This window comes from Solanum lycopersicum, chromosome 10 (genome assembly GCF_036512215.1).
Source record: "Solanum lycopersicum chromosome 10, SLM_r2.1".
Taxonomy (NCBI): Eukaryota; Viridiplantae; Streptophyta; class Magnoliopsida; order Solanales; family Solanaceae; genus Solanum; species Solanum lycopersicum.
The window spans coordinates 40,223,121-40,295,209 of NC_090809.1; the positions used below are offsets into that span (position 1 = coordinate 40,223,121).

The 72,089-nt window shown below is 34.4% G+C and overlaps 4 protein-coding genes across 4 annotated transcripts; 2 read left to right on the plus strand and 2 right to left on the minus strand.

The window, feature by feature from the left end:
• The first annotated feature begins 1,072 nt into the window (after positions 1–1,072).
• LOC138338837 (uncharacterized) lies at positions 1,073–1,513 on the plus strand. The gene has a single exon (XM_069289921.1). It carries the CDS (start codon positions 1,073–1,075, stop codon positions 1,511–1,513), a length of 441 nt encoding a protein of 146 aa, XP_069146022.1.
• Positions 1,514–33,593: 32,080 nt separating this feature from the next.
• Positions 33,594–35,114, plus strand: LOC112940144 (uncharacterized). Its single transcript, XM_069290331.1, has 3 exons — positions 33,594–33,747; positions 33,894–34,430; positions 34,549–35,114. The coding sequence occupies exons 1-3, from the start codon at positions 33,739–33,741 to the stop codon at positions 34,987–34,989; spliced, it is 987 nt and encodes a 328-aa protein (XP_069146432.1). The 5' UTR covers positions 33,594–33,738; the 3' UTR covers positions 34,990–35,114.
• A 793-nt stretch (positions 35,115–35,907) lies between these two features.
• LOC112940142 (uncharacterized) lies at positions 35,908–38,537 on the minus strand. The gene is made up of 6 exons (XM_026027875.2): positions 38,242–38,537; positions 37,917–38,039; positions 37,409–37,833; positions 37,126–37,261; positions 36,316–36,897; positions 35,908–36,239 (listed from the first exon to the last, which is right to left on the minus strand). The coding sequence occupies exons 1-5, from the start codon at positions 38,482–38,484 to the stop codon at positions 36,448–36,450; spliced, it is 1,377 nt and encodes a 458-aa protein (XP_025883660.1). The 5' UTR covers positions 38,485–38,537; the 3' UTR covers positions 35,908–36,239; positions 36,316–36,447.
• A 32-nt stretch (positions 38,538–38,569) lies between these two features.
• On the minus strand, positions 38,570–40,029 carry LOC112940143 (uncharacterized). Its single transcript, XM_026027876.2, has 2 exons — positions 39,234–40,029; positions 38,570–39,121 (listed from the first exon to the last, which is right to left on the minus strand). The coding sequence occupies exons 1-2, from the start codon at positions 39,930–39,932 to the stop codon at positions 38,582–38,584; spliced, it is 1,239 nt and encodes a 412-aa protein (XP_025883661.2). The 5' UTR covers positions 39,933–40,029; the 3' UTR covers positions 38,570–38,581.
• Positions 40,030–72,089: the final 32,060 nt, after the last annotated feature.

A 72,089-nucleotide genomic window follows, 5' to 3' on the forward strand; every position in this document is an offset into this window, starting at 1 on the left:
GATAATAATAAATTAAATTATATCCAATAGTTGAGCGCCAAGTATTTTAAATTTTTTTATGTAGTTTAAATTTAAAACTGTTGAATAAGTGGTCAATTTTTGTTAATCTTGATTTTTTGAAAATGGCAAATTTGTATCGAACAGGTAACGCAAAACATGATCCAACGAAATACAGAATACGTGTTCGAAAAAGGAATTATCTTTGTTTGAAAAAGGGTGTTGGTGGCGTACGAGTTTAGATTATTTATATAAGGAAAATTGATAATGTTCTATTACTTATTTATGAAAATTTATGTGTACGTTTTGCTTAAAGCAGTTTACTTAGTTAAGAAAAACTACTGGAAGGGTTTATATTATCAAGTAGAGTGCGTTGTGGTTTTCTACGTGGAGAAAAAATTTGAGTTCGACATGGTTTTGATCGAAGTCCAAGTAGAAGTCAACAAGGAGTTGTATAAGACAAATACAAGTTGAACTAAACAAGGATTTGTTAAAGTTTCTGATCTATAAATAGGGAGCTATTTGCAATAGAAGAAAATGCGCACTTACAAAGAGAGGAGTTCAAAACACGATCAAGAGATTTGAGAGAGTTTAGATAAATACTTTTGAGTGCTGCGAGTTGAGTGATAAATTTTAAGGTTGTATTCAAGAGTCTTGTTTACAATCCGAGTAGTGTGAATATGAGTTACTTGATAAGTTGATGAACTTGAAGAGCATTAAAAGATATAAAACTAGGGATTAGTTTTATGTGTTGGGTAGTTAGAATTAGAGTAGGTTACAGAGCTTTGTAATCGTGTATTGTTTGAAATTTATAATTAATACAAAGTGTTGTTTAAAATAATTATTTTTATGTTTCAAACAAACAGAAACAAGTAGTTTGTACGTGTTCCTTTGAAGAATTCAGGAGGGTAGAATTGCAACAAGTGGTATCACAGCGAGGTTATCTTTAAAGAGTCTAACAACTCAAGATAAAATCAACATGAGTTCTTCATCTCCACTCGGACATGGTAAAGGGAAACACATCAACAGACCTCCATTATTCAATGGACAATACTAATCATGGTGGAAGGCAAGGATGGAAGAATTTATTCCAGCTGAAGACTACGAATTGTGGGTGAGTATTACTAAGGGACCACTAAATCCTACTATTACTGATAGTGAAGGAAATAAAGTGCCTACACCCACAAATACATATAATGAAGGGGATTATAAGATGCTAGGAAAGAATGCAAAAGCTAAGTACATTCTTGTATGTGGATTAGGACCTGATGAGTTAAACCGTATCTCAAGTTGTACCTCTGCTAAACAAATATGGGATACCTTACAAAACGCTCACGAAGGTACAACTAAAGTCCAAAAAGTTAGGATTGCCAGATTGTGCTCTGAATATGAAGCTTTTAAGATGAAATCCGGAGAATCTCTTCAAGATATGATTACCAGATTCACTATCGTGGTAAACGAACTAATATCATTGGGTATAGTATACAACACTGAGGAACATGTTGACAGTACTTAGGACTTTGCCTAGGTCTTGGAAAATAAAAGTCACTGCCATTAGAGAAGCCAAGGACCTAATTAATATGACTCTAGATGAATTAGTTGGAAATATCAAGACTTATGAGATGAGTGTCACCAAAAGAGGTCATGGAAATAAAGAGAAAAATCTTGGTCTTAAATCAACTGAAGTGACGAATCTGACATAGGTGACGAAGATCTGGCTTTGATAAGTAAGAACTTCAAGAAACTCTTCAAAAGGGGAATAAACGCTACCATGAAATCACCACCCACGAAAGAAAAAAATCTTAAAAGACCACAAACCGGAGGTTGTTTCAAGTGTGGTAAGACAGATCATCAGAACAGGCTCTTCGGACATGTATGAAGATGTTGAGGACATTGCTTTGATGGCATTAGAAGAATCACATGCTGAACCTGAATCAGACTCTGAAGAAACTGAGGTAAATATTCTTAACCTAAAAGATAAACTAGTAAAATTCTCTAAGAAAAAGCTTTCATTCCTATTGCTTGCATCCATAGATACAATTCAAGAACTTGTTAACACCAAAAGCAAACTACTTGCTTCCCTGTCTAGCTTAAAGTTTGAGAGCATTCATCTTAATAAGAACAAACTCGACCTTCAAGAAAAAATCAAGCAACTTGAATCTCAGAATCTGGAACTAAGAACTAAGAATTTCAAATTAAAAGTTCTTAGTAAAGAAAAAGGGGGTGAATTGCCTTACCAAAAACTTGAGGTCGACAAACTCAAAAATAACTTAAAACTAGAAAAGTAAAACTCTATGAGAATAAATTTTGAATTAACTAGAATGAGAAGTTATTTGGAAAGAGAAAATAAATGGAAAAAATCCTCCATGATAGTAACTCATCTAGGTAACAATAATAGGAACATGAAAATCGAAATAGGATATGAACAGTTCATAAATAGGAATCCTATGTTTTGTATTATTTGTGGTAACTAAGGTCATTCTAAACAATGTTGTTCTAAATACAAAACTGTCATTGAAGAAAATAACTCAAAAAGAACCTATAAAACTGTTCAGAGGAACAAGTACATTCCTAGAAAAAATAGTCTGCCCAAATGGGCTCATAGAGATCTTATTTACCCTTTTGATCAAAACAAAGAACCCAAGCTAATTTGGGTTCCTAAATCTAATCTCTAATTTTTTCAGGAAGAAGTGAGAGTAAGCAAGAAACATTGGTACATGGATATTGCTTGCTCAAGATACATGACAGGTAATAAGACATCTTACTAGAAGAAGGAAAAGGAGGTATGATAGCTTTTGGTGGTGGAAAAAAGGGTCAAATCAGAGATAGTGGAAAGATTGGAAGATCTGATGAACACTCAATAGATAAAGTCTACTATGTGGAAGTACTTAGACACAATCTACTCAGCATATCTCAGTTATGTGACAAAGGAAAGAAGGTAATCTTTCGATTCTCTGATGTTGAAGTAATCAACCTAAACACACAAAAATTAGTGTTAACCGGAAATAGAGATAAACATGTCTACACTGTATATACCTCAACTATCTCTGACAAAAATTTGGTGTGTTTAGGTGTGTTGGATAAATATCCCTTGTTATGGCATAAACGGTTGGGTCATGCTAGCCATGTACAATTGAACAAACATCACTAAGGATTTAGTTATAGGACTTCTTAAAAATAAGTTCAAGGAGGATAAGGTGTGGGTAGCATGTAATCTAGGGAAACAAATAAAATCATCATTTAAATGCAAACAAATGATAAGCTCAACCTGTTTCTTAGAACTAATTCACATGGATTTATGTGGACCAATGAGGGTTCAAAGTAGCGGGGGAAAATATGTGTTTGTCTTAGTGGATGATTATACTAGGTATACCTGGACACTATTTCGCGCAGCAAAAGATAATGTCTTCGAGGCTTTTTGTTCACTGGTGAGAAAATTTCAAAAAAAATATGGGAAACAATTAAAGGCAATCAGATTCAATCATGGAACTTAATTTGAGAATTTAAAATTTGCCCAATATTGTGACTCTCATGGAGTTGATCATAACTTTTCTGCCCGTAGAACCCCCCAGTAAAATGGTGTGGTAGAAAGAAAGAACAGATCTCTTATAGAAATGGCTAGAATTATGATGATCACAAGTAAAATCACAAAGCAATTCTGGGAAGAAACAATAAAAACTGCTTGCTACACTATAAATCGATGCATGTCAAGACCTCTGTTAGAAAAAACCTCCATATGAATTACTAAAAGGCAGAATGCCCAACATTTCTCATCTCAGAGTGTTTGGATACAAGTGTTTTATTCATAAAAATGGAAAAAATCTGCTTGGAAAATTTGATGCTAGGAGTGACAAAGGAATCTTTCTTGGATATTCTACACATAGTAAATCTTATAGGGTACTTAACAAAAGAACTATGCGTGTAGAAGAGAGTGTTCATGTGTATTTCGATGAAAGCAACACTATATCTAAAGAAGATGTGCTGGTTAGTAAAGCATCAGCTGAAGAACATACTGTCTCTTAGCATAAACAGGTAGAAGAAACTTGTTCCTCTAACACAGTAAACAGAGAAGGTACTGAAACTCGTAAAATACGAGTGGATTCTTATGAGAGAGTTTATACTGATGAAAATCAACTAGATGTTAACGAAGAGCAAAATAGGGAATATCAAATCTTGTTCTAAAAGAGTACAAATACCAAGGATCACACCCATCGGAAAACCTACTCAGTGATCTTTCTACTAGAATTACCACCAGGTCAGCATTGAAGAATCATTACGCCCATAATGCATTCTTATCCATGGTGGAATTAAAGAAGATAAGTGAAGCTCTTCAAAATGCAAATTGGATTATAGCTATGAGAGAAAAATTACATCAATTTGAAAGGAGTAAAGTAGGGCATCTAGTACCTAAGCCCTCAAACAGAACTATAATTGGAACTTAATGGGTATTTAAGAACAAGTTAGATGAACATGGTACCATAACAAGGAATAAATTTAGGTTGGTTGTTCAAGGATATAATCAAGAAAAAGGGATAGATTATGATGAAACTTTTGCACCTGTGGCAAGGTTAGAAGCAATAAGATTACTTATAGCATTCGCATCTCACATGGAGTTCACATTGTACCAGATGGATGTCAAAAGTGCTTTTTTAAATGGGCTATTACAAGAAGAGGTTTTTATTAAACAACCCCCTGGCTTCGAGAATAATGACTTTTCTGATCATGTCTATAAGCTTGACAATGCTCTCTACAGGTTAAAACAAGCTCCAAGGGCATGGTATGATAGATTGTCAAAGTTTCTTTTAAGTCATGGATATTTAAGAGGTGAAATTGACAGTACACGTTTCTTCAAGAATAAAGAAAAGGATCTCTTGATTGTGCAAATCTATGTTGACGTTATTATATTTAGAGCAACAAATAAGGATCTCATAAATGAATTTGCAAATCTTATGAGCAATGAGTTTGAGATGAGTATGATGGGTGAATTATACTACTTCCTTAGGCTTCAAATAAAGAAAACACTTGGAGGTACGTGGATTCATCAACAAAAATATATCAAAGGATTACTCAAAAGGTTTGAGATGGATGATGCTAAGCCAATTGACACTCCAATAGCCACAACCACTAAGTTATACCTTGAAGGAACATGTTCTACTGTTGAACAAAAACTGTATAGAGGCATGATTGGTTAACTTTTGTATCTTACTGCTAGTAGACCTGATATCGTGTTTAGTGTGGGATTATGTGCTCGTTTTCAAACTAATCCTAAATAATCACATCTTCAAGCAGTCAAGAGAATTCTCATATATCTAGAAAGAACCACTGACTTAGGACTTCGGTATCCAAAAGGAAGTAACTTTGAATTAGTTTGGTACGCAGATGATGATTATGCAGGGTATTTAGCTGATAGAAAAAACATTACAGGCATGGATCACTTCTTAGGATCTTGTCTCATCCCTTGGGGATCAAAGAAACAAAACTTAGTTGCACTATCCACCGCTGAGGATGAGTATGTAGCACTTGCATCGTGTTGCGCTCAAATTCTATAGATTAAGCAACAACTTAGTGATTTCGGTCTCAAAATTGAACGAGTTGCAATTTTCTGCGATAACACTAATGCAATCAACATTGCAAAAAATATGGTACAACATAAGAGATCTAATGACATTGACATTCTTCATCACTTTCTTAGAAAAATATGGAGAAAGGTCAAATATCTATGAACTTTTGTTCCACGGAACAACAAATCGCGGACATCTTTACGAAGGCCTTGGGAAGGGAACACTTTGAAAGGAACAGGGTGGAACTAGGAATGATGAAGATTAACTAAGTATTTATGCCTGGCACCTAAAAGTTTTTTTAACAAAATAGTTTATCATTCACAGGTAATTAGAAGCAGAAGGAATTGGACCTCTAAAATCATCTTTGCATGCTTAAAGGTATGTCTACTCTCTTTAATTAAGATAGACCAAAATGTTAAGACTAATGCAATGGGTTCCGTTCCTCCAATTAAAAATAAATAAATAAGTAAAAATTATTATTATTAATTAAAACCGCCAAAATCCAATCAACTTGCAAAAATCTTTCAAATCAAACCTTTTCCTTTTCTCAGAAAACCCTTACGCTTCCCTATAGTTTTTCTTAAAACCCATTTTAAGTTTCTTTTCTGATTTGTTTCCATCCTTTCCCTTCTCTAACCTTTGCCATCCACAAACCTACACTTATTTTCCAGAACACTGGCTCCCTCCTCAATTCTCCAACTAGCTATAGTTCCCTTATATAATCAAGAAAACTTATTTGCCTTACCTGCTGTTCTATACATCGATTCGACCGGTGGAACCCGATACTCTCTTATGGAAGATGCATCAGTTCAGGGGGAAGAGAGTGATCAATGTTTGGAAAAAGGAATATGAGTTCACGAAGTAAGGGGGAACAAATACTCTTGTCACAGGACCGGGAAAGTAGCTCCGATGATGAAAACATTACTCTGATTCAAATGCTTTTCCAGAGACGATATCATTCCGAACGAAGTTCTCCCTTTTGTAAACCTCTTGCTATGATTCTCCCTGAAACTCAAGGAGGTTCTCCTTCTACCTTATCAGCAAAGGTACCAGTGCGAGTAACTAGGTCTATAAAACGTACTAGGGATCTAGAGATTTTGGTTCAGTCGACTAAGAAAACTCGCACAATAAAATGTAAGTCTTCTCCATCTTCAACTACTGTAGAGAAAGTTGATGATGTATTCGATACACTGAATAGTCGAAAACGTAAAAAAATTTCCCCTAAACCTAAATATCATGATCATGTTGAGACTGATGATGATTACTATGCGTGAACATTAGCCTTTAGGAAGAGAAGTGTGATTAGGGGGAGAATAATTTCAAGTTTGGGAAATGGTGAGATGGATGAGTTAGTGGTTATCTTACAAGATCAAGTGTTGATAGAATTGCTTCTCCAGGGATCTCATAGGCGTAAAATGGGTAGAGTAGAAACCAGGGAATTTTATATCTATGCAACAGGGTCCGTGTCTTCAATTACGAGCACAGTTTATGGCGTATCTTTTACACTTACTGCGGAGATTCTGTCTTCGATACTTAGGATACGTAACAGGGGGTGTGGTCACTATTTCAAGAAGGATTGGCCTTCTTTAGAGGGTAACACATCTAAAATTGAAATATGTAGGCGATCCTTAAACAATCCTACTCTATCTGAATATTCTACTGTTGACAAGAGATCTATGTTACCTTTACATCAGTTCTTGTTTAATGTAGTTCATAAAATCCTTCTGCCAAGAAAGAAAAAAAGGACGGAAGCATGTTACTTGGATCTTACTCTTATGGAATTACTATTGTCTAAGATTCAAATAAATTTGCCAATCTTGATACCGAGTCATATACATAGTTTGTCTATGCTTGATAAAAAGAAACGGGGGTTTGCATATGGATTTTGGTTGGACAAGTGTTTGAACATTTTGGTAAACCTGTAAAGAAAAAGCAAACTCAATCCATTTATGATGTCTTAGGGAAGGTGGATTATATGAACATGCCTGGTACGCAAAAAAAGGTTGATGTAAAAGCTGAACGGTTAAGGGATTCTCTATGTGATATAGAAGAGAAGATGGAAGCATTAAGTATGGCTCACTTAGTGGAGTTAGAACAGATTGGTCTTGCTCATGATTTGGAACGAGAGAAATTGATTGCTGAGAACTGTAGGATTAAGGATGAACTAGCTTAGACTCAGGTTGCTTTACATCACGAAAGAGAAGTGAATTATGGGCATCTACAAAGTATCATGGGTTTGCTAACTAAGGGATCCTCAATCTCTTCCACCTATGTGGCACCCTCTATTTAAATTATCATTCCTATGTGCAGGGTCTTGTATTTTTGTTTCTCCACTAGTTAAGACTATAGTAGACATTACTATTTTTGTATGGATATTGGTTTATGTCTAACTATTGATGTAACTAATGATTAAGTTTGATGCTTTGTTTTGTTATAGTTGATATAACTTGTGGTTTGCATATGTATTTTGGTTCTCAATTTTGGGCTAATGGCAAAAGGGGGAAGCAGCCTGCAGGTGATATAAAATGTTTTATATGGTGATATTAAGTGTTTTATATGTTGATATGTTATGTGCTTATTTAAATGCAAGCCGATAATTTGCCAAAGTCAAAAAGGGGGAATTTGTTAATCTTGATATTTTAAAAATGGCAAATTTGTATCGAACAGGTAATGCAAAACATGTTCCAACGAAATACGGAATACATGTTCAAAAAAGGAATTTGCTTTGTCTGAAAAGGATGTTGGCGGCGTACGAGTTTCACTTATTTATATAAGGAAAATTGATAATGTTCTATTACTTATTTAAGGAAACTTATGTGTATGTTTTTCTTAAAGCAATTTACTAACTTAAGGAAAACTGCTGGAAGGGTTTATATTATAGAGTAGAGTGTGTTGTGGTTTTCTACTTGGAGAAAAAAAATTTAGTTCGACACGGTTTTGATCGAAGTCCAAGTAGAAGTCAACAATGATTTGTAGAAGACAAATACAAGTTGAATTATACAAGGATTTGTTGAAGTTTCTAATCTATAAATAGGGAGCTATTTTCATCAGAAAAAATTGCGCACTTACAAAGAGAGGAGTTTAAAACACGATCAAGGGTTTTGAGAGAGTTTTGATAAATACTTTTGAGTACTACGAGTTGAGTGATAAATTGTAAGGTTGTATTCAAGAGTCTTGTTTACAATCCGAGTAGTGTGAGTAGGAGTTGCTTGACAAGTTGAAGAACTTGAAGAGCATTAGAAGATATAAAACTAGGAATTAATTTTGTGTCTTCTGTAGAAGGAAATAGAGTTTATAATTTCTTAGGTTATAGAGCTTTGTAATCGTTGTATTGTTTGAAATTTATAAACAATTCAAAGTTTTGTTCAAAAAATTTATTGTTTAGTTTAAAACAAACAGAAACGAGTAATTTGTACGTGTTTCTTTGAAGAATTCAGGAGGGTAGAATTCCAACAATTTTGAAACCAAAGGTGGATGTCAAGGGTATTTTAGAGTCAATAGTTGAATGAGAAGGACATTTTGGAGCCAATAGGTGGATAGAGGGTAGTTTTATATCATTTTCAATACTTCAAGGGTATTTTAGGTCATTTTCCGAAAAGAGAAAATTAAAGTTAGCAAACTATGTAGAAAGAACAACTAAAGTTCTTATCACATAATTAAGCATCAATGAATTTAAATTTGTGAAGCTAGAGTCATTCTTTAATAATAATCAAGAGGACATTATCAATGTGTGTGTCTCCATTTTGCATACTTGCCTTTAAATTTTTAAATATCGATATTTATCATAAATAATAATATTTTATCCACATAAATTATATCATTTATGAGAGGAGTAAAGGAAAAAGTTATGAGAAGAGGAAAAAGCATATCGACTTAGGTAGATATTTTTTATTTCAAAAAAATTTATAATTATTATATACATATAGATTATAGATGAAAAATATTAATAAATCAGATACTTAATTAGAAATTATTCTTAATAAGTCTAAAAATCATTAACATTGTAATTAAACTTATACCATCAAATATGTAAATATTTCATAACAATTTAATTTATAGAAGGGGTAAAATCGTAATTCAACTTTCAACTTTTTTTTCATTATTTTAGAAATATATGATATGATATGATTAACATATTACCAATGAGTTACTAACCAAATATTTACCAACGACAAGAATGTGTTGTTAAATTTACCAATCAAATATAATTGTATTGGTAAATTAGTAACGAAATGTAATTTGTTGGTAAACTTCCAACCAATACCCAATTAGTTGAAAATTTTGCCGACGAATAAAGTCTGTAGTTAGTAAATTACTAACATCATTATAATAGTTGGTAATATAAAAATCGATCATTAATCCAATGGTAAAATTTACCAACATATCAATTATTAGTTGGTAATGTTACATATGAATGTTTAGTTTAATAAAAATTATTATCAACTGTGATAAAATTTATTTGTAAATTATTAATTACTACTCCCTCTGTCACAACTTTTGTGACTTAATTTCCTTTTTAGTCGGTCCAAAATGATACATTTCCATATTAAGTAACAATTTAACTATAAAATATCTATTTTACCCTTAATGAAATGATTTACAACCACACAAATTTTTATCATTCATTTTGTACCACAAGTTTTAAAAGTCTTCATTTCTTTCTAAAACACGATGCCTAGTCAAACTACCTCGGATAAAATGGAACGGAGGGAGTAACATATATTTGAATAATCGGTAAATTCACCAATTGAATTTGAATTTTTTGTAAATCACCGTCTAGTGTTGATGCTCTGATATGCAATGTCGTTAGACGTTTTAAATTTTAACTTTTTGCGAAAACTATACTATTATCGATATTTTTGGTAAAAGTTCTTTGATTTGAACTTTGTTAGTGTCATCTCACGACCCAAAAATCACGAGTCGTGATAGCACCTATGTTTCCAACAAACATATTTTAATAATTTTAACTAACTAATGAGTGAAAAGACAACAATTAGCAAAATCTCCAACACTGAGTTCCTTATAAATTCGAATGAGGAAAACTGGAAAAAAAATACTACCCATGAATTGGTGTCATCAGTACAAGAGCATCTAAAATACGATGCAAGTCTGAAACTAAAATGACAAATCTAACATAAGGGATATCTGTCTGAATATTGAATAACAGAATAAGTAAAAGATAGAGGGAGGTGTGAGCCATGGAACAACCAAGCAGCTCACCACAACTCCAAGACACTCCAAACTCGGACTCACACTGCTCCTCGAGATGTACTCCTACTCGGAATCAAATCTGCACCACAAAGAATGCAACAAGTGTAGTATAGGTATGAAACTACGTATACCTGTATGTCTCATTGACCGACAACAAAGAAGTAGTGACAGGAGTTTATATAAGAAAAATAAATTCTTAAATTATACAAGTATATATATACTACACTTACTATTCAAGTTTCATCGATAAAGGTAATCAAACATCAAGTAATTTCTAACCACCAAACAAAACACATAATCATCAAGAATGAATGATGTGATGAAATGCAATGCAATATGATACCATGAAATGATATGTCTTAGAATACCTAGTACTCACGCAATCGTATTTACATGATACTCCTCGGAAATACATAGAGACTTCATGATCCATGGAGGACTCACAAGGTCCATATACCGACACAGACGATCTTCATGTGTCTATGCAGATGATCTCAACGCACTATCATAATATCAAAAAATTTCTGCACGGATGGTCTCCACGTGCCCAAATTACAATCTTGACATCTCACCATCTCCAGCACGGACGATCTCCACATGACTAACTTATACTCAGTCTCATGTCAATGCATGTACACAATATTATTTCAATATAAGGGGATGATGATGCATCTCAATCAATCAATATCAACATAATACAAAATCACCTCAATTATCACAAATATACGAGTGAAATAAAGAAAACACCATCACAAGGATTTTAAGTCAATAATATATCAGCTAATGCCCATATGTTTTGGCATTCTCACATTACAATCCACATTTTATTGTAGTAACTTTCTCTTTTATAACACTCGTATTCGTACCAATGCCCGTCACACCATTGATATGAGACCTCCATCTTTCGCCTTTACCCCTTGTCTATTCCATTTTTTAAAAATATTTAATTAGGAAAAATATCCTTCAACAATTCTAAAAAGTCAAAACCTACCTTAAAATGTCGACTTGTGTCACGAATCCTCAAGATAGTTCCTTCCTTTTTGCAATATTTCGGAACATTTCCAATCTACCAATTATGTAACATTCGTAAGTAAGCGAGTTTGAAGACACTCAAATTATCATATGTCTATCATAGACCCTAACACTCACTCATATCTCTAATCAAGCTCCAAATCTTGATATAATTTATATGCCAAAATTATCATATTTGTTATATTTCAAGCCAAGAATTTAACCTAATCTCTCTAAATATCCTACAAGTCAATGTTAAATCATATAATATACACCTAATAATTAATTACCTATCTCCATATATCAAAATTAATATCTTGATTTGGTAAATAAATAAAATAAGAACAATTCTACCAGTTAACAACGCAAAGCACTGCAAGTCGTCTAAAACCCATTACGTAAACAAAGTGCCAAATTCTAAAATGTCATTACCAATTAACAATCATTGGCAATGATTGCCTAATGATTGTCCCCCACCATTCACTATATTTTCTCAATAAGAAAAGGAAAGAAAAAAAAACTTTGCAGAGCTATCCTAATTTTATCTTTTCATAATAATTAATTAAAAACATTTAAACGAGAACACATATGAAGAAAAGTAACATTATTCCAGCTGCTATATTCCAATTAATTAACCTAGTTAATCCTCTCCTTATGATCATCATGGGTGTAACAACCAATAAAAAATAATCGATTCTTCCCACAAAATTCTAAAAAGAAAAATCAATACTACACCTGCGCACTACTATTTCAAAATTGATATATATCCCTTACTAATTCAAGAAAGATCTGGTTATAATCCATATCAAAACAAGAAAATTTCAGTTGCTCACGTTTGCAATATTTTCTAACCCTTATTCCCTTCTTTTCTAATAATAGTTAAGTATTAAAAGTGGCTAGTCCCACTAACTTAATTTAATTACATAGGTCAAGTCTAAGAGGGTATAAAGGAATTATGTATATGACCCACTAGCTATTAACTATTTTGATTATTCAATACAATATTCATCAACTATATACTCTTAGTCACCGAATGTTTCAAAATTTCCATTTATATATTTTTTTCGGGAAGGATCAAAATAGTCCTAGTTCTCAAAACGACCTAGCAGGTCGTTACATCATCTACCACCAAATCAAACGTTCGTCCTCGAACGATAAAAGAATAAAAAGTAACTGAATGCTTAAAATAAAAGTGAATATCTTATCTTTGTGTCCAACTCACCCTATCAAGTAGCATATCCAAACCTTCCTTTGTACTTTTACTGAAATAACTTCTTTCGACCTCAACTTTCAAATTTTTCCATCCATGTTAGTTACCAACTTCTCCTCAAAAGAAATACTCCAATCAAGTAGCATTGAATCTCATATGCACCATCCAAAAATCCATCTGAGTACCCTATTCTTTCAGCATAAACCTTTAGAAATGAGATGTAAATTATGTACTTCAATAAAATAATAGAAATGGTTATCTTATACAACAAAAATATATATAGATTTAGGCTAACTTCTTCGAACTAAAAGTAGTCTGAATTGATAGGAAATATATAGACTTGGTCACTCGATTACCTATAACCCGTAGTATATAAAACATACACATAGTACGTCAAACCTACCACAAATACATAGCATTCCGCTCGCATTTTAACCATAGTATAAACATCATTTTTAGTTCTTGTCTCCAAACTTTTGGTTTTCCTACTTTGCTTACTAAGATTCCCAACACCGGGATACAACTATAATATACATCTCTTCATAGGACACCCCCAATAATGTTACTTCAATTCGCGATACATCTTAATATCCTAACTAAAATACCTCGAATTAAGGGTCATTCATGATAGCTTGATAAAAGTACATACATAAGAAATACACATACATGTGACCCTTATCCTCAAAGCTTCTTCTCCATCCAAAATTTCCTTTCTTGGATTCTCCCTGTAAAATCTATCTCGAATGTCAAAGAAGTCTTCATCGCCAAGCTGCCCAACTTGAATATGCCCTCATAAGAACTACCTCACTTTCATGTAAATAATAGTTCTATCATATTTTAAAATATCAAGTTTCACAAGTTATTGGCTAAGGACTTGACATTCATATCCAAAGGCCACTCTCCCACATGAAAAAAAGTTACACTACCCATGTTCATCGTCTTTAAACCTAACACATCTGCTATGCCATTCGTCTTGTCCAAATGATAAACAATAATCATTTCATAGTCTTTGAGTCACTTTGACCATTACCATTATCTCAAAATTTAGATTTCTTATTATTAAATATTATACTAAAACACCTCGCAATACACGCTATAAATATAATATCTCTATTTTTTTAATGAACGCACCATCAGCATCAAGTTCAAGCTATAACTAAGACCGTTATTTTCATGAACTTTCAATTCTCTCAAAGATATTGTATCACTTAGCTTTCTACATTAATAACCAACCAAAAGATAACCACAAAGAAATACCACCCAAACATAGCTGCTGTTTGGAACCTTAAATAGTGTCTTGTTGATTATCAAATTCGATCTCCACCGTTCAAATTAACCACCAAAATGTCAGGCACACTAATTCAAAATTTCGGCCCAATCCAACGGTTAGTTAATCGAAATACATGATATGAAGGTTGCTAGTCAGAAAAAAACTGCAGCAAAATAAACTTTTTTCTTCTCTCTTCTCTCCTATTGAAATCTCTCTAAAAAATAAAACCTCGCTTATATCCTAATATCTTTCAAAGAAAATACAAATGAGTAATTAAAATGTTCTCTCAAGACCCTCCTCTATTTATAGAGTTGTGATTTCCCTTACATGTCAAAATCAACAAGGCCTAAGAACTCTATATAACACAACTAAAATAGGCCAGACCCAATTTTGAATAGCCTCAATTCTCTTTGGATCACTCATAATACATTTCTTGATTACTACACATTTCAACCATGACACCAAACTAATCGAAACCCAGAATTTTTAAAAATAAACATGAATAAAGCTTTAATTTTTTTTTCCAGATTTTAAGGATCCATCCTCAAATAATGCTCGTGATCCTTCCTACTATTGGAGTATACCAATATATCCTCGATGAAAATAATAACTAAGGAATCTCAATATGATAGAAACACCCAATAAAAGTATACTTGATCTAACAAAGATCTCTTACTCAACAAATCTTGTTATCTTTCTTTCAAATTCACCGGAGCATTACAATAAGAAACAATAGAAATAGTCCAAGTGTCTAACTATAAGTCAATACTAAATTATATATAAAACTCACATGGAATACCCTAAAAAAACTCTTTCACCATTGGAGTTATATCTCAAGGAGACATATCATCACTAGTATCATAAACATATGACGAATAGGTGATGCAACACTTGTTCCCACACATTGAACTTTAGAGACAAAAATACCTTTCTTAAATGGGAATTGAGACTATCATTCCACTAAATTTTTAAATGTTAGGCATATATGAAGTCTACCACACTCAGAATATACTTATAAGTGTCCATGTGTCATATACTACCAAATCAACAACATAAGATCGATGCAATCGATATACTACTACGAATCATCTAACGGTTAAGAATATGTGCAAAAATAGAATAAGAGCCTCAAAACATATTCAAATCTAAATACGAAGTAGATCTACACTCGAAATAAAACTACAGTCAACTGAGAGCATATTGAATGATACCTTGAACCACCTTTATAATCCCAATATAATTAGTTATTTATGAAGGTAGTATTTCCAATCACTTCTATATTGGATTAAGATCTATTTAGTGATTTATAACAACTATGCATACATCTCTATATGTGTCCTCATGCAGCTTCATACAACTAGCCATTTCAAAATTCCTTAACTAAAAAAAATTATTTTCCCTCTTATTTTCAATTATTATCACTAATCCTCATTCCAATGTCTAGAAAGATCCTTAAAATATTTATTTATCACTATTTATCAATAACCCTCAATTTAAATGTCTTTATTGATTGATATTTAATTTTTAACCATTTATGATCTTTTGATGTATTAGACTTAACCAACCTTGTGACTTCTGCCAAATAAATATCAAGATGATCATAGTATCATGAAACTTGAACTTTTCAAATTAAATTCAATATACCTCCACTCTAAAGGATAAAAAGGAAATCTTCCATATAAGTCTTATAATAAATCTTACCATCTCAAATGTCATCAGAAGTGATCACATTTTATATCTTTATCTTTTCTCAACTTCTCCTCGTAGCCTTATCATAATCACTAAACTCTTAATTGACCAATTAAATCTTCCTAACCTTACACTTATCTTCAAGAAATCGACATTACAATTTCTCACTTCTAAATTATTCACTAATAGTAAGCAAGAGTCATAAAATTATACTAATAAATTCAAATGAAATTTCAGTATCCTTGTCTGAATAATACCTCAAGAAAAATGAGTCTTACTATCTCCAATCTTGTCAATTTCCTTCTTTTGAATTAAAAGGCTCATTATCAAGATATTTTTCTAACCACGTAATCTATGTACTCAACCACGCATAGTCATCCCCTTTCACAAGGGTCAAATTTGAAGTTGTCTCCTTACTGTTGATAAAAGAATGAAACAAAATTTTTTTACCTTAAACCGAACCACACACGCATGATAAGGAATGAAACAAGAAAGTTTCCTAAAGTCCTATAGCCTCTCGAATATAAGTAACGGACGTCTCCGCACTGATCCACAAGACTCTACTAGACTTAGCTCTTGCACTCGTGAGACCGATGAACCTAGGGCTCTAATACCAAGTTTGTCACGACCCAATATGAGTCGTGAGTGTCACCCACACTTAAACTCCTAGGTGAGCGAAACAACAAATCTAAATCACAACATATACCAATAGTTCAACTATGAATAACAAAAATTATGCGGAAGTTCCAAAACTTATTAATGTATCATTTTTGCCAAAACATGAAAGTCATCACATCAACGGAATCTTATCTCTATATACTAAGTCTAAGAATATTGAAAATACCTAAATAGATGAATTAGAGGGTCCATGTTCAAAATTTAAGGACATCACGAAATAAATGACAGAATCCAGCACGAGCTAGAAATAATAGCTCGCCCTGAACTCTGATGTGCTGAAGACTGGCTAGATCTGAGGGGCGAGTCGAATTCAATGGTACACTTGCTAAACTCCACAAAAGAACAACAATAAAATAGAAGTAGGGGTCAGTACAAGGAACACGTACTGAGTAGGTATCATCAGCCAAGTTAAAATAGAAACCAATATATATTGAATAATAATATAAAATCAACCACAATACTTAAAAGGTGGCAAGCAACAAACACATGAACCACTGACAACAACACCATAGTAGGTACACCATCAAGCACACCTATGAGGACTCATGCCTCTACACAATACTTATTTGGAAAATCGGTTCATTGAGATTGACTATATTAATTTAATTAAATATTTCTTTCCTTTAATGTAATTGTATCGTAGTGTCAGGTTCCGATACGGTATTATTGGATCGGATGTCACATTCCGATACGGTATTATGGGATCGGAGTGTCACGTTCCAACACGGTATATGGGAACGGAGTTTCAAGTTCTGACACAATTACATTAAAGGAAATCAATCTTGAATTAACTTAATATACTCAATCTCAAATAACTCATTTTCCAAATGAGTATGGTGTGAAGACATGAGTCCTCATAGGTGTGCTTGATGTTGTTATTGATGGTGTACCTACTATGGTATTGTAACTGGTTCATGTGTTTGTTGCTTTCCACCTGTTAAGTATTGTAGTTGATTTTATATTATTATTCAATATATATTGATTTCGATTTTGAGTTGGCCGATGATACCTACTAAGTACGTGTTCCTTGTACTGTCCCCTACTTCTATTTTCTTGTTGTTCTTTTGTGGAGTGCAGCAAGTGTACCATCGACTTCGACTTGCCCTCAGCTCTAGCCAGTCTCCAGCACATCAAAGTTAAGGTGAGATATTATTTCTAGCTCGTGCTGGATTCTCTCATTTATGTCATGATGTTCTTAAATTTCGAACATGGACTATCTAATTCACTTATTTCGGTATTTTTATTATTCTTAGAATTAGTATTTGGAGATTAGATGTCCTTGATGTGATGATTTTCATGTTTTGGGAAATGATACATTATTAAGTTTTGGAATTTCCGCATAATTTTTGTTATTTATAGTTGAAATATTGGTATATGTTGTGGTTTAGATTTGTTGATTCTCTCACGGTAGGAGGTTAAGTGTGGGTGCCAGTCACGACTCATTTTGGGTCGTCTAACTATTATTTATTTTAATTATTCAATACAATATTCATCAACTAGATACTCTTAGTCGCCGAATGTTTCAAAATTTCCATTTATATATTTTTTTTCGGGAAGGGTCAAAATAGTCCTAGTTCTCAAAATGACCTAGCGGGTCGTTACATGTCATTAGCTTCGAAAACTCATTTTTGAACTAACAGGAAGGTTGGTTCAAGTTTTGAGGCTTCCGTTTTTGTTTGTGCCATTAAGTGTTTTAAATCTTATGTTTTTATCAAAATTTAACTTTGGATAATATTTTTGTGAAAGTGGTTAGATGAAAATTTCGTTAGCGTAATTAATTCCAAAGGTCATTTTTTATCTAATAGGATGGTTCGTTAAAATTTTGAGGCTTTCGTTTTTAGTGTGGGTTAGGTGTTTTAACTTATAAATTTGTGTCAAAATTTAACTTCGGTCAATATATTTGATAAACGCCCTCAGATGAGAATATCTTCAATGTAGTTAAATGCGGAAGGTTATTTTTGATGTATTAAGATAAAGGGTTCAAATTTTTAGACTTTCATTTTTAGTTTGTGTTATTAAGCATTTTAACTTTTAAGTATTGGCCAAAATTTCACTTTTAGTCAATATTTTTGGTAATCTGCTCGAATTGAAATTTTGTCACAACGGTTGGCTGTATAAGTTCATTTTTATATCATAGGATGCAGGTTCGAATTTGGAGAGTTTTATTTTCAGTTTGTGTTGTTAAGCATTTAACTTTTAACTTTTGGCTAAAAACTGAATTAGATCAATTTTTTTTTTGGAAAACATGCTCAAATTTGAATTTCATCAACACAGTTAGCTGTGGAAGGTCATTTTTTTTAATAATAGGATGGTTTGTTTGGATTTGATAGGCGTTTTAACTTTTGGCAAAATTTAGTCTTTGCATAAATTTTTTTGTAAACAGGCTCTGATGAGAATTCCGTCAGGGCGATTAGTTTTGGAAGGTCATTTATATATCTAATTGGATGGTTTGTTCAGGTTTTGAGGATTTTATTTTCAATTTTTGCTGTTAGGAGTTTTACTTTTATGTTTTGTCAAAAATTTAGATTTGGTCAATATTTTTGGTAAACGTGCTCAAACTAAATTTTTTGATAATGATATGTCATATTGAGATTAATTTAACGTGTTATCACACATTTTGCGTTGTTTCATTCAAATATGATTTATAAAATTGATATAAATATTTTTGGATTTATATTCGTGTACTTAGATTTTAAAGGAAATAAATTAATAAATATGTCATAATTGAATAATCATTCATTTAATAATATTTTGAACATATTGTCAATCAAATACTAACCTAGCATTAAACTTGAATGATATATTCCCAACAAAAACTAACAATTGATTAGTAAATTTATTAGAAAAATGAATAATCATACTAACATGCTTAAAATTTATTACCAACAAGAGTTGGGGTTGAGTGCTAAGAACTCCTTCATTCTTAACCAAGAGGTCTCGGGTTCGATTCTCCTTGGGTGCGAAGTTGTCATTGTTAGGGAGTGATTTACCCTCCAATGTGGGACTTCCCTGCTCATCAAAACTACCAATGAAATCGAATGATGAAGAAAAATATTGACAAACTCCTTTTCAAGTTGTTAGTAAAGGTACAAACAATATACTAATAAAAACATAGTTGGTGAATTTACCAACGGAAATGTCAGGGTCATGTTTCAACATTTTGTAACAACATCTTTAGGTGTTTACTGACTGGTACCAACAAATTAAATTTGGTTGGTAGTATTCATCAACAAGACTTTTTGCAACAAATTAATATAAGTTGGCATTTGGTGGTAATTCAATTTACAACCAATTTGATCAATTTACCCATAAATTTTTTTGTTGGTAATTGGGGTTCCTTTTGGAGTGTATATTTGTGCCTATATATTCTTTTTAGTTTCATGAAGATTCACATTCAAGATTATCATTTTTATTCTTTATTATATTTATTTGTGAATTAACTAACATGTAACAAAAAAGAAGTACATGAAGACAAGATATATTTCATTCTCAAGTATTATTTTTAATTTCATGTACTTGAAATTTTTTTATATTTTTTTTATTTACTCCTGTATTACCATACACCAAACAAGTATGATAAATTTTTTTGTAATTATGAATATTTTGTTGTCAATATGGAATTGTTCTTTTTAATTGTTAGTACTTTGGGATATAATGTTGTTTGATTATAATATTTATTAGATTTGAAGAGATAATTACTATTTAGTATTGTGAGTTCTATTGAAAAATAATATATACATATATACTACATATAGTTTATGTATCTTTCTTTTAATATTATTATATTTTAATTTGTATATGACATTTTATCTATTCATATAATTTTATTTTATTCAATTAGTAGTATATGATGAAAAGTTTGACATATGAAACAAAATATGGTGACATATCTACTTGCAAGGGAAGATGGTAAAAGGGAAAAAATAAAGCATGATTAGAAATTATTTTTGCTAGAATTTTGTTTTTTACTTTGACTTTTATTAGTAACCTAGTTACTTTGCTAGAAGCTTTTAAATTTTGGTTTGTATAAATAATTTAGCTACATGTATTGTTGGTTTTAATTATTTGGTCCTTTACTATTCTGCCTTTTTTTAAGCACAATAAATATAATATATCATTTCAGCAACATAAAAAAATCATGATGTTTGGAATTTAATTTTTTTCATACTTGCAAAAAAGTAATTGAAAAATGAAATATTATTTTCATAATGCCATTTTTTGGTGTATGTACTAATATGTTTTCATCGCTATTTTTTTTGTTTGAAATGTATTTATAATCATCCAAAGACCAATTATGTATTATTGTTCACTTTTTTTTTTAATATTTTCACCCCTTATTTCCATTTATTTATTTTAAAAATAAAAACACTACGTAATTATTACTGCATTTAATGTCTAATAAAATTGTACATTTGAATTATTCATAACTTATATCTCTTCATCTAACTGGTAAGTTATGATCTTAAATACTAGGGATAATGCACAAGTACCCCCTCAACCTATGCCTGAAATCCTAGAGACACATGTATAATATACTAAGGTCCTATTACCCCCCTAAACTTATTTTATAAGTAATTTTTTGCCCCTTTTTAGCCAACGTGGCACTAGCTAGAAAAAAAAGTCAACCATCGTTGGGTCCACGAGATAGTGCCACGTAGGTCAAAAAGGGGTAAAAAATTATTAATAAAATGAGTTCAGGGGGGTAATAGGACCTTAGTATAGTATAAGTGTGTCTCTGAGATTTTGGGCATAGGTTGAGAGGGTACTTGGGCATTATCCCTAAATATTATTCTTAGCTCTTGTGACCTTTTCATATTTTTTACAAGTATAACTTGCATAAATATCACAGTGTAAAGTCTAATTACATCTTATCCCTATTTTTTTAATTTTCAAAAATCCCTCAAAATATCAGCCATCTGGATACATAATTGGCTGTCCAGATACATTATAAATGCGGTTGTTGCACTTAAAAAGGAAAATGAAACAAAAAGTCATATTAAAATCTCATAATTTATGCTATTCAGTTCATATTTACTGTGTCAATCAGAATTGTAAATCCTAAAATAACAAACAATTCAAAATTCAAAATCCCATCCCATCTTTATCTTTGTTTAAATGAAGAAACGTTCAGGCAGGATTCAAACTTTTGTTGAAAATTTGACAAGATACATAATGAATATTTTGATTTTTTACTGACGAACCTCGAAGGAAAAAAATCGAAGATCGTAGCTTTTTGGGTTCTTCGAATTCCACACAAATCTCACTATGATTGATGACCAGGTCCGGATTTCTTTGCCAACTTTCTTGGTATGTTTATTTTTGTTGTGGTAATTGCTTACCGTCATAAAATGGCAGATCCCAAATTTGAAGGCAAGTAAAAGTTATTTTATAATTAGCTTGGGCAGAAATAACTATGTTTATTTGTTATAACTTTGATTCGAGTTAAAAGATCTGATAACAAAAAGTATGCAACACATATTCATGTCCTTTAATCATTGTTTTTCCATTCATGAATTTGTGTATTGATCGATAAGTGATGATACATTACTTGTTATAACTTGATGAATTAAAAATTTGACGTTTATGTTATGGATTTGCATATTTGTGAGTTAATGTGTTATGTTAATTCAAAGTACTAGATATATATGATTTGTTTTTGAATTTGTATATATATATACTACCCGTTTAAAAAAATTATTTCCTTTCCTTCTTAGTATGTTTAGAAAAGAATGACCTCTTTTTTTTTCTTTTTTTTTGTAACATTTTAATTTTAACATTTAATGTGACATGTTTAAGACCACAAGATCAAAAGGTAGTTTTTTATATTTGACATAACTTTAATTTAGTACCACAAGATTCAAAAGTCTTCTTTATTTTCTTAAACTTTGTGCCAAGTCAAACCAGATCATTCTTTTTAAATGGAGGTAGTATAAATCATGATATTTTACTTATTATAACTTGATTCAATTTCTTGTTTGATGCGTATGTAAAAGATTTTTATAGATGTGAGTTTGTGTGTTGTTACTATGACGTATTGGATACATACTAATTACTTTTTTTTATGTATCAATATATGATTTCTTTATCAATATATGAAGGTATGTACTAATATATAAACTAATGTGCATATGGAGATAGTCATCATTAGGTTGTTGTGTTGAGTTGATTGATATGTGACGTATATCTAACTTTATATATATATATATATATATATATATATATATATATATATATATATATATATATATATATACATGTATGCAATTGAAAAGAGGGATTTTGGGATAAAAATAAAATAAAAAAATTAAAAGATTGTCGGATCCTATACATTAATACTATTATATTATTGTATTTTGTATTAGATTTGAAATTGGGATGAGGAAGACTTATGGTGTGGGTATTATTCCGGTGGCTCTGAACATGTGTGGGACGAGAAATGCTAGCTTTATAATTGTTATATTTTTATTATATGATTCATTATCAATTTTTTTAGGGCTAAGTGAAATAAATCAGTAGTTGAAGTTAAAAAAAAATAAATAGTGAAAGATAATAAAATAAAATAAATGAATTAGAAGCATTGGATGAGGGAATATGCATATGAATGTACGTCGGTACAGTGATTATGCATTCTGGGAAATTAACACAAGAATTGGAAGAATTTGGGTTGGCCATAATGAGTCAATGATTGTCCATAATGAGCCAATCATTGGCTGGAAAAAAAATATTGTTGAACAAATTTTTTTTTAAAAAAAAGGATCGATTTTTTCGTTAGCACTGTTCTAATTAAATTAATAGTGCAAATTCTATGTATTGGTCATTATAGTATGAATTTAGTGTTGATAGGTAGACATGAGTAATTAAATATTATATGTACGGTGTTGCGTGAATGTCATACTAATTTTGACAGTGAAAAAGAAATAATCAAAATTTAATCCTAGGCTTGAAAAAAACTATGATAGTGAAAATTTCAATTGACATCAAGAATTACGAACATAATTATAAATTTCGGTGAATTTTAGCTCAAGGTTAAACAAAAAAAATGTGGGTAATGTTAGTTCCGCAAACTTATTGTGAATTTAAATACTTAAATAGATTGCATCAATTTGGAAGCTCAACAGAAAGGGAAGACTCAAGTCTCGGAGTGATTATTCTAGTGGCTAAGGCAAGTGGATTTCTAAACTCTTGTTAAGCGTATGAAATTCGTGTATTTCCTTGTGTGGTGTTGAGGGAGACTTGTTGTTTATTTGTTAGTGTTGTATTCCTTGCTGCAAATTTTGCTTTATTATCAAAATGGTTATCTCCTCATTTCTCATTTGAGCATGTCATTTACATTGTATCTGAGACATGATTGTGATAAGAGTTAAGTGATAAGAGGATGTACTATTTCGAGGGTCGTATCGCGCACCGCGATAGATATTATATTTCGAGGGTCGTATCGCGTGCCGCGATGGTTACTATTATCGAGGGTCGTGTCGTGCACCACGATAGATGCATGGATAGATATGTCCCCATGGGTCCCGGACTGAGAGACAACGGGTGTGTATCGTTAGGGAAGACATGCATCACTATACTTGACATCACATCTCATGGCATTGCACATTTTATTATTGATGAACTTGAACACGTGTTTTACTGATATTTGTGAGTGTTTCTTTGTGAAGCTTGTGACTGTTGAATATTGAGTTGTTATTGAGAATGTGTAAACTGATAGAGTGTGGTTATTGAGTTGTGTGTTTGGTAAACTGTAAACTGTTAGACTGTAGCGTGGAGGTTTAGATAGGGTGTAAGGAGTGCCCGTATTTTGTTCACTTAACTTGTGTTTAGAGGTTTGCTTGTTGGGTACCGCGTGGTTTGGTACTCACCCCTTGCTTCTACAAACTTTTATAGGTTACGAGCCCAGATCTTCGTGATACCTGTCATTCTTTTCGTTTCCGAGGCATCTTGTGGAGGGTTGTGAGGTAGCTGCTTGTCATCTCAGCAAACTTTCCTACTCCAGTTTATGACTTTGTTTTTACTTGAAAGACAACTTCATTTTAGACTTCTATTTTATTTCAATTCTCATATTTACAATAGAGGCTTGTGCATGTGACAACTTGGTTTTGGGGATTGAATTAATATGACTTGGTTTTATAATAGAAATTGTTGTTGGATTGTCATTTACTTCCGCACTTTGTTAGATATTGGGTTTTAGGCTGACTTGTCTTGGTGGGATAAGAAGAGTTCCATCACACCCATTTTTGTATCATGAAAAAATGGTATCAGAGCCCAGGTTCATAGGTCTCACGTGTATTCAAGTCGAGTCTACGTAGAGTCTCAAGGATCAGTACGCAGACGTCTGTACTCAACTCTGAGAGTCTATAAAGATTACTAGAAAGCATCCTTTTGTTCATTCTTTCTCATCGTGCGTAGTTCCCTTCTTTAGTACTGAGTTGTTGTATACTCTTTTAACAGATGACGAGGACTAGAACTAATGTTACTGGTGGTAGAGGGGAGGCACTTCTCGAGGCAGTTGTTGAGGCCCCAGCTAGGGGTAGGGGTAGATCTCGAGCTAGAGGTCGTGCTAGTAGTACGATAGAAGCCAGAGGTCGTGGACGTGGAGCAGCACCTGTGAGAGGTCATGATAGAGAGGTCTCTACAGAACCTCAGATTGATGACAGAGAGGACTAGGTTCCTCCAGATCCTGTAGTCACACCCTCGCTTCAGGATACACTATAGAGGGTGTTAAGTGTGCTAGAGGGCTTTTTCTGGGTGGTGGTGCGACTACCACACCACATGAATCTCGTACCAGAGAGGGGGCTCACACCCAACAGCAGCAACAAGCTCCAGTTATTCAGGATGCGGTGGGGCAACTACCAGTAGATCCCGTGGTTCAAAATGATGTTGCACCAGCAGTTGGGGGTCAAGTTGCATCGATGGTTGTTGTGACAAAGGATGAGCAGCGTAGCTATGAGAGATTTCGAAAGATGGACCCACCTCAGTTTCAGGGTGGGAAGAGTGAGGACGCTCATGAGTTTCTAACTACATGCCGAGAGTTACTATAGGTAGTTGGATTAGCTAAGTTACATGGGGTTCGATATGCTACACTCAAGCTTCGTGGACCGGCGAGAGACTAGTAGAGGACTTATTCGGGGGTTTTTGCCAGTTGGATCTCCTCCAGTGACTTGGGAGCAGTTTGCTAGTGCATTCCAAGATCGTTTTATCTCATGGAGCGTGAGAGAGGAGAGTCGCTTGATGTTTGAGAGTCTGAGACAGGATAGTTTATCGGTTACAGAGTATGAGGCGCGTTTTTGCCAGTTGTCTAGGCATGCGTTGGACATTATTTCAAATGAGACAGAGAGGATCCACAGATTTGTGAGGGGATTGATCTTCTCTATCAGGTCAGCTGGGTTTCGGGCATCTAGGAAGGGGGCTTCTTTCCAGTCCATTGTGAGCGCCGCCAAAGAGGCGAAATTGATGGAGAGAGAGGAGTTTGGGGACCCTAAAAGGGCCTGTATATCAGGTCAGTTTCATGGTGCCTCATCTGGAGGTAGGGGATCACAGAGAGAGTGAGTGGTTCTTTTCAGCAGCGGGGACCTATTCATGCATCTATGCCGACATTTGAGGGTGTCCAGACATCGAGGGGTTCTTATAGCCCGGGTCAGGGCTCGTACGGTTCACAGCAGCGATCTACAAGGCGAGGAAATTATAGTGGGTTTTCAGGATCCACACAGCAGTTCTCAGGTCAGAGATTTTGTTTTACTTATGGAGATCCCGATCATCTAATGCGGCAGTGAACTTCTCAAAGAGGTCGTGGTGGGCCTCGGCCTAATTCTTCATTCCAGACTAGACCACCAGCACCACAGGGTAGAGGTCGTGGCAGAGTTCAATCAGGTAGAGGTGATCGAGTTTTTAGTAATGGTGTTGCAGCTCCGCAGAGTGAGGGTAGAAGTACCACCCATGCTGGAGGTGGACGAGGAGGCCACTGCTATGCTTTCCCGGGGAGACCTGAGGCGGAGACGTCTGATGCTGTTATTACAGGTATCATCCCAGTATGTAATCGACCTGCGTCTGTGTTGTTTGATCTAGGTTCTACATTCTCTTATGTGTCTACGTATTTTGCTGCTAAATTTGAGATGATATGTGATAGCATGACTGTACCTATTCATGTTTCTACACCCGTGGGTAAGCCCTTAGTGGTGGATTGAGTGTATCGATCCTGTCTTGTTTTTTTGGCTGGGTATGAAACTTTGGTAGACTTAATCATTCTGGGGATGGTGAACTTTGATGTTATCTTGGGTATGGATTGGCTTTCTCCTTATCATGTTGTCCTTGATTGTAATGCTAAGACTGTGACTTTAGCAATGCTTGGTGTTCCGAGGGTTGAGTGGAAGAGTGTTAGTGGTTCTTATCATATCAAGGTCATCTCTTTTATCCGTGCTTAAAGACTGGTAGAGGGGGTGTTTGTCTTACTTAGCTTTTATTCGGGATACAAGTATTGAACCACCTCCCATGGACTCTGTTCCCGTGGTTCAGGAGTTTCCTGATGTATTTCCTTCTGATCTTCCAGGTGTTCCTCCCAATAGGGATATCGATTTTGCTATTGATTTGGAGCCGGGCACTAAGCCTATTTCTATCCCTCCATACTGTATGGCTCCAGCAGAGTTGAAAGAATTGAAGGATCAGTAGCACGATTTATTGAGTAAGGGTTTTATTCGCCCTAGTGTTTCACCTTGGGGTGCCCCTGTATTGTTTGTGAAGAAGAAAAATGGGACTATGAGAATCTGTATTGATTACAGACAGTTGAACAAGGTAACAGTGAAGAATAAGTATCCTCTTCCGCGTATTGATGACTTATTTGATCAGTTACAGGGAGTATCATTGTTCTCCAAGATTGATTTGAGGTCTGGGTATCATCAGTTGAAGATTAGGGCATCAGATATCCCTAAGACAACTTTTTGGACCCGGTATGGGCAATATGAGTTTCTAGTGATGTCCTTCGGATTGACTAATGCCCCTGCAGCATTCATAGAGTTGATGAATGGGGTGTTTCAACCATACCTTGATTCTTTTGTGATTGTTTTCATCGATGACATCTTGATTTACTCTAAGACTGAGGAGGACGATGTCCGACACCTAAGGATTGTACTTCAGAGGTTGAGAGAAGAGAAGTTGTATGCCAAGTTCTCAAAGTGTGAGTTCTGGCTTACTTCTCAGACATTCTTGGGACACGTGGTATCCAAGGAGGGTATTAGAGTAGATACGGCCAAGATTGAGGCAGTTAGAGGCAGGACGCGACCTATTTCACCTAGTGAGATTAGGAGTTTTGTGGGATTTTCAAGCTATTATTGACGATTTGTTCAGAGTTTCTCTACTATTGCAGCTCCATTAACTAGATTGACTCGATAAGATGTGGGTTTCTAGTGGTCTAATGAGTGTGAGGAGAGCTTTCAAAAACTCAAGACTTTGTTGACTTCTGCTCCTGTGTTAACTCTACCTGAGGAAGGTGTAGACTTTACTGTGTATTGTGATGGTTCAGGAGTTGGTTTGGGTGGTGTGTTGATGCAGAAGGGGAAAGTGATTGCTTATGCTTTTAGGCAATTGAAGTCCCATTAGAAGAACTACCCTACTCATGATCTGGAATTGGCGGCTGTAGTATTTGTACTTAAGTTATGGTGTAATTATTTGTATGGGGTGCATTGTGAGATCTTCACTGATCATCGGAGTCTTCAGTATATCTTTAGCCAGAGCGATTTGAACTTAAGGTAACGGAGATGGCTTGAGTTGCTGAAGGACTACGATGTGACCATTCTGTATCATCCAGAAAAGGCCAATGTTGTGGCCGATGCTTTGGGTCCAGACTTGAAATTCGAGGAGGAGCCTATAACTATTTTGGATAGGCAGGTTCGAAAGCTTAGGACCAAGGAGATTGCTTCAGTGAAGGTGAAATGGAAGCACCGATCAGTGGGAAAAGCAACTTCGGAAATTGAGTCTTACATGCGTGCCATATATCCTCATCTTTTGGAAGCTTCAGGTACTTTATTTTACTTTATGTTTGAGGACGAACACGATTTTTGGTGGTGGATAATGTAATGATCTGAAAGATCCTCTTTAGAATTTTTGAATATTTGTTTAACTTAAGTTAATTAATCGATAGTTAATGGACTAAAGTGAATATTTAATAAGATCCTATACTATTTGACCTTATATAATTAAATAAGTGAGTTAAATTTATCACTTTTAGAACTAATTAGTTGTGAAAATAAATAAACAAAAGAAAGAAAGAATAAAACAAGGGTTACAGTATCTCGTCGGTTGAAAACTGCTTCAGGTAAAATTTTGATTGAAGTTTTAATCTTCCCATGTATGCTATTGCATTGAATGCTCATTAGAATGCCTAGATTTTCATTAAATATTATATATTTATACATGTATGCAATTGAAAAGAGGGCTGTTGGGATAAAAATAAAATAAAATAAGTAAAAGATTGTCAGATCCTATACATTAATACTATTATATTATTATATTTTGTATTAGATTGGAAATTTGGATGAGGAAGACTTATGGTGTGGGTATTATTCCGGTGGCTTTGATTATGTGTGGGAGGAGAAATGCTAACTTTATAATTATTATATTTTTATTATATGATTCATTATCAATTTTTTAGGGCTAAGTGAAATAAATTAGTAGTTGAAATTAAAAAAAAATTAGTGAAAGATAATAAAATAAAATAAAATAAATGAATTTGAAGCATTGGATGAGGGAATATGCATATGAATGTACGTCGGTACAGTGATTATGCATTCTGGGAAATTAACACAAGAATTGGAAGTATTTGGGTTGGCCATAATGAGCCAATGACTGGCCATAATGAGCCAATCATTGGCTGGAAAAAAATATTGTTGAACAGATTTATTTATTTTTTAAAAAAGGATTGATTTTTTCGTTAGCACTGTTCTAATTAAATTAATAGTGCAAATTCTATATATTGGTCATTATAGTATGAATCTAGTGTTGATAGGTGGACATGTGTAATTAAATATTATATGTGCGGTGTTGCGTTAATGTCATTCAAATTTTGATAGTGAAAAAGAAATAATCAAAATTTAATCCTAGGCTTGAAACTTGAAAAACTATGATAGTGGAAATTTCAATTGACATCAAGAATTACGAACTTGATTACAAATTTGGGTGAATTTTAGCTCAAGGTTAAACAAAAAAAAATGTGGGTATTATTAGTTCCGCAACCTTATTGTGAATTTATATACTTGAATGGATTGCATCAATTTGGAAGCTCAATAGAAAGGGAAGACTAAAGTCCCGGAGTGATTATTCTAGTGGCTAAGGCAAGTGGATTTCTAAACTCTTGTTAAGCATATGAAATTCGTGTATTTCCTTGTGTGTTGTTGAGAATGATTTGGAGACTTGTTGCTTATTTGTTAGTGTTGTATTCCTTGCTGCAAATTGTGCTTTGTTATCACAATGTTATCTCCTCATTTCTCATTTGAGCATGTCATTTGCATTGTATCTGAGACATGATTGTGATAAGAGTTAAGTAATAAGAGGATGTACTATTTCGAAGGTCGTACCGCGCGCCGCGATGGATATTATATTTCGAGGGACATATCACGCGTCGCGATGGTTACTATAATCGAGGGTCGTGTCATGCGCCGTGACAGATGCATGGACAGATATGTTCCCCATGGGTCCCCGACTGAGAGACAGTGGATGCGTATCGTTAGGGAAGACATGCATCACTATACTTGACATTGCATCTCATGGCATTGCACATTTTATTATTGATGAACTTGAACACGTGTTTTGCTGATATTTGTGAGTGTTTCTCTGTGAAGCTTGTGACTGTTGAATATTGAGTTGTTATTGAGAATGTGTAAACTGATAGACTGTGGTTATTGAGTTGTGTGTTTGGTAAAATGTAAACTGTTAGACTGTAGCGTGGAGGTTTAGATAGGGTGTAAGGAGTGCCCATACTTTGTTCACTTAACTTGTGTTTAGAGGTTTGCTTATTGGGTACCGCGTGGTTTGGTACTCGCCCCTTGCTTCTAAAAACTTTTGTAGGTTACGAGCCCGAATCTTCATGATACCTGTCATTCTTTTCGTTTTCGAGGCATCTTGTGGAGGGTTGTGAGGTAGCTGCTTGTCATCTCAGCGAACTTTCCTACTCTAGTTTATGACTTTGTTTTACTTGAAAGACAACTTCATTTGACTTCTATTTTATTTCAATTCTAATATTTACAATAGAGGCTTGTGCACATGACAACCTGGTTTTGGGGATTGAATTAATATGACTTGGTTTCATAATAGAAATTGTTGTTGTATTGTCATTTACTTCCGCACTTTGTTAGATATTGGATTTAAGGCTGACTTGTCTTGGTGGGATCGAACGAGTACCATCACACCCATTTTTGGGCCGTGACACAAATTTTTAAAGAAACATTCTAAAATTTATGTGGGGGTATCTTAAAATAATAATAAAAAATTCTAAAGCAAGTGTATAAGGAATCATAGATGATCTCTATTCAATATTAACCAAATCGTGTATGTTTTTGCTGTAAATTGAATCTTAGGTATTAGTTGATACTTAATGATAATAAATAGTAACTGATAGTGTGATACTCAATATCAAATGATGTTATATACAATCTGACATTTATTTGAATATGATACAAGATATAAGATCATATATTCATTAAATGTTATTTAAGTATCATATGTTTTAACTATTTTAGATTATGTTACATTGTTATGCATATTATACCCCATCATATAATTTGATCTTTAATTTAGCCTTTGATACATTAATCATAATATATCAACAAAATACACCAAAATTTAAATTTTTCTGTAAAAGCGGTAGATTTAAAACAAGATACATAACAATATGATACTATATCATTTACAATAATGTATCAAATATAAAGCAACTAACAATGGGGAAAACATAAATTTAAAACAAACAAATAGATACTAAATAAACAGATATATTTGAATATCCTGATAAAAATGCATATCCCGAATACATTAATACAAAGGTATATCAACGAATAAATACATTTGATACTTTGATACAAGAATTACTATAGCGAATCGATACCCTTAAATATATTGATATGAATATCTTATAATGAAAAATACACAAAAGTTCACCATAAACAAAAAAAATACATTATGATCTAAAAATATCGTAAAAAATACATAAACAAGTTGAAACACTCACTCCCACTATGTTAGGCATAAAAAGTAGTATAAATTTAAGGAATCCCATAGTGTAAATCAATAATTACATTCTGTCCCGACAAGTTTACTAATTACAAAAAATCCCTTAAAATTGCTGAGCCGTGATACTTTAGAAAGTTGTGATACATGGTAAATGATACATAGTAACTTAAAATTGTTAAGAAAAAATAGGGGATAAAAACGGACAATTTACAGCTGTTACTAAAACAACTTAAATTGTGGTAACAGATCATTAATCAGCATTAAATCAGCACTTAATTGGATATTAATTTCATAATTTGAGAATCAAAGATTGTATCAGTTATTTAGAAAACAATTGGAGTTGCCGAAATTTTTTTGTTGTTGCAGTGGGTTTTTGAAGATGAATACTTCGATTTTGATTAGACATTCCGGAATTTGGGTGAACGAATTGCAGTATGAAAATTACAAAATTGATGGAATCGTTGTTGGAGATTCAATTTCGTTTTCTAATCTCAAAGCAGCAATTGCGGCCGAGTTGGACATTGATGTATCAAGGAAAGAAATTGAAATTCGATACATTGTAGAAGGTAACTCCTGTCCGATGAAACTTAAGAACGATATGAGTGTTAAACTATATTTTGAACTGAAAAAAAACGAGCCTGGATTTTCAATATATCCATTATATATTGACACAATTGAGAAGAATAGTGGTACTGTACATAACTTTGATGGAAGAAGTGGAGAAATAACGTGTGTAGAAGGCACAACAAATGATACACAGGCTTTGGCAATAGTTGAAAATAGCTTATTTGAGACACATGAAAATTCAGAAGTTGGAGTTGCAAATGTTATAATAAATTCAGATATTGTTGATGTGAAGACAAGTCAGATATACAAGGATAAAACAACACTTGTAGATGTGATGAAGAAATATAAGATAAAGAACAACTTCAACTGCAAAGTGAAGAGGTCTGATCAACAAAGGTATGACAGTATTTTGATGTTTTAATGTATCATGTGTTGTTTTATAATTTAATTAGTACATGAAACATTACTGTTCTATATGAAAACCTGCAAGTTTCATATGTTATTTTATAATTTAATGTATCATCATTTCAGGAATTTGTTTTTGATACATTGAAATAAGTATTTTGATACTTGAAAGTACTACTACTGATATAGTAAGGACTGTATCATTTTAAACAGTCATATCACAAATAGTGGATAAATTTCATTAAAGTTTGATACTTTTCTTAAAAATTGGTTGATACTTTTTGTGTGATTCATTGTTTGATTAATTTAAACATTATTGTTGAATATATTATATATGATGTATTTGATATGTGTATTAATATGCTTAAAAAATGTACGCAGCTATGTGTTGGTATGCTTTTCAGACAAATGTGGTTGGACTATGAAGGCGTCGTGCAGGAAAAAATCTGATATATTCATTGTTAGAAATTTCAATAGTGAACATACGTGTCCGATGAGGGAGAGGGTATTAACCAAAGTCCAAGCAACAGTGGGATTTGTAAGTGGAGTGACAGCTCCAAAATTGGTCAATTATAAACGAATTTATACACCAAGGGATATAATTGATGATATTAGAGAATATTATGGTGTTGAAATATCTTATCAGCAAGCATGGCGTGCTAAAGAACGTGCACTCTCCATGATTAGAGGAAAACCATCTGCTGGATATAGACGGATGCCGCGATACATACACATGTTAAAAACTGTGTATCCAGATTCTTATATAAGAAAGCATAAGACTGAAGAGGATGAATTTATGTATCTGTTCATCGCCTTAAGACCATTCATTAGGGGATTTAAATACTGCAGACCAGTAGTTGTTGTGGATGGTGCACATCTGAGTGGAGCTTACAAAGGGACATTTGTATCAGCAAGCACACTTGATGGCGCAGGTATTTTTTATTTATAGTAATGATGTCTTTTTATATATTAAGTATCAAATAATATAATGTGTGTGTAATCAGGTTGCATATTTCCATTGGCATATGGTGTTGTTGACACCGAAAATGATTGTTCGTGGAAATAGTTTTTTGAACAGTTCAAACATGCATTTGGCGATAGAAAAGATATGTGTGTTGTTTCAGATAGAAATGAGAGTATCATGAAGAGTGTAAGGATTGTGTTCCCCGATGTACCTCATTATGCATGCATCTGGCATCTTTGGAAGAATGTATGTGGAAACTTCAAAAGGAGCAGAAAGGCCATAAGTGATCTATTCTACTCTATGGCCAAGGCATATAGAAAGGAAGATTTTGATAAGTTGATGGCTAAGGTTGATAGAATTGATCACAGGGTTAAGGAGTACCTTGAATATGCAGGTTACGAAAAGTGGTCAAGAGTTCATGCAACAGTAAACAGAGGTAGAATGATGACTTCAAACATTGCAGAATGTATCAATGGTTGTCTTGTTGAAGCACGCCAATTAACTATATTAGAATTCTTGGAAGAGGTTAGAATTCTTTTTGGATCTTGGCATTGCAAAAACAGAGAAGTAGCCTCATACACAAAGGACACATTAGGTAGAAAATTTGAGGAATTGTTGATTATAAACGCAGCTAAAAGTTCAAAAATGGAGGTATGTATCATTATATGATACTTTATATTATATATATCTAATTCTGTGTATCATTATGCTTTTTTTAACATGATTTGGTTTTTAAAAGTTATATATTTAAAATTTTTGATGTACACAGGTTGTTCCATCATCTGAGTTTATTTTCTCGGTTTATAAAAATGGAAGAAGATATATTGTTTGTTTTGAGCGGAAAGTATGTTGTTGTGGTAGATTTCAACTAGATGAGATACCTTGTTCACATGCAATAGCTGTATTGAAAAAAAAGAATGTCACCGATATGAATCCGTATTGCTCTGATTATTACAAGCCTGATGCGTTGGCAAAAACATATGAAATTCCAATGGTGCTAATGCCAGATAAGAAAGATTGGTCAGATCCTAAACACGTGGTAGCTGAAACTGTGTATCCACCTAGATACAGAAGATCATCTGGACGACCAAGAAAAAGAAGAAGAAAGAATGCAGATGAAAAGATTTCGGTGAACACAAATTGTTGTGGACAATGTGGACAAGAAGGGCACAACAGAAGAACTTGTACTTTCTACCCAAAAGAGAAGTGAATTTGTCGTAATGTTTCTATGATATAAAGAATAATTTATCACGTAAACATTTAAATGAATTTCAGTTTTAATTACGACTGCAAATTGAACACTTTGTGTTTAGATAAATAAACGTACAAACATGTGGTAATTACATTTGAAGTCGTGCTTATGATTATAAATACTTTCTTATTATTGGTGTTGATAAAAATACTTGTGTCAATATTTGTTTTGAATATATAAATCTTATGCTACAGTAAGATAACATAATGTACATGATACATATGGTTAATCTAGTGTATCATGTACATTTATTGTGTATTTTTTGTACACATTGTTTATATAAAGTATCATGTACTTTTAGTGTGTATCATTAGTTTGCACAATGATACATCTCCATTAGATAAAAAATACAAATATATTGTTAATGTTATTGAGTACTTTAGAATGACTATAAATCATGCATCATGTGAATTTATATAATTTAACTTGTGTAATGCTTTTTTTGATATGCTTTTATTGAAATATACAGTAAATAACTTTCCTTTAAAAAAATAATAGCAATTCATATGAATATGCTATTCAATTTACGTAAGTATCTTGTAAAATTTAAGGATTAGAGTGTAACATATTGTACATTATACATACGGTTTGGCCAATGTATTAGTTATTTTTAGTGTGTTTCTGTTACAGATGTATCATTTGGTTTTGGCAGTGTATCATCTAGATTAAATAAAAAATTTAAAAATCTTTATGTCTATGTTTGATTATAAATACTTTGATTATACTTTATTAAATGATTTAAACCTGGTTTTGTCAGTATATTTATTATGTCTATTTTTAATTAAAAATTTAAAAATGTTTATGTCTATCATTTGATATTTATATCTTCAATATAAACAAATTTGTTACGTAATGTGAAAAAAATATTCATGGAAATTGACAAAACCAAAAAAATAACATTAAAAAGGATAAAAATAGTTGTTCAATAACATATAAAAATAATAAATATAACATTAAAACATTGTTTTATCATGAAATGCTACGCTATGTGAACTAAATCTTCTTCTGGTGGTGGTGTGACTACGCCCCTGGATTTTGGTGGATCATCATTGTCGCTAACATATCCGCACTTAGTCTTCTCAATTCCATAACTCCACAGCAATGCTCCATATCTTTGACGCAGGTAATCAGGATTAAAATCAGCATAAGATATATTGATTTGGTCACTGATATACTCGGCAAATGCAGTAACATATAACCCACAGTCTCTACAAAAAATACAGAATAAATTAAAAACTTAATGATACATTAAAAAGGGCAAGTGAAAAAATTCTTGATACTTACAGGCTATCGCTTTCCTGTGTAGGGATGTCTTGTGAAAATTCTATCATGAAAGGAACTTGAGGCTCCAGAAGTGATCCATTATTGTTGTCTTTATATGCTTGACAATCAGCAAAATTTGTGCGTTCATTTTCTTCAAAAAAAACCACTGTCAAGTAGGTATGAAGGAAGCATTTTAGACAACATCTTGATCTCATGAGGAATTGTTTGTTTCCTTGTGCTAATTGATGAGTCAAAAACCCTTATCAACCTGTTTTTCAACTCAACAACAGCCAACACCCAATGGAATTGTTGATCACAGTTAATTGGGATGTAGACCTCATCTACAAGATGCCATGGTAAAGCAGCTGGTATTCCAAACCCTTTGATGATGTTAATTATTGACCTCTCATGTACAGATACAACTGAAGCGCGATCAATATGTTCTTGTGTAGTAAGACTATCATCATCATCGTCCATGTAATATCTATCATAACAGTTTTTTACATGTGACATGAACAAACAGTGGGTTGTTGTGTATCTGTATTGATCCATGCTGCAAAGTTTTGATTTTTTACGAAGGTAGTAAAAAATCACATCGATGTGCTATAAACAAAATGAAAACAGAGTAAGAAATTATTTACATCTAAACAATATAAAAAAAGAAATATAATTATGTGAATATAGTATGATACTTTTGCAAATTAAATAGTATGATACTTATACATAATGTATCATTGCTAATTAAATAGTATGATACTTATAGATAATGTATCATGACGTTATAATATAGTTATGACTGATACATATTTCATAAATAGTTTAATATTTTACCTCATCAGACCAACACTTGTTTTGCTGTGACATGGCATAAAACCAATTCTTGTTCATTGGAAAAGCAACAACAAAGTCCATCATCGTAAATCCAAAAGAAGAAGATCTTGATCTGTATTTATCGTCCGATGGGTTCCTGCATATATGATACTTAAGTTTTCAATGTATCCACATGATACATAACACTCAATTATTTACAGTTTTTATATAACAAAGTATAATGAATTAGTTGTATATAAAATGATTACGCCTAACACTGAGAAAAAAAATGTATAAAACTTACTTATTGTTATGATTTTTTAGAAGCCCCCTCAACAACCAATTCATGTAATCCTCAATCAGTTTCGGTGAAACTTTATCTGCAATGCCACATCCTTCGAACGGGAAATGGAGTCGAGCCATATCCTTCAATTTCTCTTTTCCCTTTTCGCTTGACCCAAGAAAAGTACAATATGGAGATTGAATCCTTCTCGAAGGCATTCTATTTCTATGCGCAGGAGTGACTGCATCAGTTTTAACAGCAATCCCCGTTATTGGAATTTCAGTGGGTAATTGACTGTCGGTCAACAAGTACTGGCTGCTAGTTATATTCTTTGGATCGTAAGAATATAATGGTCTAGAATTGGTAGCATCTTTACCCAAATCTTTGATAAGCGCTTCTATTGCTGCTTGAGTTGATGGCGATATTGTTGTTGAAGTTGAAGAATCCTGTATAATATGATGTAATGATTTTTAGAATAAATTTGTGTGTAATGAAATTGTGTGTCATAAATCAAAATTGAAAAATGTACCGATGAATCTGTTGTTGTTTTTTCGGGCAACACATGAGGGATGTTGTGATGAACATTGTCGTCAACGGCTTGGTCCATGATATGTTCATTTAAATCTTGGTGCGACTGATGTGCGTCACCATCCTGAATATGCAGTTTTGAAATAAAAATTGTTAATATAATTTGTGCTGATACGTAACATTGATAACAATCACATGATACATAGTATTGATTAAATATGAATGATACATGACAGAATATAAAATGAGAAAAAAAATGATCATGATACAAAGCATTGACTATATGTGCATGATACACAACATACCCACTGTATCATAAACATTACCTTTGGATCAGTGACTATTGGTTCACCCTCATTTACGGCAACACCAACACCATCCACATCGACATCCCCTGCATCGTCGATGATATGATGCTCACCATTTTTACCAGAAAAACCACCACCATCCTCAGCTACACCACCCATATCATCGAGATCAACCGGTATTTGCTGAGATGTTTGTTTGTCAGACTGAAATGTGCTTGTATCAGCCTGAAAATTGATGTTCTCTTTGCTAATAGATTGCATCAGCTGGGAGTGATTTGCTTTTATCAAAATAATCAATTTCTCAAATTTGTTGTCAACATAAAAATTGTAGATACATTTAGGATAAATAAAAGTTTGTTTAAAAATTACAAAATAATTTACTTACGTAAGTTTTCAAATATCCTTTCAACTCTTCAATATGAGGAATTATATTGTTGACATTCTGTGAATCTGCATATCCATGAACATCAGCAGCCGGGTTCTGAGAAACGTCTGGAACAGAACCATGTACATCAGCAGCCGATTTCGGTGACACTTGTGGAACAGAACCATGTACATCATCAACATTCGAATGTTGAGGCAGACTTGACATGGAAACATGTACATCATCATCCGGTGTCGGAGACACATTTGATTGATCAGGCTGTTTCTGTTCTGACACCTTCTTTTTTTGAATAATCGATTTTTTTCTTCTTTTTGGCGGTGGTGGAGGAGATGTATCAGACACTCTAGAATATGTCCTCAATAACTGTTCTGGCGGTTTTGTGGAGAAATCATCTAAATCATCTTGCTCGTTTGGTTGTACTAATGGTATTGATGTAGAATGAGCATGTTCAACTTGAGCAATATCAAAAGCTTCAATTTCCTCTGCTGTTGGGACAATGTTTGAACATGCATTCTAAATGTATCACAAACACATAAGATAATTTAACTGTTAGATACAGTAATAATTCATAATGTATCACAAAGACATAAATAACGATATTCCATATACAAAAATAAAATTTTACCTTTTGGAAAATGGTGGACATAAGCATTTCAAACTTTGCCTTTTCAGACACAACTCTCCAATTGCATATTCTTGGGATGACATTGCGTTCTCTCATAGCTATTTCTGAATTTAAATTGGATGCACATTCGTATATCCAAACATTTAGTGCATATGACATCCCATATAATCGGTACAACTTTTTACTAACGTCAAAATCCTGTCTAAGTGAACCAATTAGTTTGGAAAATGATAGCTGACCCCAAGGAAAATGTTGATATCTACCATCTTCAACCATTAGAAAGTCGACAATAGATATCGCTGTGTTATCAATAGAAGCTAATACAAATGTATGAATAAAGAACAGTATAGACATTTGGAGTGCATCCTGATTGCTCTCCCAATTACCCATCTTAAACCTTTGAACTAGTTGATGCTTTGTAACACTATTGACTGCACCAGGGAAATACTTTTTAAAAAGCATACAATTAGTTTGTTCTGGGTATTTGAAATCATTGGTATTTCCTCTGACCTTAAGTCCTGTTAATAATGCAAAATCATCTATACCAAATTTCAGGACACACCCGTTGGAATGTCTAATACGCAACATATTAGGGTTGCTTTGTTCCAATTCTAAAAGCAATAAGCACTTAGTTATTTGGCCCTGAAAATTACATTTAGATATGTCTAAAAAGGGTCCAAAAATTGTATCCTTAAACATTTGGATAACATTATCCCCCACGTATTTTTCAAAGTCCTTTAGGAAATTGTTGTTAAAGTTGACAGCAAACCTTATGGGATGTGTTGGTATCTTTTTAATCATGTACTTCAGTGGCTGCAATTTGAAAATAAAACCGCAAATTAAAACGATATAGAAATATAACTACTAAATAAAACAACCAATAACTTAATGATACAAGGTTTCAGTTTTCAGAATTTCATACTATATGAAAAACATGTGATACATGTCTATAACATGTATCATTGAATTAAATAAAACATTATAACATGTGATACATGTCTAATACATGTATCATAAACAGCGACTAAACAACATACACAAAGAATCTATATGTATCATCAACTATATCTGATTAAGCATTTATTAAACTTAATGAATGATACATTATAACAAGTTTCAAAACATGTATGAGTAAATCAACTAAACAACTAATACCTTATTGATACATGATATCATACAGGAATTCATACTACATGCAGAACATGTGATACATAGCTACTACATGTATCATTACATTTACTAAACAATGTACACACAGATTCAACATGTATCATCAAGCACAGATTATACTTTACTACACTTATTGAATGATACATTATAATAATTTTCAAAAACCTAATGATACATATAAAATATTATGAAACACAACAAATTCACGTATCAGTTGACCATCTAAAACACTATACACCCTTTTTAAAATGTATCAGCAAGCACACTTGATTCCTTAAAAATTTTACTAATTTAAACAACACCATTTTTAAGTACCAATATACTAACCCGAGACAATGTAGGCCTAACAACAGTGTTTGCTGCTTCTTTTTTCCTTTTTGGTTGTATTTTTACAACCTTTGATGTTTCGCCATGGTCTTTGTTTGAATCCTTTTGAAGATTCATAGGATCATGCAAAAGACTTTTTCCTATTTTCTTTCCAATTATCATCATCGGAATCATATATCCTTCTATTGATTGACGGATCCATTACTATGAAGTAATAGAACAATTAACAAAAACGAAAAAGAGAAGAATATATGAATTGATGATGGATTAACTATAAAAAGGGTCTGGGTTCTTACGATTCAATATTAGGAAGAAATAGTCGAATATGGATTAAGAATAAAAAGAAGAAAATAGAAAAATCTGCTGGGTTGAGAAGATTCAAATTTATGAAGGGATGAAGACGATTAAGGAAAAAAAAGAAGTGCAACGTGACTTTGGTAAGAACGGTAGAATGCAGTGGAACCCTGCTTCTATGTTTTTTGAATTTTGAAATTCAAAATTTCAAAATTTGTTCTTTTATTTAAATTTAATTAAATTTAATAATTCAAAATTAAAAAGATGATTAAAAGGTTGAGTGTTTAAATGGAAAAAATTTAAAATTCAAAAACTGATTTAAGAGGTTGAGTGTTTTAATGGAGAAAAAATAGGCATTAAAATTGGTAAATGTGTATTATAGGAGAGAGAGTTTAATGTATCTAAAAACTTATACTAAAATAAAAAAAATAGGGAATTATGTAATATTTAAAAAAAGTAGGGAAAATTAGAGAATATAAAAATTATAGTTGTGTATTTAAGTTATTTTTACTAAAAAGTATATGCACAAAATGAAACACACACCGATTAACATAGTCTATTAAAAACTCATTTGATCTAAAAAAAAATACACGCTCATCTTTAGAATAGTGTGGTATAAACAAGATGATGGAGGAAGAAGATGTTGAAAAAAACAATGATTGAAGAGGAACCATGACAAAATTAACTAAAAAAATAGAAATACAAAAAGTTACTTAATTGTGAGAAATTCTGAATGATTGGAGATTCACATTTAGAATCAAAATATATTTGAAAAAGTTATTAAATGAATAAGCCTGATCCATATGTATCAACAACAAAAATTGAACAATTTTTTTTTGAAGAAGACAACGATGGAGAAGACAATCCCTACCTATTCAGATGTTTGAAATAGATTGACTGGAGAGAGAATCTTTTTTAGAATAAAATTTGACTTGAAATTGTAAATGCTAAGACCGCGGAGTGAATTTACGGAGAGCAAAATTAAGTGAAAAGAGGAGTGGTAAACGTGGGTTTTGCCAGTGGATTTTATGTATCCGAATTTTTTTGAAATTGGGAGAAATAAAGAATTGTGAAATATTTTTAAAAGGTGGGGATAAATGGACAATAAGGTAAGTTAATGTGTTTATATAAGTAATTTTTTCTTTTTATGAATATTTAATTGGTGTTTAAAAAAGTGTAAAAATAAATGTAATAATAAAGACACAATAAAAAATTTAAAAGTTGTTTTATGAAATCAGGATTTGTACAGAAAATTAGTGCTCCTACAGAAAATAGAGGAAATTAAAATATATAAAATATTATTATTTCAAAATATTACCTCTTATTCAAAATATGAGTAGTTACACTTAAAAGAAGCATATATAAATTATACATATATATTCGTATACATAATAAGAAGCTACAGCAGCAGCTTAGTGTTGTCCAGCTTGCTTTGCCTAGCTAGTTGCAGCATTACATTTCATGCAAAAGGTTCCAAGATCAAACCTAGGCAATGTCACTTTTCAGTTTTTTTTTTTATCTTAGTCCTTTTACCGTATATTTCCTCCGTTCACTTTTAATTATTGTGATTTTTTTTATCATATTGATATGAAAAATTGCAATCCATAATATTTTTTGTGTAGGTTTTGAATATCTAAGTTTTTTGTTAAAAATATCGCATCAATGTGACAGACTAGTAATTGGTATAGTTACCAACTTCAATTAGTACATCCGATCCTAAATTCTTCAGATATCAATCTTGGGAATGTCAATCTTTATTTGCTAACAAAAATTTAGTTGTTTCTCCAAATTCTACTGTTCCTCATAAAATGAGACTAAATAAGTAACATATATTATTTAAAAATGATCTAAAATTACTAAAAATCACAAAAAAAATCAATTTAAAATATTTAGGAACCACATTAAAAATGGTTAAACTCTTGAACACAGAAAGTAACATATGTTATGAAATACTCAAATAAAAAGATACTATAAATTAAAATAGTTGATAACTTAAAATATCCACATGACAATTTGTACTGTTTCTGTCACATAAATTAGGATTGAGATGGTTTTAAAGTTTCAATTTTTATTAGACATTATAAAATAATCGAATAAGTTTATTTTTACTTAAATTTAAAAAGATTTATTTCATTTCTGCCCTTAATTTCATTGCTTTCTTTATTTTCTAGTTAGCAATTATATAACTTTTATTCGTATTAAGCTTGGGCAAACTCCGACCCTTTGTTTACTAGTATATATATATATATATATATATGAACGTAACATGTCACACATAAAAAAGAAATATCAATATTATCTTATATATCTGATACTAATCTAAACATAGATATTACATATTATTATTTTATATTTCACATAATGGCAAAAGCGCGGACAATTTCAGCTAAAGCTTCACCAGGCAGATGTACAACTCATATTTGGGCACTGGAATAGAGAGATCCTAGGTTATGTAACTTTAATCTATTTTAAAGATCTTGTTTTTGGATGTACAATGTTTATTTAGATATGATTTTTTTCCCTCTAAACTAATTCCAAAGTAACTATTGACTTATCAAGTGAGGACATGTCTACAACTACAAATTAGAGAACAGAAATTGAAACAATTTGTACAACAGCTATAAAAGAGCTTGGAGATTAAAGCATAGTTAAATAAAATGCGGATGTAATTAAGATAGTTGGTGTTCTGAAAGTGTAATAGAACTTGTAATACCATATTTAAATTTGAAATCTATGCTCTATTATTTCTTTAATATGTGAGGGTTAGATATATTTTGAATGTACATGATATAATATGATTAATTATTGAGCATAATTTAACATATCAAAAACGATCATTTATAATTAGTTCAAATTATAAGCTGAACAAAATTTAATATTTCTATAAGAGAGAAATACTGGAAAGCTTTAAAAATTAAATATGATCTTGTTAAATCTCTTACAACATGTTAATGTTTTATCTATGTATAATTCATCCATAAGTTGTTATAATTATTTCAGTATAGTAACATTTAGTATAGTAATTTTTTGGAATTTCAAAGGATTCCTTTAAGTTCCACTTCTAATAATATTACAATAATGTTTAAATTATGAATAGTTTATCGATAAATTAAACTTGTAAAGTTTTGTAGTGTAGTATGTGAAGCCCCAGGATGCTAAAATGTATTCTTTCCAAGTAACTATTATTTGTTATAATTGAAATCATTTCATATTTTACTTGATTCACTTGAGAAATTATAAAAATCTTATGGTCATTAATTTGTCAGTATTTAGTTTAAGTTTGGGGGTTAATTTAGTCATTCAAATTTTATTGCCATATGCTTGAAGATATTTAGTTTTATTTAGGGGGAAAATTAAAGGGTATTATTGTAAACAACTTTAACTATGAGGCTTCCCAATTTAAACTTTATTCATTCATAAATAGTGTTTGAATACATGTGTTGCCTATATAATCCATGCTAATTAATACTCCTTCCGTCTCTATTTAGTTGTTCACTTTAGATATGACATACATTTTAAGAAAATAATAATTAGCATAGTAAAGTTACAATTTTACCCTTATTAATTATGATTCTAAAATCAGTTACTCATTAAGTCATTATTAAATAGAACTTTTCAAGAAGTTTATTGCCTATATATCATATGCATTCGGTCACCTTCCTAGGACTTCCTAAGGAGATACGTGTGCAATGTCTAGATGGCTTCATTACTTTCACCTATCCTAAGTAACCTCCCTTATGTCATCCTAGTTAGGATCCTATTCATTTACTTCCATTGTCCATTTTACTTGAGGAAAACAATAGCCTTAACCGACACTAAGACCATGAATGCTAAACATGAAATTTGGTGTTGTAGAGCCTTACACCAATGGAAGGTGTTCCTACCTACCCAAGGTAGAAAATTAACATACATCCTAGCATCCTAATTGAATTCACTTTGCTAGATCCTATGTGGCAAGCATAGTTTATGGAACTAAAAGATAGGTCTTCTCTCTTAATACCACTTTGTAATTGGGTCCTACTCTCATGAGAAAACATGGGTGAACCTTCCTCAAAGGGAAGTCAACACCTTATGTGGTTCCATAGGTGAGTATTCCTCTAAGGGAAGTAAACACTCTATAAGGGACAAATGGTGAATCTTCCTCCAAGGGAAGTCAACACCTCTCAATGTCGTTCACTCGGTGCTAAGCTAAGTTCCCTTTATTGAAAAGCCTTTATTACATTTATTTATAAAACATAGGCTTAGGATATTCATTCCTCATATGCTTATAGAATATTCAAACACCTATCTAGTTTTAGAGTATTCTTGGTCACACCTTTTAAGGCCCCTCTATTTACTAGATCATCATTCATGTATGTGTGTATTTATATGTGAGCAAACCTTTCACATAACGCATAAGGTCACACATGTTCATATATCAATGTATAAGTTCATAGGTATAAAAATATGATCAATCCTTTCATATAAACACACTAAGACACTATGAACATTCATACTTCATCATATCATATATTAAACATCATAACATATAAGACATATTTATGACATGCTCATTCATTCATTTTCATGTACATAGAAACCAAACCTAGGAACTATCCTATCAAAGCACACATGTGCAATGCATAGGCAACATCTTTTACCCCTTGCCCACACTAGTATACCTATCAAGTCATCATAATTAAGGAATACATAACATACTTCAAATATATATACTTTACATGCATAGTAGTAGACACTAGTGAATATGAGAACTACCTATCATGTAGACACCATGACATATACCACTTGTAAGCATGCATGTAGAGTGAGGGTGTGTGTACATTGGTCAACATGATCACATAATTGCTATCAACAACACATTGAGGCAGCCACTCTCTTAGACCATCATACTCTTTCAAGCATAGACCACACAACACACATTAGCATAGGAGACAAGCCAACTTTATATTACACATAAGACTCCTAACTTGTGCCATTCATCCATTCACATAGGGGTACATAGGTAAGAGATTATTAAACATTTTAACTCATCAATAACAGCACATATACTTTACCCTAACATAGATATACGCATGCTTATACAATAGTCATACAATCTAAATCACAACTTGAATAGGAAAGTAGGCATAAGCTTCACATAGTATCATCATAAGCACATACTCATGTATTCATCAATTTTCCTTCAAGGCCATGGTCAACACATATACATTGACAATAAAGTAAACACCTCCACCATAAGTGGGACTTACAAGACAATGCTGTACAAGGCTTCATTAATCACAATAATATAGAAAAGTAGAGGGATGAGTCATTCTTACCAATTCATCAATGTTTGATCATAATTGATCAATACACCTTTCTCATCCTTAATACATTATAGAGAAGTATCTATATGTACTTATATCATAAAATAAAACATGTACAAGGCGTTGCATGATCATGATACAACTAGAGCACTATATCACATATATGTAAGAAAGTAAAGAGTTATAGATAATCAAGTAACATCCCTAGTTTATCTCATCAATCATCATGTATCAATAATATACATTTAGGTCAGTAGCTAAAGAGATAGAACATCATCACTAAGTCATGCTTCATCCACCCTAGAATATAAATCACAACACGTACATTAACCTTTCAGTGTCTATAGGCTAGAAACACTTAAACCAAACTTTAACAATTCAATTGTTATATATTAATATTCAATAAATTATACATAATAATCATCATATTACACATATAGGCAGTAGCTAAGGCAATTCACCATATTCATATCACATAACAATTACCCTAACGTCAAGATCACAAGTTACTACTTGATAGCTTAGACACAACTAGATCAATTAATACCAAGCCATCTTTATTTTGATCATACCATATTTATACTCACAATTCAACCAACTTATTAACCTAAGACAGTAGCTACAAGAACCACAACATAATTTGAATTCCACTTTTATTCATTAAAAAGTCCATATTACATTGATCACCTAGCGGCATGCATTAGTCATATTCAAATATTCATATATTACTCCACAAGTATATTTCATCATCCATTCATAATCAATTTACGTAATTAACAGTAGACATAGACAATCCAACGTATGAGAATCACAATTCAACCATTAACAAGCCATGATAACAAAGCCCATGCAAGGACTAAATTGATTTAGGGAAGGAACATGGGTTCCTCATGAAGTTGGATTAAAATAATTTTAAAACCAATACATTTAAATAAATTCATCATGATTTTAGAAACAACCCATGGCTACATTGAAGAAGAAGAATTTTGATTATTAAATCTCTTTTGAAACTTTGAGATTAACTCTCTAGATGGAAGGATAACTAGAGATGAAGGATCATCATACCATTGTCTAGTTGAAAACCTCTAAAAATTGGTGAAGAACCCATGAGAATCCAATCTACAAGTTGTTCTTGAGCTTCAATAACAATGAAGGGTTCTATGGTGAATTGGTTTTGGAGGGAAGGTTCAATCTCGTGAGAAGGGATTGGGAATGGGGTTTTCACGTGTTTGATCACTTATATACACCCAAAAATGGATAAATTAATCAATTAGAGTCAGGTTAGGACATTGGGTGAATTTCCCAGTCACCCCTTAAATAAAACAGTCGCAAGGCAGTGTTGTAGGCTACCATAGACGGATCACCATCGACAGGCCGTTGGTCAATCGATTGGTCGTTTGTGGCTTTCGTAGATTGGACCTTGCCCTGTTTTTGGGTTGAGACTTGCCCAAGATAAGTTTTCATCAATGAGACCTCACCAACTGGCCGTTGGTCAACCAACTGGCCGTCGTTTGGTTTAGTTGATTGACACTGCCAAGGCAGTGTTTCGATCAGCCTTGGGTCCTTTTTGTAAGCCCTTTTGCGGGGCCCTTTAGAAGTCATAACCAAACATTTCCAATGTAAATACAACCCTTATCAAGGTGTAGAACTTATACATAAGATTAACCAAAAACAAATACTCGAAACTCTTCAAAACATGCAAGGCCCCATCAAGACACACATAAATGTCTCAAGGGCTAACTTTTGAACGTCTTAGACGCTCTTGGACGTTTGACCTCCAAACTTCTCGAAACTCCATTTAATACCCTTAAAAATAATTATAACTCATTTTAAGACTTTATAAGATCCTGACATACAAATATAAGTGTGCATAGACACATGAGGAACATATGTGATTAGTTGTCAAACGTCTTGGTCGTCCCTTGACGTTTGACTTCCAAATCACCTCAAACTTTACAAACTTCCTGTAAACCATATTATAATACATTTTAGGAACATAGAACATTAATACAAAAATTTTTGGTTCTAGACACCCTAAATCATTTTGGGGGTCTTACAATATCAAGACGTGTGCACACCATAATATACATTATGCTACTAACTGCGCTCGCATAAGGAACCTTTGACATATGCTCCACCTCATCCATAGACTGAGGCTTTTGTAAATCATAAAGCTTGAAATGAGAAACTAACTGTGTATTTACAGGCTTGCTCATATGCATATTGAATCTTTCAAGACCTTTTTGATGTACCTCTTTTGAGAAGATGTACAAGACCATTTTTTCTTGAAATCTCCATTCCAAGGATTTTCTTTGCATCTCCAAGATCCTTCATGTCAAATTCCTTACTCAAAAGTTTCTTCAAAATATTTATCTCTGTGATGTTGTTACCATAAATAAGCACATCATCAAACATACAACAATATATAAATCATAGAGTTACTAGACATCTTCTTGTGATACACACGACTATGAAATGCATTTCTCAAAAAATTTATGTGTAGTCATGAATGCACCAAACCTCTTGTACCACTGTCTAGGTGATTACTTTAAACCATACAAAGTATTCTTTAGTTGTCATACATGGTCTTCTTTTCCTTCAGCTAGGAAACCTTCAAGCTGATTCGTATAGATTGTCTCTTCTAGATTCCCATGTAAGAAAGAAGTTTTGACATCAAGTTGTTGAAGATCTAAATCAAATTGTGCAACCAATGCTAGTAGCCTGCGAATTGAGCTATGTTTAACGACTGGAGAGAAGATCTCATTGTAGTCAATTCCCTCATTCTGGATGAAACCCTTTGCATCCAATCTCGCTTTCAACCTAGCATCTTCCACTTCTGGAATACCTTCTTTCATTTTGTAGACCCATTTGCATCCAACTATCCTTATCCCCTTTGGCCTTTTAACTAAGACCCATGTCTTATTTTTGTGAAGAGACTTTATCTCTTTCATCATGGTTAAATTCCATTGTGCAACATCTTTGCAAGAAGTTGCTTCAACATATGAAGAGGCCTTTTGATCCTTAATCTCTTCTTATCCAACTACGAACGCATGTGCAATAAGATTTTCTTGCTCTATAAGACGTTCCGGTTTCCATATCTTCCTTTTGTCCCTTCCCTTTGCAATTTTGTGTGGCTTATTTGAATCAAGTTCATTAAGATCTGCATATTTTGACTCATCAATTTGAGTCTCTTAATCCCGTTTCTTGGTAAGCTCCACCGATAGCTCACCAGCTAGTTGTTCCCATTTCTTGATAACTCCACAAAAAACTTTACGAGGATCAAGTATAGAGGATTCATCAAAGGTAACTTCTCTACTAACTACAAATTTGAGTAAAGACAAACACCAAAGTTTGTATTGTTACTCCATCTACATATCCTATGAATATGTCCTTTTAGCTATTGGTTCAAAAGTTTCTTCATTAACATGATAATAAGCTGAACACCCAAATATTCGAAGGTATGAATAGTTAGAAGTTTCACCTTACCAGACCTCATTCAGAGTCTTAAAGTCAATCGGTGATGCTGGAGTAAATTGACAATATGAGAAGCAATATGAACTGCTTCAACCAAAAATACATTGGACATATTGGTTTGTAAGAGCATACAACGAGCATTCTTAAGAAGAGTTCTATTCATTCTCTCGGCAACTCCATTCTTCTGTGGTGTGTGCCTGACAGTCTTATGTCTTGCGATCCTATGAACCTTGCAAAAATCATTGAACTCTTCATTGCAAAACTCCAAGACAATGTCTGTGCGAAGATACTTGATTTTTCTCACCATTTGATTTTCAATCAAAATCTTCCACACTTTAAATGCTTCAAAAGCATCACTTTTTGCCTTCCGGAAACACACCCAAACCTTTCATCAATAATCATCAATGAATGTGAGAAGATACCTCTTTCTTCCCTTCGGCGGAAGCTTAGATGGACCCCATAAATCCGAATAGATGTATTCTAGCACCCCTCCCATCTTGTGCTTGCCAGTGCTGAAGCTGACCTTTTTCTGCTTACCTAAGACATTGTGCTTACAAAAGTCAAGTATGTTAATCTTCTCACCAGTGCACTCATATGTCCTAGTCTCATGTGCCATAATTTGTCCTTGTCCTAATTAGAAAATTGCACTATAAATGCATTTACAAAGCCAATTATGGTGCTTCCCGCAAGTGTATAGAGACCATCCTCCAGCTTGGCCTTCAACATGACTAAAGACCCTTTAGTCACTTTCATAGTTCCTCCTTCACTTATGTACTTATAGCCTTGTTTATTCAAAGTACCCAGGGAGATCAAATTCTTCTTAAGATCAAGAATATGATGGACTTCTGTGATAGTCCTCACGATTCAATGATGGTGAACATGAACTGATCCAATTCCAACTATTTTATAAGTTGTATTATTTCCCATTAATACGATTCCTTTGCTTGTTTCATAGCTGCTGAACCAATCTCTTCGAAATGTCATATGCAGAGTACAACCAGAGTCTAAGACTCATTTGTTGTCATAGAATCCACTATTGCATGATGTTCTTAGTACATAATAATCATCATTATCATGTACTTTCTCAACAATGGATGAACTCGTCTTTTCTTTGGACTTCTACATACGACAATCTCGTTTAAAGGGTCCCTTCTTGTGACAAACCCAACACTCCGCTTTTTTTTCACACGAGACTTTGATCTGTACTTTGATTTGGTCCTTCCTTGTTGGCTAGTACAACCTCTTACAAAGAGTCTGCTAGCTTCATCACTTTTGTCTCCATCAAAATGCATCTGCACATCACAAGAGTGAAGTGCTTGCCGCACTTGCTCAAGTTTGATAGGTTGTTTCCTATACATCATTGAATTCTCAATGTTACGATATTTTGAAGTCAATGAAAATACAAAAGAACATGCAAGTGTCTCCTCGTCCTTTTTAATACCAGCAGTTTGTAAGTCTATCACAAGTTTATTGAACGCATGTAGATGGTCTTGCAACAAAGTATCTGAATCTATCTTAAATGTATGACGACGCCATTGTAACAACATCCTTGTTGTCATTAACTCGTCTTGGTAAAGCCCTTCCAGATTTTCCCATAACTCTTTGACCGTCTCTTTGGTACTTGTACTCACTTCAAAAAGTACGTTAGGTGCAAGGGACGATTGGATTGCATTCAGTACATCTCCTTCGATTTTTTCTTTGTTGGAATCCAATATCTTATCGGGGTACTTTCCGTCAATAGCTGGATTGAACCTTCCCTCCGCTGTAACGCCATTATCTGGTTCTTCTGGATATTAAAGATTTTGCGCCCACTAAATCTATTAGTTTCAAACTTTATAGAACTCATTTCTACTTGTTCTTCCTTTTCTACTACAATGTATTTGGATATATAGAAAACCAAAGTAATTCTTTTCTAATGTGGAAGTTTGCACTATGGTGCAACCACATAGCTTACTCAGGCTGAACCTTGGCAGTGATACCAATTGTTAGCAAAAACGTGAAATTAAAGAACAAGAAAGAATAACAATATTTAACGTGGTTCAGATTAAAATGATCCTACGTCCACAAAAAAACCCTGCTTGAATATATATTTAACTCTATAAAGAATACAACTGAAATACTACAAGAGAGAGATCACAAATGCCTTAGAACTTGAGAGGGCAAGTGAGAGGATGATTTGAAACTGAATTAAGAGATACCTATTTATAGGAATGAATTCATCCTATTGATATCATCCATGACATCACTATATGTCAAAAACGTCAAGGTTAAGAATATAATACCATTATATGGTTTGCCTAAATATCACTTGCCAAGATATTATCTTGACTTTGTTTTTGTATAAGTTATCCTTCTACCAAATATTCACGTTAATTCATATTTCATTTAGTTTGATTCCACAATAACCAAACCGACTCTTTCAGAAGGAGCATAAAATAGGATTAAAATAGAAAAACATTAAAGGTGTAGGGAGAAAATCATTACAACATAGTGTTTTCAAATTCAAGTACAAGAATCAGCAAAGAATAAAATAAAAACCTTTTGCTTCTAAGTAACACTAGATGGTATTGGTTGATAAACTTTTTATATCAACAATAAGATACAATTTTAATCCATATTTATAGGAAGTAACAAAGGGTACAATAATTTGGAGTCTGCATTGTTAAAAATTTCATCTACGATTTCTTCTTTCGTTTTTTATGTAACACGTAGCTCAAACAATTTTACTTTGATTTCAAGAAAAAGCATATATTAACACCAAACTATCGACTAATTCCCACTAGGTATGATAAAAATACTGGTCCATTTTGTTTTCAGCAAAGATAAAGAAGAATTTAGCAGAATAAATGAAAGAAAATTAAAAAAAATTAAAAAAGTTTAATCTGCTAAATAACATCGAAGAGGCTAGCTACTAAAATAGAAAGACAAATGAAAACTCTTACACGTGTATAACTTTTCTCATTCTCTAGATACGAGGATGGTTAACACAATATTTGGTTAATTGTTATTTAAAGGGATAATTGTATAGAATAACAAACTAATAATATAAAATAAATATAGTAGCTATCCTTTGATTTATTTATGTTTCATAGTAAACTGTTTGTCAATCCGTCTCTCCCTCATATTCTCGCTCGCCACTCTCCCTCTCTCGCTCGCTTATTCCTATCACTCGCCTCTCTCGCTTTATACAATAGAATCGTATAAATTGTGGTTCTAATTGTATAAAATGAGAGAAAATTGTATAAACGCATGCAAATACATATATATTCATCCTATACACTTATGATTATACAATACAAATATTTACCTGCCCAAGTCTCTTTTGCCTTTCTCGCTTTATTCAAACTTAAATTGTAAATAATGTCTCTTTCTCGTTCTATACAATTCGATTCAATTGTATATTCCTTGTACAAGTCTCTTTTTCCTTTTCGTTTTATACAAATCCAAATTGTATATATTTTTTCTCTTTCCCGTTTTTTACAATTTGATTCAATTGTATATCCATGCACAAGTCTCTTTTTGCCTTTCTTTCTTTCTCATTTTATACAATTCAAATTGTATATAATTTCTCTCTTTCTCATTTTATACAATTCAATATTGCCTTTCTCGCTTTCTCGTTTTATACAATTCAAATTGTATATAATTTCAATCTTTCTCGTTTTTATACAATTCGTTTTATATAATTCGCTTCAATTTTATATGTATAACGAATTAGACATATATAAGTTTGGTATGGAGCGGAATCATGCAAACTTTGCTATAACATACAACTATTAATTTTATATTTGCTATATGTGAAAGTTGTTCTTATTTAAAAGGTATTTTTAGTCTGAATATTTTCAAGTTATTTGAATTTAAATGTTACTAGATGGGTATGGCCCGTGCTAGAGCATGGCCCAACATTATCAAATTAAATGGTTGTTCTAACTAAAGAGTAAGCAATTCCACTACAATTTCTCACCAATAATTTACATGCATTTTATCGAATTGAAATTTCCATGTAAATCATATCCTCTACCAATGTTTCTCATTCTAGAAAATGTCGATTATAATTAGTGAAAGAATTTCACTAAAGAAAAGCAGAAGATTAATGAAGTAGCATCAACAATAAGAAAAATGTATATATACAACGAATTTTAAAATAGTTGAGTCCTTTGTAGTGGAACTATTTTACTAACCCCACTTTATGAAGTCACCTTACTATAAAAATCTAATTGTTCTGTTGAACCATCACGAAATACTGTTATAAACATAACACCCCTAAACATATAAGGTTTGTTTGTATCTTCAAATACAAAAAAGACAGGATCTAATTCAATATTTACAGTAAACTGGAGCTAGATGTCTAAGTTTAGTAGTCAATCTGGTTGTACCTTGAAAATCAAGCGTATACATATCCTAATAACTATAACGTAGAAGATCTGGTTGTACCTTGAAAATCAAGCGTATACATATCAACTTATAAACTTGGACTTGAATAACTAAAAAATATATGTTGTGAATTACCAGTAAACTAATGAACAAAAATTATATTCAAGTAAAAAAAAAAATATACGCATATAAGACCTTCAAATATCCATTTATACAAAAATAATGAATTACACATTCAGTTTTCTTTTTCTCCCTCAACACCTTTTTTATTTAATGGAGGACCTCTAATGCATTTTGGCGGGCTAGATGTTGGCATAACTATTGTCTTTTATCTCTTTGCTACTAACAACCAAAATCACTATTTCACATTATTATCGTTTTAATATTCTCACGTTATCACATTTCATGATGGTGTGATCTCCTCATAACAGTGTCTTCCTTCTCAATACTCAACAAGAGAAGTGCAGGAGATAATAAATTCTTTAAAAATCACCTTTAGCAAGGACAAGATAACTCTAGAATACTAAATTTTTCTTCCTTCTTTTTCTTATACTAATTGCCACTAATTACTTTTTAAAAAAGAACATTAAAATATTTCACTTAAACTTCAATTCATCGGCTCAGTATTATGAATTTGAACTAAAGAGTCATTTATCCCACGAAGAAAATAAGCTCCCAAGGTTTCTAATTATAATGACTTTGTTACATGCAAGGTAATATATGTTGGATAAAATGATATCACACCCAGGATAATTTCCAAACTAAATACCAATAGGAAGAGAGTAACAAAGACACCAAATATTAAAATGGGTGAATATGGTACCCGAATAAGTAATACAATAATATTGATAAAAAACATGGTAGTGTCAAAAGACTATTGCTCAACACTCTTTTATTTCTTACAACTACAAATAATATTACTTGCATTCTATTTTCTCACAAACTAAGAAGTAGTTTGTGGATTACTCTCTCTACTCTCTATTGCTTCTCTATTTTGGTGTGTCTTCAAGTGTTTAATGACCATTCTATTTATAGAGTTTTTTGAAGACTTGATTACATCATTGATGACAGAATGTGGTAGCCAATTTTAATAAAAAATTGGCTGCCAAACTCTACCAAACTTTTACTACCTACTTTCACAAATGCGGTTATCGATTTTAACATTGGTAGCTACCAATTTTCACATTTGTGGATAGTTATTTCAACAAGTGTGGATACCAAATTAGTTATTTGCAAGATTTTATTTCTACAAATCTGTCCCTTAATTTTTTTCTTCTTCTTTACTTTAAGGCTTGATCTCAATCTCGGAAAATCTTGAAACTTGAGAGGCTTTGTAAAGATATCCGCAACTTGCTCATGAAATTTTACATACTTGAGCTCGACTTCTATCTTGGCAATGCATTCTCAAATAAAGTGATACCTGATATACCGTGGTTTCACGGTATTATTAATACTTTTTCCTTAAGTTTAGTGTGTCCAAAAGCCTTTTTGTACTAATTTTTATATAAGTTTCTCTTTGTTTTGCAGAAAATCTGTCAAAAGCTGAATGCGGAGATTTTGAGCGAAGAAATGCAGAAGAGAGCACCTACAGAGCTTATGATGGCCCGTTGTGCTTTTGACGGTCCGTATGTGGCAGCGTAGTGCAGTTGCTGAAGGAAGATGGGGAAGTCTGACCAAGTTTGGGATTAAGAAGCTTGTGACGGTCCATCGTGGCTATGACGGTCCATCCTGCAGGTTCGTCGTGAAATTCAGAGAAGTGATCCCAGTACCCAGATTTCAAGAGTTGAAGTGTTTTAGAACGAAGATTCTCGACGGACCGTTGTGCCTATGGCGGTCCGTCATACTTGTCGTTGAGGGGAATGAAGAGAGCAGAAGAAGAAATTGCACAAGTATAGGACGACGGAGTCCATGACGGTCCGTCGTGACCACGACGATCAATCGTGAGGTCCGTCGATCCAGCCGCGTTTTGACAGATTTTCAGCAATTAGAATCCTTGTTTAATTAGGTTTTTATTTTTTTATAAATAGTTTGAAAAACCTCGTTTTTGAGGTTAGGCTCCGTATTGTTAGGCTCCATATTACTAGACTTTTGGATTGTTGGATTGTTGGAATTTTTTATTGTTGATTAGTGTTAGATTTTGAGATTCTTACAAGTGATTTTTGGCGATTAATCAAGAAAATTTTCGGACTTTATTCTTTCTCATTGAAGTAAGTACATGAATTCTTATTTAATATATTTGAATATTGTGTTTATGGCTATGAGTAACTAAACTCCATAACTAGGGTTGTGGGAACCATAGGCAAATAATGAGATAAACCCTAACTAAAATAACAATTCTAGAATAGTGTCTTGCATGTATTAATAATTCTTTCATTTAGAAGTTTTTTTAACGGATGGCCAACGTTAGAACTCGCCTTAATGCTACCTGTCGGACAAAGGAGGTAGATAATAGGAAAAGAATTATTAACATAGATTTAGTGTATAATATCAAATAGGCTAGTATTGATTGGTACGAGGTAATAACTTAGTCAAATATCGAATACGATGCTTAATATGAGGTAAGGATAAGGGTTAGGATAGCAACACACGTAGCCGAACAAAGGTGCGGATTGAGATTTTCTAGATACCGGACCAAGGTGCGGAGTGAGATTTTTTAGATGCCGGACCAAGGATTAAGAAATACATAACTTATCACTTTTCATGCAAGATACTAGGAAAAAATTGTTATAGTTAGAGTTATCAAGTTATGAACGTGTGGGGAACACGTAAACCCTAGTTACTTTGATTAATTGATTAAAAGCCAACATTAAAAGCTGTCAAGTGTCTCTTTCAAGTTCGTTATTTATTATCACTTATTTAGAGATAGAAACCCCCCTTTTTATGTTTTTAATTTCCAAGGAAGTCATTGACCAAACAATAGTAATAATAGGTTGAAGTTAAGTCTAGACTATTTTCCTCGTGGGAACGATCCCAACCTCACTAGTTGGGTTATTTACTTGACATGACCACTTTACTTCTTATTCGAGAAGTAAGTTTGAGCATATCAAATTTTGGCGCCGCTACCAGGGATTTTAGCTTTTAGATTAACTTGAACTTATTACTATAGTTTAGTTTATATTTTCTTGATTTTACTCTGTTTTATTGTTTTTGATTTCCTTGCAGAACTATCTTCCTTGTATGCCAAATATATGGAGAGGAAGAGAATTATTGTTTTCCTACGATCGTGAGTTAGAGCGTACACAGCACAATATGAATCGAAACTTGGGAATAAATGATGAGGATCCAAACCAGAACATCCCAGCTCCAGTTGATGTTTATGGTCAGATGTTACCCGATGCTGCGGGTGAACATCAACAGAGAGGACAAAATCCTGTTCCACGGCCCCAAGCATACTACAGAGGGTATGATAACATAGCAGACTCGGATGGGCCACTTGTCTTGCCCCCTCTACCCACAGGCCACACTTTTGTGGTAACTAGTAGCCTGATGCAAATGCTCACTGCCAAAGGTTTGTTTTCAGAGCTACCTTCTGAGGATCCACATGCCCATATAGCTAAGGTAAGGGCACTGTGTATAAGTTTTGTGGGGAGGCCTGATTTGGATCTAGATGTAATAGGTCTCAGAGTGTTTACTCTCTCACTGACACGAGATACTGCTATATGGTTCACTGAGCTCCCATACAACTCAATGTTTACTTGGAACCAATTAAGAGATGTCTTCTTAGCACACTACTATCCGGTCTCCTAGAAACTAAACCACAAAGACAGAGTGAACAACTTTGTGGCACTACCAGGTGAGTCAGTTAGTAGTTCTTGGGATAAATTCACCTCATTCTTGAGAAGTGTTCCAAATCACCGTAAAGATGATGAGTCACTAAAGGAATACTTCTATCGGGGACAGGATGATAACAACAAAGCGGTGTTGGACACTATAGTAGGTGGATCTTATGGAGAATGCCCTTATGCTGAGATCGCTGAAAAATTAGAGAAAATCTCCCGGAATAATAAAGCTTGGAGTACTAGGAAGTCTGATACAGGGAGAAACACCTTCGCACTGCAGTCCACTCACAACCAAGCCACAGATGAGATTCGGGAAGAAATGGCTCAGATGAGAACTGAGCTTGGGTTGGTACTAAAACATGTCACAGGAGGTGTAGAAAAGATAAATGCAGTCAACTACTTGGCTAAACCACCACCTCCTAATGAGGAGTGCTATTATGCGGAGGACACTTATGTAGTAAATGAGCAGACGGGGGGATTTTTGACCATGCGCCCAAGGCTCAAATCAGGATAATTGGCGCCAAGGTCAAGGGAACCAAGGTCGTAACTATGGTAACTACAACCGTGAGGGTCATTATGTCCGAGATGGAAACTACAACCATGACAACAACTTTAACAGAGGTAACTATGCAAACAGAAATGACAGGAATGGGCCCTATGTCCCTCCTCAAAATCGTGAAGTTACTCCTAGGGATGTTGGGATAGTATGGCGCGAGTTGAGGATATGTTGTACAAAATGATGAGGAGGTTCGACACTAGTGATGAACACATTAAAGAGTTGAGGTGTGACTTAGCTAGTATTGGGCAAAAAGTTGATACACATGCAATTTCAATTAAACAGATCGAATTGCAAGTGGCCCAATTATCTGCGGCAGTGAACGCACGGCAACCGAGCACTCTTCCTAGAAACACTGTCCATAATCCAAAGAATGATGTGCACTGTATGGCAATCACTACTTGGGGTCGTAGGCAAACCATTGACCCACCTATGCCATCTACTGAGGAAAATGTGAGAAAGGATAATGATATTGTGGTAAAGAGTAGTTGTGAAGTAGAGGAAAGTAATGAAAAATATGCAGAAGTACCTATCAAGGTAATTCCCATGCCTAGGCCACCACCACCCTTCCCTTTGAGATTATTCAAAAAGATCGAGGATGGTAAGTACCAGCGTTTTATAACAATGATGAAGCAGCTTTCTATCAATGTCCCTTTGGTAGAAGATCTAAAACAAATGCCCTGTTATGCCAAATTTATGAAAGATCTGGTCACCAAGAAAAGATCGGTCACTTTCGAGGGTGATGATAGACTGCAGCATTGTAGTGCTATTGCTACAAGATCCCTTGTACAGAAGAAAGAAGATCCTGGTGCATTCACTATTCCTTGTACAGTTGGGTCATTACATTTTGCGAAAGCATTATGTGATCTGGGGGCAAGCATAAATCTCATGCCCCTGTCAATTTACAAGAAGTTGGGTTTCGGGGATCCAAAACCCACTGCAATGCGGCTACTGATGGCCGATCCGACGGTGAAAAGGCCCATAGGGATACTCCATGATGTGCTAGTAAAAGTGGAGTCATTCATCTTTCCGGTTGATTTTGTTATTCTTGATTGTGAGGTCGATTTTGAAGTGCCTATTATTCTTGAGAGGCCATTCCTTGCTAGAGGTAGAGCATTGGTTGATATGGAGAAGGGACAGATGACATTTCGGTTGAATAATAAAGAAGCGACCTTCAACATTTGTAGGACCATGAGGTAGAGTGGTCAGCTCTAATCGGTATCTGCGGTATCCCACAAAGAAAAAATGAAGAAGGAAACTGAACAGAAAAATGCAAAACAAAAGTTTATGTTGGTATTTGGTGCTTGTAGACAGTTTTGGGGTGCCTTGTCCTTCGGGCAACCTCAAGTCTAAATGGACTGGCCCTTACTTGATTACCCAAGTATTCCCTCATGGAGAAGTTGAGTTAAAAGACAAGGAGGGAGTCCGGTTTAAGAGGAATAAAGATAGAATAAAACTCTATTTTGAGCATAAAGCATCGTGGAATAAAGTGATAAAGGCATACAATCTTGATGAAATCTGAGCAATCAAGGGTCCCTAGTCGTGCCGCGACAGTAAATCAGGCGCTTGTTGGAGGCAACCCAATGCTTATAGTCTTTTTAGTAATGTTAGCATTTTTCTACTAATGGGTTTTAAATTTGCAGGCACATCACCAGGAAATTCTGCAGAAAATTACTCTGCTGCAGTCACTGACGAAGACATTGACGGACCGTCGCGCCTGCGACGGACCGTCGTATGCATCCGTCATACCGGGTATTTTCTTCTGTTATTTTTAAACTAGGGCACACACAACGGAACAAACGACAGGTCGTCACATCTGCGACGGTCCATCATCGGGGAACCATCGCGTGATTAATGAGGTATATCCGACCCAACCCTGCGGAACCCTTTTTCAAAATCAAAACGTTTAAACCCACCCAACCCCTCATTTCACCCCATTACTTCGTTATTCCTATCATCTCCTCTCTCTTTTCAACTTCCACACTCTCTCAACCACCGATCATTGCCCTCTCACAATTCTCCAAAGCCCTAAAGTGTTATCTACTAGTGGAAACTGCTGCTGTGAGTGTCTACCTTGCCACCGAGTACTTTTACATCTGTTTTTTTTGTCCATTTCTAAGGTATGTGTCTCTAATTTATACTAATTTATCTTACATTTTTGTTACTAGTTAGTATTAAGCTTAGCTCCTCATAGTATTTTGTTTGCTTTATACGATTTCGCTTGACCTAGGTTACAAATGTTCGAAATTACTATGTTTACCACCCTAGACATAGGTGCTTTTGCATTGCTAGTTTCCTAGGTAGTTGGGTTAGACACATGTAGGTCCAAAACACTACAAGGTTGATGTGGGTTCATCGGGGTTGCTTAGGGTACCCTTAGTTCTGTCACTGTCATTTAGAACGAGACCCCGATGACGGACCGTCGTAGGGTCCGTTACACAAGCCCTAGCACCCCTGTCCTAACAGACACATGTGATGGACCGTCGTCTTCACGACGGTCCGTCCTCCACAACCGTTCTGGTTGTTAGAGACCCTGCTACTAAGGGTCTCTCATTTTTTCCCTAAGTGTTCCCCCACGGGCACATGTGACGAACCTTCGTCTTCACGATGGTCCGTCCTGCACAACCGTTCTGGTTGTCAGAGACCCTGCTACTAAGGATCTCTCATTTTTTTTCTAAGTGTCCTTCAACGGACACATGCAACGGACCTTCGTATATACGATGAGCCGTCCTGCATGACCGTCATGATGGACTGAGACCCCTCTCCTTAAGGTCTCCATATTTTCTCCCAAGTGTCCTACGACGGACATCTCAAACGCACCGTCGTAACTGTGACGGTCCATCCTGCACACACCGTTATGCTAGTCAGAGACTCTCCTTCAGGGTTCTCTATTTATATAGAGTCCAAGTAAAAGATGACGGACCTCATGACGGTTCGTCATAGTCACGATGAGCCGTCACCAGGCCTTCGTGTGTCACTGTTTCTACAGCAATTACATATTATTTTCACTATTTTATTTCGAATGGTTTCGCTTTTCTTGTTTGCCACTACTCGTACTAATAGTGATCCTTTGCAGGTACTATCTATTATAGCACCCAAGCAAGACCGAACCTACACACGCAGGTGATCAAAGTTTGTTGCCCCGTCTGCACGCTTGATCATCGGCTCTGATGATGAGTAGGACCCTGAGTATGTGCCCCTAGGCACTTCCACACCTTCCCGTGCTGCACGTGCTCCTAGAGCCACACCCAAAAAGGTGGCGTCCGGCGTAGTCACTGCCTCCCAGTTTGATGAGGAGTACACACTGACTGGCAGACCCTCTGGGTCAGCCACAAATGTGGAAGGAGTGTCTGGCTCCTTAGGAGTATCATGGTCCGAGGAAGCTTCTGGCTCTGCTAAGGTTCCCGCACCCGCCACTGCTACAGCCTTCGGCCTCGTCTGATGAGGCTGACAATTCAGACTCTACATACGGCGCACCAGCTCAGGTCCCCACCCCAGCCTCTGACCAGCCAAACCGGTGGTGTGTCGACGACCAGTTTCAATTTTACTCCAATGCCAAGTTCTTGACTGATAAAGGAGTGATGACTCGCACATTCACTTTGGAGCGGCGGGTACTTACAGGGAGTCTCCCGATGATGCTTGAGATACACAACCTCTTCACCAAGCATCGCTTAAAGTGGACAGCACGTCCGTTGGGACGATACAGTGAGGAAATGGTTCGAGAGTTCTACGCATCCTACGTAGCAACTCTCCGATCACAGATCGATAGGTGGGCTACCCCCTGCTAAACAGGCCCCACTGGAGCAGGTCCGAGTCAGGGGCATGCAGGTTGACATTTCTCTTCCAGCCATCCGCCGGTTTCTATACAGCAAGAGTGTTGATGCTACTCGGAACCCCATCACTACCGAGTTTGACTACAACTGGCAGATAGTGAAGGATGGCCAGTTCTTGCACGAGCCATCACTGAGAGAGAACACCAAGAGGTGGATGTTCCTGCACCTATCAGTAGATGGAGAGGGTGCCGATTGGGTGACTGATCCAAAAGGGGCCATCAAGAAGGCTAACCTCATGTTCACAGTAAAGTTCTTGTGGCTGCTTGTCCGTCACTACTTTTCCCCCACAGGTGCTGATAACATCGTTACATGGGATCGAGCAGTGTTGATGGCGGTGATGATAGCCGGATTCGAGGTGGACTTCGCATGGCTTCTCCAAGCAGTCATGCACGAGAGGGCATTCAAGGTCACTACTAGCTACCCTTTCCCGTGCATGTTCTTTGCCCTTTGCAGGTCCGCAAGTGTGCCTATATGGAACGTAGATCAGCTGAAGACCCCGCAGAGCACTGTTGACGTCGACCTCATCAGAGACGAGGCCAATGAGTTAGCTCAATGCAGAGGGCGCCGTCCAGAGCTGCCCCCACTTGCTGATGATTTTGCGGATACGGTAGCCCAGGCCCGCACCGCTACACAGGCGTCCACTGACACTACCCCGGTCGAGTCTATCCCAGGTAGTAGCACAGCCCCGAGCTCCTCTCGCACAGCCCCTCTATCGGCACTAGTCCCGCTTGCTATGGTCCAAAAACTAGAGACACAAATGGCCACTCTTCTGATCATATCAAGCCGTGGATGCAGAAGTGGATCACTGAGTCTGAAGAGCGTCTAGAGAGGAAAATGTAGCAGTTTACAGAGCGGAAGATTGCTGAGGTTAACCAGCGCCTGGACGCCTATGAGTTGAGAGTGTTAGCTCGACCAGCCCCTCCGGTGGATGTGTCGACTCTTCAGGCTGCAGTCGACAGTCTTCGTGCAGACATCAACACAATCCTAGAGGCGAGGGTGCCGGAGTCTGTCGAGCCTGCTGAGGACACTGTATTGGTGGCCCTGCTTGCTACTTCATAAATTCCACCACCTCCCCCTCGAGAGAATGCCAAGAGGCGTAGGGGTCGAGCATATGATGAAGCGCAAGCAAGGAAGAAGGAGCGTCGAGATATGGAGGTTGCGAGGAGAGCCTCACTTGCTGAGGAGGAGGCACACTAGATCAGAGCATCACAGTAAGCGGCTGGGGCGTCTAGCTTCCGCACTATAGAGATAGCAGGAGGCACTACTGATGGTGCAGTTGTTGCTGAGGACACCACTGAGGGTGTCCAGATTGCAGAGGACGTGGGTTCCGGGGAACTGGACCCACTAGCTTGTTGATCGACGGCGCTTTGCACCACAGGTTTGCTTCACCTACCACTCTAATATCTAGATTTTTTAATGCATTGGGGACAATTGCATGCTTTTTTGTTGGGGGTCGGGTAAATGGAAAGTGAGTGTTAGGGTGAAGTCTGAGTATCCCAACTCACTATCCTCGTTTGGAGTTTTCTTGCATGTGTTCTTTTTCCCCAAAAGACTAATTACTTTTTCTATTGAACAGGCATGTTTATATCTTTTGTACATAGTTTAACTCTGAAGCTTGATGGCTAAAATTATATCCTGATAAAACTGGAAAATGTTGCATGACTAGGCATAGTAACTGATAATTATGTGGCTCAAAGCATGAAATAGAGTTACACCATTGCATTACCCTAAGTCTTCCATTCGAACTAGGTGTCTGATAATCTGGTATAGTGATGAGATGTCAAGTATGTGTGAGAAATCTGAATAGTCCACTATTGGTACTGAGCTAGAACTTGCCTGGTTAGTCCTGCTAAAAGTAAGCTGTAACAGACAATTAGGAAAGGAACATAGGCCCTTATTCAAGATAGCCCATTTCTAGCCTAAATAAAAGAAACCAAATGAAAGTTATCCTTCTTTGATCCAAATAATCTGAGCTTAAAATTAGACCTTTCTTTTTCACCCCAACTGATCTTTTCTCGGAACAATATGTTGGCCCTGGTCCCTCTTTGGACATGTGCACCTCAGCTTATGCCAAAAGCATAAGTTGAGGGTGGCTAATGCATAAACAACCTTCGTTATGGCCCTGACCCAACTTTGGGTATTGTGTACCTTGATTCATGGCAAAGCCATGAGTTGAGGGTGGCTAATGCATAAACAACCTTCGTTATGGCCCTGACCCAACTTTGGGTATTGTGTACCTTGATTCATGGCAAAGCCATGAGTTGAGGGTGGCTACTATGAGGAATGCTCTGGAAAGTGGGGTTGAAAGAACAAAGAGAGAGAAAGAACAAAAGTGAAGTGAATCAAGAATTAGATGAAAATAAAAGTAAAGAAAAAGAAAAATACACAAGAAATACAAGAAAGAAAAGAAGAGAGTCACTTACATAAATGAAGAAAGAAGAGAAAATAGCAAGGTGAAAAAATATGAGAAACTGGGCGACATAAAATGAGAGACTGTGGAAGGCTTAGCCGATATGTCAAGGAGGGAAAAAAGTCACTAAAGTATACCAAAATATACCATACCTGACCCTGAGCCTATGTTACTAGCTAAAAAAAGTCCTATCGTGATCCTAAGGGTTGTATAGCGAACTTAAGGCAGTGAAAATTAGGGCAAACTTATGGCAAAAAGGTATGCATGAGTGTGATTTTGTTCTGAGAGTGAGTGTTGAAAAGTAATCCTTATACTCAAACTGAAATCATTGTGTGAAAAAGGAGGATTTTATTTTAAAGTAAGGACAGTAGTTGAAATACCAGAATTGTTAGCACCCTGGTGAGAAAATGAAGAGGATATGTGTTAGTGCGTGGTGAGTCTGTGTCACGTTCTGATCCCACAAAATTCAAGCCTAATAGTAATAGCATGCATATATTTGATGAGATTAGCCGGGATTGATAGCCAAATGATTGCAAAGGATAATACATGGATACTACTGTACAAAGATGTGTAGTGAGTCATAGTGCGTCGCTTGAGGACAAACAACGAATTTAAGTTGAGGGTGTTGATATACCATGGTTTCACGGTATTATTAATACTTTTTCCTTAAGTTTAGTGTGTCCAAAAGCCTTTTTGTGCTAATTTTTATATAAGTTTCTCTTTGTTTTCCAGGAAATCTGTCCAAAGCTGAATGCGGAGATTTTGAGCGAAAAAATGCAGAAGAGACCACCTACGGAGCTTATGACGGTCCGTTGTGCTTATAATTGTCCGTAGGTGGCAGCGTAGTGCAGTTTCTGAAGGAAGATGTGGAAGTCTGACCAAGTGTGGGATTACGAAGCTTGTGACGGTCTGTCGTGGCTATGCCGGTCCGTCCTGCATGTTCATCGTGAAGTTAAGAGAAGTGATCCCAGTACCCAAATTCCAAGAGTTGAAGTGTTTTAGAACGAAGACCCTCGACGGACCATTGTGCCTATGACGGTCCGTCATACTTGCCGTCGAGGGGAATGAAGAGAGCAACAGAAGAAATTGCACAAGTATGGGAAGACGGAGTCAATTATGGTCCGTCGTGACCAAGACGGTCCGTCGCGATGTCCGTCGACCCAACGGCGTTTTGGCAGATTCCCAACAATTAGAATCCTTGTTTAATTAGGTTTTTATTTTTTTATAAATAGTTTGAAAAACCTCGTTTTTGAGGTTAGACTCCGCATTGTTAGGCTCTATATTACTAGACTTTTGGATTGTTGAATTGTTGGAATTTTTGATTGTTGATTAGTGTTAGATTTTGAGATTCTTACAAGTGATTTTTGGCAATTAATCAAGCAAATTTTTGGACTTTATTCTTTCTCATTGAAGTAAGTAAATGAACTCTTATTTAATATATTTGAATATTGTGTTTATGGGTATGAGTAACTAAACTCCATAACTAGGGTTGTGGGAACCATAGGCAAATAATGAGATAGACCCTAAGTAAAATAACAATTCTAGAATAGTGTCTTGCATGTATTAATAATTCTTTCATTTAGAAGTCTTTTTAACGGATGGCCAATGTTAGAACTCGTCTTAATGGTACTTGTCGGACCAAGGAGGTAGATAATAGGAAAAGAATTATTAACATAGATTTAGTGTATAATATCTAATAGGCTAGTACTGATTGGTACGAGGTAATAACTTAGTCAAATATCGAATACGATGCTTAATATGAGGTAAGGATAAGGGTTAGGATAGCAACACACGTAGCCGGACCAAGGTGTGGAGTGAGATTTTCTAGATGCCGGACCAAGGATTTAGAAATACATAACTTATCACTTTGCATGCAAGACACTAGGAAAGAATTGTTATAGTTAGAGTTGTCAAGTTATGAACATGTGGGGAACACGTAAACCCTAGTTACTTTGATTAATTGATTAAAACCCAACATTAAAAGCTGTCAACTGTCTCTTTCAAGTTCGTTATTTATTTTCACATTTTTAGAGATAGAAACCCCCTTTTTTATGTTTTTACTTTCCAAGGAAGTCATTGACCAAACAATAGTAATAATAGGTTAAAGTTAAGTCTAGACTATTTTTCTCGTGGGAACGATCCCAACCTCACTAGTTGGGTTATTTACTTGACACGACCGCTTTACTTCTTATTTGAGAAGTAAGTTTGAGCGTATCAATACCTTGTGTCTATCTGATAGCTTTGACCATGATACACTAGATTCATTCCTAGTGCTTGTGCAGATTTGTTATCAACACAAATCATTGTGGCTTCAATTTGTGGAAAATTGAGTTCCTTCAACAATATTCTCAACCAAATAGCATGACACGTACATGATGCCGCTGCCACATATTCAACTTCACAAGTCGAGAGAGTAACAATTTATTATTTCTTTGAACTCCAATAAATAACACTATCACCCAAGAAAAACACAAAACCAGATGTTCTTTTTCTATCATCAACATCTCCCGCATAATCACTATAACAATATCCCACAAGATTAAAATCATTAGATGAAGAATAAAATAGCCCAAGGTCGATTGTACCTTTTAGGTAGCGAAGAATTCTTTTAGTGACCTTCAACTGAGTGGAGGTGGGAGCTTCCCTGAAACGACTTACTAGTCCAACTACAAAGAGTATATTTAGTCTCATACATGTCAAGTATCTCAGACTTCCAACAAGACTTTTGAACGAAGTGGAATCCACTTTTTCTCCATCGTCAAACTTTGACAATTTTGTTCCACTTTCCATTAGGGTGTTCACACGGTTGCAATCAAACATGTTGAACTTCTTCAAAATCTCCTTGATATAGATTTCTTGAGATATGGAGATGCCTTCCTCCATTTGATTCACTTCTAGGCCCAATAAATACAACATGAGCCCTATGTCCGTCATCTCAAACTCAAGGGACATAACTTTCTTGAAAGCTTGAAATAAAAATGGGTTGCTATCCGTTAGAATGATATCATCAACATAAAAAAAATAAGCAGAACATCTTCATTAATATGAACATTAATGTAAAGAGAACATTCATGGAGACAACGAGTAAACCCATTGTCTTGAAAGTATTTGTCAATGCAACTGTTCCAAGCTCGTGGAGCTTGCTTCAACCCATAAAAGGCTTTTTTCAACCTCAACACCCTATCTTCATTAATTTTAACCACAAAACCCAATGGTTTCTCAACATAGACTTCTTTTTCAAGATATCCATTCAAGAATGCCGATTTTACATCTACTAGATGGATCCTACACTTTATTTGTGTTGCTAAAGAGATCAATAGACAGATTGTCTCCATACGGGCAACAAGTGCATAAACATTCTCATAGTCGACCCCATGCCTTTGTTTGTATCCTTTAGCCACAAATCTTGCCTTGTATCTTTCTACTTCTCCATGGGCATTTTCTTTCATCGAGTATACCCATTTGACTACAATTGCTTGTTGGTCCTTGGGAAGAGTTGTTAACTCCCAAGTGTTGTTCTTTTCTATTGATTAGATCTCATCCTCCATTGCTTGTCTCCACCTTTTGTCAGTAACAGCTTCATCAAAATTCATTATTTCACTATCAAAAAAGAGAGAACACAAAAATCAAAATTAGTAATTTCTTCTGTGTCATCATAGAGTTCTCGAGTGCTCCTCATTCTATGTGGTCTATCACTTGAACTCTCTTGACAAAATGTAGATGCAACATTTGCTGGTGAAGGAGGCGGGGTTGCATCCTGTGCAGGTGCCATGGTCTCTTGTTCTTCTTCATCTTCGAAGTATGGAAGAAAATCATATGTTTTTTCTTCTAGATCCTCCCAGTTCCATGATGCTTCTTCATCAAATTCAACATCACGACTCACCACCACATTGTTATTGCTTGTATTGTACAATTTTTAGACTTTTGAACTTGCGCCATAGCCAACAAACACATACTTGACACTCCGATTGTCAAGCGTAGCTCTTCCTTGATATGGAACATGAGCATAGTCTATGCTCACAAATATTCTCAAGTTCTTAACACTTGGCTTTCTTTTGCTCGATGATTCTTGAGGTTTTTGATCTTGTACATTTATTGTTGGAGATCTGTTGCTCAAACAAATTACATGAGAAACAGCCTCGGCCAAAAATTCTTTTGGTAGATGTTTAGCTTTCAACATGCATCGAGCCATATTAAGAATTGTTCTATTCTTTCATCTTGCAACTCCATTTTGTTGGATCGAGTAAGTAACCGTTAAAGGACAGCGAATTCCATGAGATTGGCAAAAGTGATTAAATTCTTTTGAAGTGAATTCGCGTCCTTTATCGGACCCTAATGCTTTTATTTCATAGCCACTTTCTTTTTCTACAATTGCTTTGAAAATTCTAAAGGTAACAAAAACTTTCAGATTTTTTCTTCAAGAAGTATACCCAAGTCTTTCTACTAAAATCATCAATAAAGAGCAACAAATATTTTCCAAAAGTTTGTGGATCCAATTGATCACACACATCGGTGTTGGCTTACTTGTTCTATATGTAGTCTCCTTCGAAAAACTCGTCCTTGCATGTTTTTGAAGAAGACAAGATTCACACAATTGATTTTGATGGTTGATTGAAAGTATCCCATTAACCATGTTCTTGTGTGCAATTGATTTGAGTGCTTCAAAGTTTAAGTGCCCAAATCTCATATGCGAACACCATGAGTCATCTTTCACATTAGCCTTCAAACACTTTGCATCGATAATTTGAAGATTCAAAGGTAACAACCTATTCTTTACCATATGAACTTTAATAGTTATGTTTTTATTTGAATTTCTAAGACAAAGATGCATATTTTTCTTATTAATATCATATCTTTTTTCAAGAAGTTAACCCAAACTCAATATATTAGTTTTCAAGTTTGTCACATAATAAACATTAGCAATCAATTTATAACGACCATCTTTATAGGATATCAGAATCATACATATCCCTTAAATTTGAATCTTTGATGTATCTCCAAAAGACACATTACATTTCACCATCTTCTTTATATCCAAAATTTATCTCTGTGGCCACACATGTAATTGCTTGCTCCATTGTCAAGAAACCATGGGCTGCAATCCTCTTTATCTTACTCTTTGAGTGTTACTAACAGTGTTGACTCATATTCATCTTTGTTGTTGTCAACAAGATTAACTTTCCCTTCAACATTAGTACGACATTCCCAAGAGTAATATCCAATTTTATGACACTTATAACACTCAATTTTAGATTTTTCATGCCTCATTTCATTTGTACCTTGATAGGCTCCACATCCTCTACCTTCTCGTCGACCACGAGCACGACATCTGAATGACTGGTAACTTTTATATTTATTGTTGAAATGATTGGTATAACTTCTTCCTCGTCCTAAATGACCTCCATAGACTCTCCATCGTCCATTTCCTTTGTGACTTTTCTCATTTTCAAATCATTTGAAGGATGCATGGGTTTTAAGAAGTTTCTTTTGTGACTCTTCTTTTCTCCTTTTCATTTTCTCTTCATGAGCTAGTAAAGAACCTTTCAAATGTTCTACCGTCATAGAGTCTAAATCTTTAGATTCCTCAATAGCACACACCACATAATCAAATTTAGTTGTTAAAGAACGAAGGATCTTTTATACCGCACACACATAATCGACTTTCTTCCCTATCTTCTTAGTTGATTTACAACAATCATCAATCTTGAAGAAAAATTTGAAATGGATTCGGATTCTTTCATTTTTAAAACTTCAAAATCAGCCCTTAGAGTTTGAAGTTTTATCTTCTTTACTTAATCAACTCCTTGGAGAGAATTTTGTAAAATATCTCACGCTTCTTTTCAGGTGGTTGCATCAGCCACCTTCTGAAACATGCCATCATCCAAACATTAATGGATAAGAGTGAGGTCTTGTTGATCTTTCTTTATTGTCTTTAACAAGACCTCCTTTTCATTTAAGGGCAAAGTTTCCTCATTTGAGGGTTTTGTATACCCTTTGTCTACAATATCCCAAACATCTTGAGAGCCAAGAATAACTGTCATTTGTAGAAATCATTTTTCATAATTATCTCTTGTGAGACGGGGGTACTGAAAAGACAACGAACTACTATTTTTCATGTCTATGATACCACGTTGTTAGAAAAAATGATAATCACACCTAGGATAATGTCCAAACTAAATACCAATAGGAATAGAGCAACGACACCAAATAATCAAATGGGTAAGTATGATACCCGAATAAGTAATACAATAATATTGACGAAAAACATAGTAGTGTTAAAAGACTACTACTAAAAACTCTTTTATTTCATACAACTCCCAATAATATTACTTGCACACTATTTTATTAGAAACTCAGAAGTAGTTTGTGGATTACTCTTTCTACTCTCTATTGCTTCTCTTTTTTGGAGTGTCTTCAAGTGTCAAATGATAACTCTATTTATAGAATTTTGAAGACTTGATTATATCATTAATGATATAATGTGGTAGTCAATTACCACAAAAAAGGGCTCCACTTATACCAAACTATGACTACCTACTTCCACAAATGCGGCCACCAATTTTCACATTGTTGGATACCAATTTTACATAAGTTGATAGTAATTTCAACAAGTATGGCTGCCAAATTAATTGTTGCCAAGATTTTATTTCCACAATAAATTACTATAAAGAAAGTCTAGTGCAGATAAGAATTTCTTAAATTATAAGAGAGGATGCACTTATTAAAGAGTTATAAATATTTTAATTCTCAGTTATACCAAAAATGATAAAGCTAACAATTCATTTTTTCATTGATTCTCTCTTCTTTTAAGATTTGAGATTAAAAAAATCAATTTTAGAATATAATTTATTTTCACCAACTATTTTACCAAGTTTCATAGTACTAGCAGACGAACCAGTAGTAACAAAACCATGCGCACATGTTTAGTTCTCATCCAAATGGACATTAGAATTCATACAACAAAGGAAAAAAAATACACATAATGAAAATGACACCATTTCATAAATCATAACAACACTACATGAAAATAATTTGAAATAACAGCCTTTCATAATTATCAAGTGTCAGAATAAAATGAAAAATCAGATACTAATAGACGTTAATATCCACAAAAATCGACTAATCTTATTTGGTTGAAGTGAAGAGTTAATTAAGCTAATCTAACAAAACGAATCATACTTACTATTAAATCGGTCTCTGGGGCAACAAAAACCTTAAATAAGTAGCACACTTTTTCTCTAGTTCATCCTCCGTAGTATCGAATGATTGATCATGATCCTGATACTGAGTGAGACTAATCCATTAATCTAAGAACCTAGTAATGTTTTGTTTTCAG

What these genes read in the sequence shown, in the direction of transcription:
- LOC138338837 (XM_069289921.1), top strand. Translation starts at nt 1,073, where the DNA reads ATGGAAGAATTTATTCCAGCTGAAGACTACGAATTGTGGGTGAGTATT.
- LOC112940144 (XM_069290331.1), top strand. An exon ending in CTAAAAGTTCAAAAATGGAG is followed by an intron (nt 34,431 to 34,548) that starts GTATGTATCATT and finishes TGATGTACACAG; the next exon opens with GTTGTTCCATCATCTGAGTT.
- LOC112940142 (XM_026027875.2), bottom strand. Translation starts at nt 38,484, where the DNA reads ATGCAATCTATTAGCAAAGAGAACATCAATTTTCAGGCTGATACAAGC. An exon ending in AAACAACAACAGATTCATCG is followed by an intron (nt 37,834 to 37,916) that starts GTACATTTTTCA and finishes CATATTATACAG; the next exon opens with GATTCTTCAACTTCAACAAC. An exon ending in ACAAGTGTTGGTCTGATGAG is followed by an intron (nt 36,898 to 37,125) that starts GTAAAATATTAA and finishes TTTTGTTTATAG; the next exon opens with CACATCGATGTGATTTTTTA.
- LOC112940143 (XM_026027876.2), bottom strand. Translation starts at nt 39,932, where the DNA reads ATGTTTAAGGATACAATTTTTGGACCCTTTTTAGACATATCTAAATGT. An exon ending in TGTCCACCATTTTCCAAAAG is followed by an intron (nt 39,122 to 39,233) that starts GTAAAATTTTAT and finishes TGATACATTTAG; the next exon opens with AATGCATGTTCAAACATTGT.